At 38.2% G+C, this 72,089-nt stretch overlaps 3 protein-coding genes across 4 annotated transcripts; 2 read left to right on the forward strand and 1 right to left on the reverse strand.

Annotated features, from left to right (window-relative positions):
• The first annotated feature begins 35,046 nt into the window (after positions 1 to 35,046).
• On the forward strand, positions 35,047 to 37,858 carry LOC113345552 (indole-3-acetic acid-amido synthetase GH3.6-like). Of its 2 annotated transcripts, none has more exons than XM_026589312.1 (3): positions 35,047 to 35,554; positions 35,756 to 36,657; positions 36,772 to 37,858. In XM_026589312.1, exons 1-3 carry the CDS (start codon positions 35,190 to 35,192, stop codon positions 37,374 to 37,376), a joined length of 1,872 nt encoding a protein of 623 aa, XP_026445097.1. In that variant the 5' UTR covers positions 35,047 to 35,189; the 3' UTR covers positions 37,377 to 37,858. The 2 variants fall into 2 exon arrangements, with proteins under 2 accessions (XP_026445097.1, XP_026445098.1); XM_026589313.1 differs by having other exon boundaries at positions 35,448 to 35,554; positions 35,761 to 36,657.
• Positions 37,859 to 46,846: 8,988 nt separating this feature from the next.
• Positions 46,847 to 51,672, forward strand: LOC113345466 (sucrose synthase 4-like). The gene is made up of 15 exons (XM_026589243.1): positions 46,847 to 47,145; positions 47,224 to 47,359; positions 47,443 to 47,594; positions 47,717 to 47,909; positions 48,487 to 48,605; positions 48,730 to 48,946; positions 49,034 to 49,129; positions 49,239 to 49,412; positions 49,519 to 49,635; positions 49,718 to 49,884; positions 50,017 to 50,241; positions 50,383 to 50,704; positions 50,811 to 51,055; positions 51,169 to 51,307; positions 51,428 to 51,672. The coding sequence occupies exons 1-15, from the start codon at positions 47,048 to 47,050 to the stop codon at positions 51,473 to 51,475; spliced, it is 2,448 nt and encodes an 815-aa protein (XP_026445028.1). The 5' UTR covers positions 46,847 to 47,047; the 3' UTR covers positions 51,476 to 51,672.
• Positions 51,648 to 53,919, reverse strand: LOC113345467 (pectinesterase-like). Its single transcript, XM_026589244.1, has 2 exons — positions 52,719 to 53,919; positions 51,648 to 52,512 (listed from the first exon to the last, which is right to left on the reverse strand). Exons 1-2 carry the CDS (start codon positions 53,746 to 53,748, stop codon positions 51,818 to 51,820), a joined length of 1,725 nt encoding a protein of 574 aa, XP_026445029.1. The 5' UTR covers positions 53,749 to 53,919; the 3' UTR covers positions 51,648 to 51,817.
• Between the last annotated feature and the right edge of the window lie 18,170 nt (positions 53,920 to 72,089).

Genomic DNA, 72,089 nt, shown 5'->3' on the forward strand with positions numbered 1-72,089 from the left:
AATTTGGCTCGTATGGTATCCATGTCAACCTCCCTTCGCGCCTTGAGAGCTTCAATCTCCGTTTTTACCAACAAAAGCCTTCCGAGTTCCTCCTCCTTGTATCGAAATTCAACCAACAAGGGTATTGGTTCCAATGAAAGAACATAACCGTGAAGAACGTACGCCATTTAGAACAAAATAAAGAAGCTGACAATTTGGAGATTAAAGAAGCCAATATTGCACATTTATAAAGAACCATCAAAGCATGAACGATTACAATGACAACAAGAACCACGTCTAACACGTGGACAGCATTGAAGGCGGCCATATCTCGAGAAACTGCACCTTTGGAAAATCGGATACCTTCACAATCTCAAACTACAAAAATTCTAGGGAAACACTAAAAAAATGGAAGGAGAGAAGCAACGAAGAAAACATATATATATATATATATATAGTAATAATCTAGTCTGCCAATAACTAACGGCAACGATCAATATCCACGTCTAGAGCCTCCACCATCAAGCAACTGTCATTGAATTTTATGTCGGCTAAGCACAAATCTTGATAAGCCTCGTGAACTCGTTTATCAATTGTTTGGATGATGTTATCCTCGACTTGGGAGAGTGAAAGCGTATCCTCATGTTCATCATATTCTCTAAGAGTTTTGTTCCGGTGGAACGAACGAAGAGTCCATAACATTCCCCCTTCCTCCCTTAGAACTACCAGACGAGCTAGTTATTCCTCGATGTAAGGATGAGGTATGATCAAGGAAGTCGTTGTTAAAACCAAAGTGTGACCAACGAGTGGCTGCGTCACTCGGTTGGACATCCAGAGGCGAAAATCTGAAATAGCTTGGTCTATCATAGCCACCATCGCCAGGGAATCTGCATACAACTGATTAGTCGTGCCATGCGAGGTAGCAGCATCATTCAGAGCGTGTTGAGCCTCTGGCGACACACGACCCGATGGTTCTGTTTCTAGCGCGGTTTGATAAGATTCGGACGCCTACCTAAGCTTAGCATTCACGCCATGTCTGTTAATAATTCTCCGTTCCCGTAGCTCTTCGACTTCAGCCTCAGTAGACGCTTCAGTTCGTCATGCTTGAACATTGTAGAGGTTAATGCGGGAATGGGCGCCCAAACTAACACGTACCCGCGAAGAGAGTCATCCATGCGAGTTGGGTAAACCACAAAAGGAAATAAAAGGAGAAGAAAAAAAGTCAACCAAGAGATAAGATGGGAAAATACCAGTTTTACATATATATATATAAGAGACACCATTTACGAGGCAGTAACTGACGATCTTCTCCATGCGCAGGGGAATGCGTATGCTGACTCGATCATATAAGTATGACCATGAGGTTATCTTAAAAATAACATCATAGTCAAGGGACTGATAGACGCATTTATGTGTCTATTTTCATCTCTATTGTGTATATTGTTGGTACCCATTTTTGTACTTATTTTGGTATTTTATCTATTTGTAGGTGTTTTTGGAGAAATAAGCTTTTGCGGCGAAATTGGCTCGAAAAGTTGGTAAAGGCAAGTGGGATGACATTTGCTATTCGGACTCTCTCTTTGGATAAGGGGTAAACCATTTTTAGGCATGTGCTAAAGGGATACCGAGACTGGATAGGGGGAGTTCACCTTCTTCACAATTTAAATTAACAAATTTGGCGGGACAAAGAAGTGTATCACTGGCAGATTGGCATTCGAATTTTTTAAGATTTTCAGGGAGATTCAACTGCGGATTTCTATTGGGTTGAACCTGTTACATCATAACAAGGCTGGTACACGAGAGTGGATCGAATTATTGGGCTGGACCTGTTATATCATAACAAGGCTGGTACACGTGAGTGGATCGAATTATTTGGGCTGGATAATCCGGAAAAAGGAATACAGGGAAGGATGTGATATCGGGTCCTGTTTGAAGTCGAACTTGGAGTCCCAGCGTGACTAAAGTGTAGATATACCTTCATATAGATTCTACTATATCTAACTAAGAGTTTGGGATAAGTTGGGAACTCACAGAAGCCGTGTAAGAAGACTTGGGAAGAAATTATCGTGACATGCAACCGAAGGAAAAAGAAATAAACCAAATCAATTTGTGAAGATTTGGTGGTCTTGTTGTGTATAAAAGAGTTTTCTGCGAATCATAGAAGGGATCAGAAAACCTTAGGAGAAGTTTAGAGCCTTAGAGAATCGAAAACGAGCAAGATACATGAACCAGTTCTGCTTCTGCTACCGCCATTGAAGATTCTGAAGAACACGAAGAACAGACAGCCGAGAACTGTCGTTATTCAACAGTCTTAAAACAACAGCAACAGCGACAACGGAAACTACGTATCGTTGTTTACAGCATCCGAGTTTTATCGTTCTTTTCTGGACGCCTTTTGTGGGTCGCAGATTCACTGATTTTTATTGTTTCACCTCTTGTAAACACTTTTTGAGCTATAAACATATATTTTAAGCAAGTGATTAACATGAGGAGCTAAACCCCATTGCTGAGGTGATAGAGGAAGCTACTTTTCCAATAAAGAGTGGTATTTTCTATTTATCTTATTTATTGCAAATATTTATATGATTATTTTGCCGTGATTGATAATTGTTTGAATGATTTTCGTTAAATGATTGTGATTTCTTTTGATACAGCATGCTTAGCTTAGGTTTTGATGCTTTATGCTCTGGATTTACAGTTGTTATTTTGGAAATCTACTTGTTGCAATAGTTTAGAATCGAATTAAACGGAAAAATTGCATAATATAAGTATTGGATTTAATCACTTTGAATTTGGAAAAATAGTGGAATCTTAAGACTTAGTGTCTTTTATTATTGTTATCATATATCTCTGAGTTTTCAATTTAGTTTTGAACTTAAGTCTAAAAAAAATCCTTCACAAGTTCGAGTTTGAACGATACTCTATTTACCACAATCTACAATCACATCAGGGACTAATGTTGATACATGAAAAATAACACCTTAACCAGGATAGGGTGCCCCAAAGAAGGGAAAGGCCACACATGGAACATGGGGACTAGGGCCCAAGTCCACCAAATAAGTATCCATGAAATGGAAGGGACAATGAAGGAATTAACAAGGAATAAGGAGGTTATATTAGAGAAGATATGGCATTGGCAGTAATTAAGGAGGTTTAGGACACATGATAAGATGTCATAAAAAGAATGGGCTTTTGGAAAGTCTATATAAAGAGGGACAAGGTACAATAGAAAGAAAACTCTCTCTCATACTATTCTAAAAAAAGTAAGGTCATCTTGGTACACTAGGACGGGTAAAACCTAATGAGAATTTTTGTATTAACAAGAAGGAACTTGGGGACTAGGCCTAGACCATTGGAATGGGGAAGTTCTAGTCCATCCAAGACCATGTCAAGTTGGATGAGCTTTAACCCAATAGGAAAGCCTCTTAGGGTTTATTATTAACTTAAGGAAAAGGAAATGGTAGTTTAGTAATATGCTAATCGTATGAGCACTTATTCATAAGATAGTCATTATAAAAGGGAAATATGGTACATTTATTGGGATCATCATTAACCCACTATTACTATCCATAATCTCCTTGGGAGTACTTTCTGTGATTAGGGATAGTTACTCCTTCCCACTTTCTACCCATCAACATTGCGACCACGGTGGGAGGTTCTTAGATTATTTTCCACCATGATACTCCCAGGTGCGAGCCAAGAGATATCAGTGGGCGGAGCACTTCCTAACAAGGACCATGTTTCTGTCGAAGACGTGTAGAGAGAAAGTAATGAAGAGATATGTTTCCAAGAGAGGTATTACTACACCAACTATACAAGGTGCATGAGCGTCTCAAAATAAAGAAAAAATGATTAAAGGAAAAGCAGCGGCTGAGACAAGCGAGCAGGAGATGTCTGAAATACAAGAGGATCTAGACGCATCCATTAAGAAGCAGCAAGAGCTACGCGGACGTCTTAAGCGAGCAAGAGAACAGAACGCGACAACCACTAAAGAAGTCAGTATGAGAGGTACCGTTCCGAGTATGACGGAAGACGCGATTGTAAAATACTTAGAAGCTAACTACCGAGTGACAAGGCACGATTCTTATGACTCGCTAGAACCCCCATATTTGGCAAAAGTTTTCGAATACCTATACCCTGAGGATTATACATCGCCAAAGTTTAAAACATATGGAAGAAAAGGAGATATGCGAGAGCATGTCAGTCGTTTCATATCAACAATGAATGCGACGCTCAGGATGAAATCCTTTGTATGAGAGAATTCCCAAAATCACTTACGAATAACGCTTTTACCTGGTACGATAACTTCAAACCTGGTAGCATTAGTTCGTGGTCCTCTATGGTGTAAAGGAAACGAGCTTACCACGGAAGATAAGATGCACGAGCGATATTTATATTATCACAGGAGAGTTCATCATCTGACTATGGAGTGTTTCTCCTTACGCTACATTGTGCAAAGGAAACGAGCTAGAAGCTAGTTAAAGATAGGAGGGCAAAGCATTAAGAGGGACCCGCTTCCTCAACATCAAGTTATGATGATTTCACACGAGCCTATGAAGGGAGAAGCTTGGAGACCTTTGGAGTAGGTGGAAGAAGAAGAAACATGAGAAGTTTCTGAGATGGCCCTCTTTCAAGATACTAATGGAATTGCTATCAAATTCTCTCAAACTGTTTTGGCTCAATAGTTCTTTGATTCCCTTGGTTTCAGTGAAAACCAGATCCACGAAGTATCCAAGGCTATCACGGCAATCGCCTCCGGAAAAGCGTATAACCCAATCCCATAGAAGAAATAACCTCTACAGATGAAGATATATGCTACCCAGGAGAGCACCTTAGTCCTCTATATTTCACAGCTTTCATTAATAAACAACCTCTCAAGCGAGCTTTCATAGATGGCTGATCCTCCCTCAACTTAATTTCACTACACATATTGGAGTCCTTAGGAGTGTCAAAGATAGAAATTAATACGCGCTCAACGACTGTAAGAGGATTTGGATGGCAGACTCAGACGGCGATTGGGATAGTGCATCTGATGATTAAAATCTGGCCCATGAGAGCACTAACTCCTTTATATGAACTTGAGGACGGCACTACTTTCCATGTGATACTAGGGTGAGGATGGATTTTGAATCACAAGCAAGTAGCATTGATGTATCACCAATGTATCAAAACCAACATCGGAGGAAAGCAATTTCCGATTCCAGCCATAGGCAACCCGTTCAGACCGGATAAAGATTACATGGAAGATGCGGTCTTCTATATATAGCTAGTTACGAGAACATCCGGAGCATCTAACGCCTCTCCCAAAATGAAAAGACTTCCAACCTGGGAAGCAAACAAAAGAGAATTCTAAGTCATTCTTTAGTCCATCGTGAATGGGACCTGTCACAGGAAATAAGAGAGTTGTAGACGAGACAAAGAATATTCAGTTCAAACGTTTCTCAAGGCCAGAGGGCGGACATGTCTATCGCTTAGAGAAATTAGCCGGGGAAGCCTCCAACTGTCAACTTGACTGCGCTATCTCATCAGTGGATGAAGAAATGATGGAGGCGACACTAGTAATTGAGGATTTGCAGGAAAAGGTAGAGCCTCTTGTCTCGGAAAAAATTAATCCAACCCTCGACGGGTTAGAAGAAGTAAACCTCGTCTCAGAAGGAGAACCCTGTTGTGTACGCATCAGTAAACACCTATAAGGGGAAGAGAAGTTCCGGATGATTAAGTTACTCCGTGAATACCGAGATTTTTTGGCATTTACGTATGACGAAATGACAACTCTCGATATCAGTTTGATCGCGCATAACCTCAACGTATCACCCGAGTATAAGCCACTCAAGCAACGAATTCGAAATTTCCCGGAAAAAATAGAATTGGCGATCAAGGAATAGGTGGAGACGTTGCTGAAAACCAAATTCATTAAATCGATCCAACATCCCATGTGGCTGGCTAATATCATACCAGTAGAAAAGAAGAATCGAAAAGTCTGATGCTATGTCGACTACCGAAATCTGAATTGAGCATGCCCTAAAGACGACTTCCCAGTGCCAAACATCGATGTAATGTTGAATAACAAGTACCGATATGGTATGTTTTATTTCATGGATGGGTTCAGCGGATACAATCAAGTCAAAATGTCTGCATAAGATGCGCATAAGACAACCTTCCAAACCCCGTACGGTAATTTCTATTATACTATGATGCCTTTTAGGTTGAAGAACTCGGGTGAAACCTACCAATGGGAAATGGTGGCTATCTTCCACGACGTGATGCATCAAATTATGGAAGTTTACATAGATGATATAGTGGTAAAATCTCGAGCACGAGAAGACCATCTCGACCATATAAGGCGTGTTTTCAATAGATGTAGAAAGTATCACTTAAATATGAATCCTCTCAAATGCTCTTTCAGAGTCACTTCTGGAAAATTCTTTGGGTTCGTTGTTACAGACAAGGGGATACAGATTGATACGGACAAGGTTGAAGCGATAACCACTATGAGGTCACCTGCAAATGTAAAAGAGTTAAAAACTTTTATAGGCAGAGTGTCTTACGTGTGGAGATTTATCCCTGGGTGGTACAACTATTGTCTGCTTTCACACCGCTATTGAAGAAAAATAGGCAATTCGAATGGGGAGATAATCAAGAGTGAGCCTTTCATAAAATCAAAGAACGTCTAATCAGCATGTGGGTCCTACGACCCTGCCAAAGGCGTACCCCTCTACCTATACGCATCATTCACTAATATGGTGATTCGAGCACTGTTGGCTTAAGACCTCGACAACGACCAGCTATGCCCGATTCACTATATCAGCAGAGGGTTTAGAGATGCGGAGTTCAGATATTCTAAAGTAGAGAAAGCATGCTTAGCGCTCATATATGCCACACAAAAATTACGATATTATCTTCTTGCTCATGAACCATACTGGTAGAAACCGCTAATCCGATCGCTTATCAGGCAATAAAACCAATGTTATCCGGAAAGACAGCCCTCTGGCTGCTACAACTATCTGAATTCGAGCTAAAGTTTCAGCGATCTAAAGGAGTACGTGGGCATATATTTGCAGATTTATTGGCCGCATTCCCAGGAATGAATATGACGGAAATAAGCTACGAAATACCTGGAGAAGTTGCTGAGGTCGAGGAGAAAAAACGCTGGACAATGTTCCTTGCTGGTTCATCATACGGCTCTTATGGAGGAGCGGGGATAGTATTTGAGACATCCAAAAAAGAACTTTTATCATTCGATATCAATCTAGACTTTGAATGTAGCAATAACGTGGCAGAGTATGAAGCATTGATTCTCGGATTATGAATTGCTGACGAGCTCAACTTAGGGGAAATCGACATCAAGGGAGACTCGAAGATAGTCACAAACCAAATATCGGGTGACTTCCAGGTAAAAGATGCACACTTGGCACCAGTGGAATCCCAAGAAATGATATCGAGAAGAGGAAGCACGGTTATTGAGCATACTGGAAGATCCACTAACAAACATGAGGACGCGTCCTTAGCAGAAAATCTATAATTGAACGAAGCTGATGAAGGAACCGCAATGGTGAAAAGAAGGGCACCCAGCACGTGTAAAGAATACGCAACGTTCGAATTGAAAGATGATTGGAGAACAGCATATATCGAAGATTTAAATAGAGAAGCGGGTGACCAGTTATTGCCCATTAAAGTGCCAAAACAATTTTTTGTCATCCGAGGAGCATTACACTTTCAAACATCCGGAGGTGCTTTATTGTGGTGTGTAGGAAAGATAGAAACGCAAGATATACTGAATCGCGTTCATGAGAACTCATGCGGACAGACATGAGGAATCCCTTTATACCGCTGATTGCTGATGATGGGCGTATACTGGACGAACATGGCAGTCCAAGCGGAAATAGTCTAGGATAAATGTGAAGATTGCCAGGCTCCCCTACAACAAACATAAGTATGTAGTGTGGAAGTAAAGGACTGGAGAAAAACTTACTTAGATTTCCTCCAGCATGAACGCTTGCCGCTGAACAGACAAGATGTGTTAAAAATTCAAAGGAAATCCGAAAGATTCTTTTTGAATGGGGGCATCCTCTATAGAAAGTGTTTTGGGGACAAGATTCTGCGCTGTTTATCAAAAGAAGAAACGGAGATAGTTAAGGCTATGACTCACGATGTTGAACACCAAGGTATGAGAAATATTTTCCTACAGCTATACGAAGGGGGATTTTACTGTCCTACGATGGAATTTTATATAGCCGAACATGTAAGAAAGTACTAGCAAAGTCAAAGCCACAGATCACTAATCTATGGCCCACATACCCTGCTTCATAGTGTCGCCACCCCTTGGCCTTTCCATAGCTGGGGGCTTGATATTATTGGGCCGACCGACTTCATCCAGACGACATAAGTATATCATTACTACGACTGAATATTCTTCCAAATGGGTTGAAGACATTCCGCTCCGGGATTACTCAGGTGCCACGATCGCTGCATTCATCAAAGAACATATCATATGTCGATTTGGCGCACCTATGATTATCCTCTCGGATAATGCTACCTCCTTTGTTAATAAAACACTGAAATAATAGTTGGACCAATATGGAATCAAGTTTCATACTTCGACTGTCTACTACCCTCAGGGAAATACACAGGCAGAAGCGACTAACAAAACATTGTTAAGGATATTAAAACGCACCGTACATGATCATCATAGGAGTTGGCATGAACATCTACCCCTCTCTCTTTGGGCATATCGCATTTCCAAGAGAAGTTCAATTGGCGCTTCTCCTTACTCCTTGGTGTATGGAGAAGACGAAATATTGCCAGCAAAGATTTCAATTTCTTCCGCACGAGTAGCCATGTCCAGCCTCACTACCCCGGATGAGGTCAGTTGATTTCCCCACCTTGATACCCTAGAAGAACGACGAGCCAAAGCTGAATGTTTTGCGGACAAGTATCGGCAAATGAAGACAATACATTATATATAACCAGAAAGTAAAGGAACGTACTTTCAGCATAAACGATGTAGTTATGAAGATCGCACCACATGCCCAGCAAAATGAAAAGGCAGGAAAATTTGTTGCAAATTGGCAAGGTCCTTACGTGATTAGCAAAGCTGTAGAAAGGGGATATTAATATCTCAAGCGGATGAATGCCTCACGCATCAACACTCATATTGATGGTAAATGGCTTAAAACTTATTACGCTTAAATAACTAAATGTACGCCGGATGGCTGAGGAATAATAAAAAAAACTATCTTATGTTATACTTTGAGTCGTTTTAAAAGATATAAATAAAAATCTAGCAGACGGCCCAATGAAATGCGTCAATAGTCCCAGAAAGGCCTAAGCTCCGTGCGTGGCTTAATGAAGTGCACCAATAGTCCCAGAAAAGACTAGGCTCCGTGCATGGCTTAATGAAGTATACCAATATTCCCAGAAAGGGTGCTCGATTTTGTACACAGTTTTTTGTCTGATATAATCTCAATTACATGTATTTCTAGTGCTCGATTTTGTACTTATTTGATTATTTATGTCTTTGTAGGTATTTTTGGAGAAATAAGCTTTTGCGGGAAAATTGGCTCGAAAAGTGGTTTTTGCGCTCGTGGGAGAAAATTACTATATGGAACCTCAGTTTGGATAAGGGGTAACCTAATTACTAAGGGCACCCTCAAGACACTCCCAAGGAAAATGCTATTCGCACCCATACTCTGGATAGGGGGCGTTCTTTCTTCTTCACAATTGAACCGAGTTTTGGCGAGAAACTATATTATCACCTGCGTAAATTTGGAGCGAGAATTGGACGTGATATAAAGAGATTCAATCGCAGAATTAAGTGTGGATGAACGTGATTTAGATGAACAGGCCTGGTAATGTGTTTAGATTCGGTTAAATTGGGCCTGGTGATCGGGAAATCGATGAAACATGGGTATGATTTTAGGGGTCCCTGTATAATTTATTTTTGGAATTCCAGGGAGACTAAAGGCGAGATATTCTTTCCAAAGATACATATCTATCTAAGGAAGAGTTTGGGAGGAGTTGGGAAGAAATTATTGCCGTGACTTCCACGGAAAGAAAAAAAAGAAATTTAATCGGTATTTTGAGGTTTCTGAATTGTATAAAAGGCGTTGTCGAGTTCCAGGGGAAGTTATTGAAATTTAGAGAAATATAAGGGAAGTTTAGAATACCACAGAGCCGAGAAATCGAAGTTGCAGGAAACAGGGTTCTGTTGCTGTTGCTGAAGAACACGAAGAACATCAGACTCACTAGAACAGTCGTTTATTTTACAACACAAAGCTTGTATCTTTCCTGTAACAGTTCCTATTGCAACAATTCTCTGTAATAGTCAGTTTGTAACACCTATAGAACGTTGTGAACTGTCTGCTTTATTAGTTTTCTCCCTTTTAATCAACTTTTGAGCTATGAACCAATACTTTGAGCAAGTGATTAATATGAGGAGATAAATCACATTGCTGAGGCGACGGAGGAAGCCAATTTTCCATGATTTGTATGGTAATTTCTATTTAATTTATTTTCGCAATCTCTTTTATGATTATTTGCCTTGATTAAGAATTGATTGAATGATTTTTCCTAAGCAATTGTGATTTCTCTTGATGGATTATGCTTAGACCTAGGCTTTTGATATTCTATGCTTTCGAAATAACTTGTTATTCTAAAAATCTACCTTTGCAAAATATTAGAATCACATTAAACATAAAGAGTTGCATGAATTTTAAATAGATAAAATCACATAAACATTTGAGATTTATAGTTTTATAAGATATTGATAACAACTTTGATTGAGTTTTATAGTTTTATTTGAATCTAAAACGAATCTTCACAAGTCTAATAATCGAATCTTTACTACCACTTTCAAAATTACATCACACGGCGAATATGTGTGAATCTTGACACATGAAGAGATGCCTCTATGCCCAAGGCCTGGATTGTACTTTTATGATCCGTATTATAGGAGATGTAATATATCCACGAATCCCAAGCAGGATGAGACTCGGATGATGAGCGGAGATGCACAAGAGGAAAAATATAATCTCCTCTATGAACAGCTAAGCGAGGCATGAAGGGATGAACGGATGAGCCAGCTGTTGGAGGATGCTAGGGGAAGAGTACCAGGATTGAGCATACACGCTACCTAAATACCATCAGCTGGGAATAGAGTGGTATCATCTGATGCATCCGGAGGACGGAGACGATCCTTAAGTTCAGGACTAGCTCTTATTTGCTCGAGTGAGTAAGATCGTGGAGGCGGTTGATGAGCCATGAAGGAAGAAGAGTGAGAAAATTTGACAAACACAGTTGAGAATAAGGATGTGTGCACATATTTCATCATCAAACACGTGTATATAGGAAGACACGTGGAGGGCATGCGGACAAGGTCATCAAAGTATGATGACACGCTCGTAACCAAATAACTCCCAAAGAGTTACTTTATCTCATCCCCCAAAAGAAGCCAAGATCAACGGTGGAGAGAAGAGGCACTGACACGGACGTGACAGAGGCAGAAAACACTTGCCTGACACGAGCAGGCGCTTCAACTACCCGCATTAAACACTCTGAGCAGCATACGTGTCGATCAACCCGTGGAACGAACGAGGATAACTCTGCGTGATAAAGTTACTAACGAAGACCCCTGCGTGATGGACATAAAACACAAGAAGATAAGGTTCCAACGGCCTTCAGAGATGGGTCCCACACTCTAACCCTATAAATACCCCCTCTCCACCAGGAGGAGAGGGGGAGGAGAAAGGGAGGAGGAAAGGAAAGAGAGAAGAACTTTGAGCGTAAGTTAATCCTTGGGAATAGAAAGATATGTAAACAAAAAAATCATTCGACTACTCTTGTAACCGTAAAGTATATAGTGAAACAACCAACCCCGTGGACGTAGGCCTTAGTGCTGAACCACGTAAACCTCGGTCTCGTTTATATTTCAGCACTTTATATTTGCTTACACCCCACGAATCTTTACCTCAATGTTTTGTTTTCTCTGTTTTCACTCGTATCCCGTGCGCAAACGCCATGCGAGGAGTTGTTAGAGGAGGCTGTGATAAACCCGAGGGTTTTGAGCCAAGGAATCAACACTAAAATATCATCATCACCTATCGCACTAGATTATGATGATTGGTTGTGAGCATCCGATGCCTTCGTGATTTGTGAGTTCACAATTTGGCGCTAGAAACAGGGACCTCGTCCCGGTAAAAGATTTATCTTGTCCTGTGATTTCATATTAAATTGGCATATGATCGCTCTACTTGGTTAGCTCTGACAGTATAGATCATTTGTTACCTGTATTATATTCAAAAACGATCCTATTATCTTCGATAGCCTTGACAATACTTTCATTTACTGATTATAAGATTTATTGTTTTGATCCATGGATTTATGTTTTTCTTGAGTATCTCGTACAAACCTGTTTTACAGGCGAGTTTTCGTGAAGTTTTCTTTCTATTTCGCCAACTAACCCAATTCGCACGGAGATTCTCGTTCTCGTTGTTTGAAATTCTCTTGTGCAGAAAGAAAACGGATTGTGAGTGAAGAAGTCAAGCTTCCGCGAGATTTCATTGCCGACAAAAGGACCCGTGATGGAAAGGACGCAGGAAGCAGGAAAATCCAAAGCTGTGTCAAAGGAAACACCCAGGACAACCCCGGTCATCACCCGAAGAAAGCAGAAGGGAGACAAAGCTAAAATGACAAGTCAAAGGCAAGATACTATGGAAATCACTTCACCTATGAACGCTAATTCGGTTGCAGCCGCGGCCCTCAGAGCAGCGGCGAAAAAGTACGGCGCGGCTGCGGTAGTCCCGAAGGCTGCGGAGGCTAGCAGAACGTGTGCTATGAATCAGTTTCATCAACCAAAGGAAAGGGTGGATGAATCCCGAACATACCAACCCGTGCACCTTCCAACTTTCGGAATGCCATCAACAAATGATCAAAATCAAACCATGCCGGCACCGCAGAAGGGCACTCAAACCGATCTGGAAATGCCAATAACCGAAGCTGAACCTCTTCCACCTTTAGTGCAGACCGTAGAGGAAGGCGGCACCATGGTCGTAGTGGCACGAGCTGGGATCCCCAATCAAGGGTCAAACCAATCACACCGACTGATGGCTGATCTTGAAGAATTGAAAAAGAGCCAGCAGGTTTATGCAGATGCTGTAGCTCTGCTGTCCAGAGAAAATCAAGATTTAAAGGATCGAATTTCCCTAAGCACGAAGACCAGCCAACAGCTTGATGAAGCAAATTCAAAGGCACCAGAGCCAAACCGAGACCGAAGAGTCGTCATAGCGGCTAATGGTGACGTAACTAGGGGAAGTAGTGCATCCGACACGGATTATGACGACGGAAAATCAGACTATAACGAGCAGAAGAACGTAGAGCACCACCGCGCGATGGAAGAGCTACGAGAGGAGATGATGGCCGAGATCAGGCAGTTAAAAAATAGGCAAGGCGGGGGGAGGTTGGAAGAGGTCATGAGAGAAGCTAACTCTACGACTTTAACCCATTGCCTGGCCAACACCCTTATTCCGCTGAAATGCCCTGTCCCGACGTTCGAATGCTATGACGGATCTAGCGATCCCGCCGCACATATTCGATATTATGACCGTGTCTTAGCTAGATGGAGTCAGAACGACGCCGTACTCTGTAGATACTTCCCGTCAAGCCTGAAAGGATCGGCATTGTCCTGGTTTGATAATTTTCCCTCAGATTCCATCCACTCGTACGACCAACTCGCAGAAAAATTCTTAAGAACGTACATGTACAACAAGACTGTAAACACCGGAATGGATAAGCTCTTTTCACTAGCAATCGGATACAAGGAAACCACGAGGGAATATACTAACAGATGGCACAAGATCTGCCAAGCCATAGGAAGTGTGGACCCAGTGGTAAGCATCAACTGCTACAAATGGGGATTAGACCGAATGAGTCCACTATTTGTTGAGATTCACGGAAGCGTGCCTAAGACAGAGGGAGATCTTCGGATAATCATTGAAAAGCACGCTCGACTTGAAGAAATTCAACAGGAAAACCCGAGGGCATATCCGCAGAGGTCTCACCGCACCAATTAAGCAGAACAAACCAATGGGGCCAAGAGGAGTTGCTAAGTGGAGAGACCTTACGATGACAGGAAGGAACGAAGGGATGAACGAAGAACAGGTGACCAAAAGTTCGAGGATCAAGTTTACACGAAACTCAACGCTAGTTATGCTCGTATCCTACGAGAAATCAAAGGAAGAGAAAACCTGGAGTGGCCATGGTCTAAGGGAAAGCATCCCCCGAGGTCCGAGAAGTCTAAAGATTACTGTGAATGTCATTGTTTCAATGGACACCAGACCGAAAAATGTAAAAACCTCAAAATAATGATCCAAAAATTAATTGATGCGGGAGAGCTCAAACATTATGTACGAAAGGATGTTACCGAGGACAGATCCAAGCGAACCAAACCAGTCCAACTTCCGGAGGGGAACCGCACAATTAACACCATCTCGTGTTCCGAAGCCGCAGGGCCCTCACTCACAGCACAGATAGGAAAAAGGTTACGGAAGCAATTCGAAGACCGCTGCGAATTATATAAGGTCGATGGGATAGAGGTGGACGAGCACGAGGAGTGGATGGACTCTCCTATTACCTTTGATGCCGAGGACATCGAAGAAGATATGGAAGACCATAAAGATCCATTGGTCCTAACACTACCAGTGGCTGGATGTAACCTCAAAAAGATCCTCATAGATGGGGGAAGCTCAGTAAACGTCATATTCTACGATGCATTCAAACGGATGAAACTCCATGATGAACAGTTAATGACCTCTCATCACACCATCTACGGATTCAATGGAGCACCCACGAAGCCCTTGGGAGACATCGTGTTGCAGGTTAGCGCCGGACCCATGAAATTAGAAACCCGATTCAGTGTGGTGGAAACCCCATCCCCCTATAACTCCATTATTGGACGAAAATGGTTACATAAACTCAAAGGAGTTGCAGCAACGTACTACCAATATCTCATATTCCCAACACCTGAGGGAATGATGGAAATCAAGGGAGATCGGGTCACTACAAGAGAGTGCCAGGCCACTCAGGATCGTATCAACAACGAACAAGAAGCGCGGCGAAAAATTCGAAGAGTTATAAATAAAGAAACCGCAAAAGAGAGGGCCATAGACCTGTTCCGCAAGGAAACTACAGGGAAGAGCTTGACGAAAGAGGATAATGTCCTAAGCAAGGAGACAAGTACTTCAACAACCAGCGAAGGACAGAAACACGCCAAATAGCAATTAAAGAACGTCCCAGTCCTCGGAGATCCTAAGCCTGTATTCACACCAGTTGAGCCGGTAAAAGAAATCAACATAGGGACGGAAGAAATCCCGAAGATGATCAAAATAGGAACCATAATGGACGAGGTAAGAGAAGATTCTTTAACCAAATTACTTAAGGAATACACGGATGTGTTCGCCTGGAAGCTAGGAGATATGCCGGGGATTGACCAGAAAGTAATCCAACACGAGCTACGCATCAAACCGGGCACGCCCCCGTTCAGGCAGAAAATAAGAAAAGTAGCTCCAGAGTATCATGAGGCCGTGGAAACAGAACTTCGGAAACTACTAGACGCAGGATTTATCAAGGAAGTCAAGTACCCTACCTGGATCTCCAACATGGTCATTGTTCCTAAGAAAAATGGAGGGGTTAGAATATGCATCGATTTTACTAATCTCAACAAGGCATGCCCAAAGTACAGCTATCCCCTGCCGAGCATAGATCAGCTGGTAGAAGCAGTAGAAGGATATGAAGAACTGTCATTCATGGATGGATATTCTGGATACAACCAAGTGGCCCTGGCAGAAGAGGATCAGCCACACACAGCGTTCTACACCCCACATGGCCTTTATTGCTACACTAGAATGCCCTTCGGACTTCGAAACGCAGGGGAAACATACCAAAGAATGGTCGATGCTATCTTCAGGCCATGGATTGGAAGTACCTTAGAATTCTACGTTGACGACATGCTCGTCAAAAGTAAGCTGCGCAAAGATCACCACCAGGATCTGAGAAATATCTTCAAAGCAATGAGAAAACATCACATGAAAGTGAATCCTGAGAAATGTACTTTCGGTGTCACCTCGGGGAAATTCCTCGGGTATCTGGTAACAAAAAGGGGCATTGAGGTAGACCCAGCGAAGATTCAGGCCATAGTAGAAATGCCATCCCCGAAGAATTTAAAAGAAGTACAGAAACTCAACGGATCCATAGTAGCTTTGGGAAGATTTATTGCCCGATCCTCGGATAAGTGCAAACATTTCTTCAATATTCTCAAAATAGGGAGCAAGTTCGAATGGACCGATGAATGCGAAGAAGCCTTCCAAAGAATCAAAAAACACCTAGCTTCAATTCCGATTCTGCAGAAACCGGATCCTGATGAGGTTTTGGCATTATACATAGCAGCAACAGACGCAGTCGCAGTGTTGGTCAAAACCAATACAAAGATAGAACAACCTATCTATTACGTCAGCAAGACCCTCAATTCTGCGGAAAGGAACTATACAAGATCGAACAGCTCATCCTCGCATTGGTATGGGCTACTCAAAACTGAGAACCTACTTCCTAACTCACCTCGTCAGGGTCCCATGCAAAGCACCATTGGAAGCAGTCCTCAAAAGCACGGGAAAATGGGCCGAATAGCCAAATGGAACACCCATCTGGACCAATTCAACATCATTCATGAAATTCAACATTCTCGGAAGTCCCAAGTTCTGGCGGATTTCTTAGCAGACCTCCCCCTTGACAACGACGAAGAGATTAAGGGAATACCAGAAGCCGAGGAAGAAAACAAGGATCCAATGGATATCCTCGAACCTGCGAGTCAAAGACAATGGGAAGTCTTCGTCGACGGATCCAAAAATAAGGAAGGAGCAGGAATAGGCATTGTCATCACCCCAACCGGAGAAAGGATTATACAGGCACTTAGGTTAGAATTCAAAGAGCATACCAACAACATCGTTGAATACGAAGCTGTCGTACATGCCCTCCGTATAATAATAGAGATGGGGGTAACCGATGTAAGGCTGACAAGTGATTCGCAGCTTGTCATACGGCAAATAGGGCTCGAGTATAATGTGTACGATGACACCCTCTCAGCTTACATGGCCTTGGTCCAAACATTGGCATCGCAAATCCCGAACATAAGTTCCGGCACTTATGCAGAAGGGACCTCAGGCACGCGGATGCCCTAGCATATATATCATCCATGCTGAGGGATAAAAACGTCGAAGCTATTAAAATAGCAAGGGTATACGAGCCTTCGATTGCATCTCAATTCTCCTTCGCTACCAATCAAGATACAGTGGAAGAAAATATCGAAGACCAGGTAGGAGAAGACATCCATAACGATTTTGACGAAGAAGATATCCTGTAGAGCAAATCAAGACGAAGACTTCAGCAACGAAGATGACTGGAGAGTGATGATCCATGCCTTTCTCGAAAAGGAAGCTTACCTGCGGATCAGAAACAAGCTAGGAAGATACTCTCCAAAGTAGGAAGATATGATCTTCGGGATGGGGTCCTGTACAAGAAATCCTTCCTTGGACCATTACTACGTTGCTTGTCCCGGAAAGAGGGGCATCGAATTCTAAACGATATCCATTATGGTGACGCGGGGAATCATAGCGGCATGAGATCACTAGCTGACAAAGCAAAAACGCAAGGATATTACTGGCCGACAATGATACAGGATGCCGCGAGGATGTCCCGACGATGTGAAGAATGTCAGCGCTTCGCCAAAAAGATCCACGCCGCCGCAACAATGTTAAACTCCGTCGATAGCCCGTGGCCATTTGCAAAATGGGGCGTAGACATCGTCGGGCCTTTCATCGAAGGATCAGGGAAAAGACGATTTTTGATAGTAGCCACGGACTACTTCAGTAAATGGGTGGAGGCTAAGGCCTTGGCCAGGATCAGAGACGTGGATGTGTTTATTTCATATTCCAGAACATCATTTGCAGATTCGGTATACCCGCTGAAATTGTGTGTATGTAAAGCAATTACAGGGGAAAAATATAGACATGCTCTTCGATACTTTCAAAATAAGAAAGAACAAGTCCACCCCCATATACCCTCAAAGCAACGGACAAGCGGAAGCTACCAACAAGACCCTCGCCCTTATACTCAAAAAACAATTAGACGAGCATAAGGGAGATGGTGCGAACAACTGCACAATGTGTTATGGGCATACAGGACAACACGAAGATCCGCCACCGGGGAATCCCCGTTTCTTCTAACTTATGGAGCTGAAGCAGTCATCCCTACGGAAATCCTCATGCCAACCACGAAGACCGAAGCTTGGGAGAAAAACCTCACAACAGATATGATGTTAGAAAGGTTGGACGACTTGGAAGGAAGAAGGGAAGCAGCATTACAAAAGATGGAAAATTATCAACGAAGACTAGCAAGGGAGTACAACAAAAAGGTAAAGCTTCGGAATTTTGTAGAGGGGCAGTATGTGTTGAGAACAATCCCACGGTATCAGCAAGAAAAGAATGGGGAAAATTAGCACCTACGTGGGGAGGACCTTTTATAATACACGACGTTGCGGGTAACGGTTCCTACTACCTTCGTAATCTAAAAGGCGAGGTCCTCCGGCATCCTTGGAATGCTAAGTGGCTCAAACCATACTTCCCATAGGAGCAACGCAGACTTGAATCTGCTTGGAGTGTACCAGAAGAAGAAGGGAGCCTGACCGCTCCACATGTTTCTATCTCTGGAAGAGGAATTGCAGGCCTCAACCTATCAATCAAACAAGCTTTCAAATTATCAAGTCACGGAATCTATCGACAATATTGGGGAAAGTAGTTAATCTACAATCTCTCAGGGCTCCCCCATCAGTGTCCATAAGTGTAAGACCAGGGGGAAGGCACCCAGCAGAAAGAGATACCCAACCAATCTTAAGGCAACGGGTCGACGGAATGGGTGTGTAAATATTTTAACCCCATATCCTAGAACGTTGCCTCGGCCCCCACCGTCTGGGAATCCTCTGGCCCAGGATTCGCCAGCGGGGTGACAGGTCTCAAGACGATCACGAAGGTACCTTCCTTCAGTATCGCACCCAAACACTTAAAAACTTTGTTTTGTTTTTTCACAATGCTTAAAATAAAAACAAAACATTGCAGGTATATCAAGAAAAGGATCCATTTCATAAAGGATGATTACAAAAAGTGAAGGCCAATTCAAGGAAGATACACATCAAAAATATTCCTTTTACATGATATAGCAAAAAATATTCCATGATTACAAAAAGGAAGGATAATGATGCGCGGTCTCTACAAAATGCTGCGGTCTCTACCTATGATGCTGTCGCCCCACCACAGGATTGTTCCGAAGACTTGAAGGGACGCTCCCACCAGAGAGGGTCCCGAGGAGCCAGGCAAGGCAGCAGGAACTGGACGACGCGGATAGTTCTTCACAAGACCATGCTCGTTCTTTAGGCCAAGTTCTATCTTCTCCAGCATCTTGTTCGTCTCCTCAGCCAATTGACACGAGCCTTGTGCTTAATAATGTCGTCCGCTGTTGGGCTTGGGATAATAACGAAGATAGACGATTCACTTCTCTAGAAGCAGCACCAACGGCCTCCTCGCGGGTTGCCGCAAATTCTTGAAATGGTGTTCTTCCTGCTTAAGGAAGATTGAGCCTTTTCAATTTTTCATTGACGCGAAGTGTCCCTCGAGCTCTGAAAAAGACAACACCAGGGAGTTAGCACAGAAAAACACATCACACTCGATGAATAGGGTTATACCTTCGACACAAGCCGAAGCCTCTTCATACTCAAACAACCGCATCTCGCGCTTCATCAAGATGTCATATTCCGCGGATAATTTCTTATAGTCTAGTTGAAGGTTGGTGAGAGTAAATTGACAGGCATCTAATTCTACCTGCTTCATCGAATCCATGTGACGAAGGTGGTCGACTTCTTTATTTATCTCTGATACCCCTTTGCTAAGTCTGTACATACACACTTCAAGATTTCTCTCAGACTCAGCCTGACGAGCTACTTCAGCACGGGGCGGCAAGAGCTTGCTGAGAGCACGGCTTCGGCACGGGCATCATCCTTTCCTGGCAAGACACAACATGCTATCCTTCAACTCCTGAAGAGAGAGGGATCGAACTTCTGTAATTCCTCTTCCAGAAGCTGAATCCTAGACTCCAACAAGGAAGTACGCTCACGGGATTCCCGCAGACTATCACGTGTCCACAGCAGTACCATTAAATAAAGCACGGTCATGGTTATACAGATTTTGCATGTCGACCATCTGAAACATGCCTTGCGCGCCATACCTCAGCCCGAGCATCCCATTTCTTGGCTTCACTCTTAATTTTTTCAACGAGCTCTTTAATACGAGATTTTGCCGTGCCTTTCGTTTCGAAGCCATATCAGCTCGGGGACGCCACCCACTGGAGATAGGGTGGGGAGACTCAGACAGAACAACTAAGAAATAGAGGAATGACACACTGCGAGAAAAAGAGAAAAAGAACCAAACCTGTGAAAGCTGAAACTTGGCCGCGAGTTTGCTCTAACTCAGCGCGAACAACAACAAGCTCTGAACGAAGACCGGCCTCCGCTTCACCCAGCTTTCTTTCTCCTTGAGGCTTTTCTTCAGCTCTTCTATTTCCACCTCAGCCGCAGATAATTCCTTTTCTCTGTGACGAAGCTTAGCCTCGAGCTTCAGAGATTTCGCTTTGAAGAACTGATACAGCACGTGGTTACAATGCTCACTCCTCATCATCTACACATCAAGACGAAACATTATTTCACCGAAGAAATTGGATCACGTAAATATGTACGAAAATTTACCTCCAAGACACGCTGCTGAGGAAAGCCATATTGATACCCGTCGGCTATGGCCATCATATCTGCAACGGAAGTAGGGGCTCCGACAAGGGTAGCTTCGGGAAACACTCAAATTTCTTCCCCAGGCCTCAGACACCCGCGCCTTGGAAGACATTTCCATCATACGACGGGTATACGCATCAGAATCCTTTTCACCAGAACAACGGGGCGGGATGAGGGACAAATAGCAGATCTTTTTCCTTGAGCCAATCCATTATGGCGTCCTCACCCTCAGATGTCGGCGAATGAGGAAGATCCGAGCAGGCGAATCAATCACCGACTTCCCCTTTTTGATAGGCCCCTTAAGCAAAAATGTCGGCACCACATGCGCACCATGTTCTCCGCGCCACACCCTTGAACAGAGCGTCCGTTCACACCCCGAGCACATCCCAATCATCATTGGGGGAAGTAGAGAGAAGTCCTCAGGAAAATCGAGGGCATCATCAAGAAACTCCCTGTGGAATACATGGTAAAAAGAAAACTCTTGAGAAAGGGTGGGGAGAGTATCCGCGGCATCCCCAGCAGGGACAGAAATATCACCAATAACACCGTCTGCTACCACGGCGTTGTTTCTCCCTTCATCACCATCGGACCCACAAACCTCCTTCTTCGACATTGATAGGGGAAGTACAGTACGTTCCTCCCCATCTGTAATCTCCTCATCCTCAGCAAACTCTTCGTTCACCGGACTGTAACTTCTTCATGAGCCTCAGCCTCACCCATCACAATGGTAGAAGACTTTCGGCTTAATCTTTTTCTTCTTCGACACCTGAAAACCAACACCACAAAAAGAATTATTTTTCCCGAACAGTTGAATTTCTAAAGAAGGAGAAGCGCAGCTAGAATCCGCGTACCTGGCAGTCGAGGCACCCTCGGTGGAAGTATAGCACCAGAACCTTCTCCTGTCTCCCTCAACACGTCAAGGGCATAAGGAAAATTCATACCTGCGAAGTTTAAACGCCAGGGACAGAAATCCCCATAACGAGAGAGGAGATTCACGTGGCCTTGCTACTCTCAGTAGGACGCCAACCGTGGACCAGGATCCAACCGTACGCCCAGGACCAACAACTTCGATAACGGTAGCGTGCCACTCGTAGTCATGTCGCGCTTGATCCTCTCGCGTGCCGGAAAAAGTTTCCGCTGACTAGACCCCTCGTGCCGGGAACATACTTCAGCTTGGCATCGCTGACCTCATTTAACAACGAATTTCGCCCCGAGGAGCAGAGAGATTCCGAAGGCTACACTCCACGGCTTACGGTTCCTACTATTGACGTAATAATCACAAGGACATCAAGCACATAAATGGCCTCCTTGGTTTAAGACGAAGAACAGGGGCAATCTAGCATGCAAGCATCAAAAGAAGTTCTTCATCACAAACAAGGGGCAACAGTAGAAGAAACAACAAATCAACAGTAGCAGAAACAACAAATCAACAGTAGCAGAAACAAAAAATCAACAGTAACAGAAAATCACGAATAAAGAGGAAGCAGGTGTGATTAAGGCGTAGAGAATTTAAGGGAATACCTGAAGCCTGACAAAGAATCTAAGAGCTAATGAATGAAGACTGACAGAGAATTCAAGGGCTAAAGAACAAGGAATTGAGACAAAGAGAATGAAATAAATTTGAGAGAATGAAATTAATTTCTCTCTTCCTTAAATATACTCGAAAGAAAAAGGAAGAAGTTAAGAAAGGAATGGGAAACGTGCCCATTAAATGAGCAGTTAATGCACGAATAAGAAACGTGCCCAAGTATCTAGGAAAAGATATTAGGAGAGAGAGAATATGTAGCGACTATTTTCTTCAATTCTCCCGCTAAACACTCAAGCCCGAAGAAAAGGGGCAAATTGTGTGCACATATTTCATCATCAAACACGTGTATATAGGAAGACACGTGGAGGGCATGCGGACAAGGTCATCAAAGTATGATGACACGCTCGTAACCAAATAACTCCCAAAGAGTTACTTTATCTCATCCCCCAAAAGAAGCCAAGATCAACGGTGGAGAGAAGAGGCACTGACACGGACGTGACAGAGGCAGAAAACACTTGCCTGACACGAGCAGGCGCCTCAACTACCCGCATTAAACACTCTGAGAAGCATACGTGTCGATCAACCCGTGGAACGAACAAGGATAACTTTGCGTGATAAAGTTACTAATGAAGACCCCTGCGTGATGGACACAAAACACAAGAAGATAAGGTTCCAACGGCCTTCAGAGATGGGTCCCACACTCTAACCCTATAAATACCCCCTCTCCACCAGGAGGAGAGGAGGAGGAGAAAGGGAGGAGGAAAGGAAAGAGAGAAGAACTTTGAGCGTAAGTAAATCCTTGGGAATAGAAAGATATGTAAACAAAAAAATCATTCGACTACTCTTGTAACCGTAAAGTATATAGTGAAACAACCAACCCCGTGGACGTAGGCCTTAGTGCTGAACCACGTAAACCTCGGTCTCGTTTATATTTCAGCACTTTATATTTGCTTAAACCCCACGAATCTTTACCTCAATGTTTTGTTTTCTCTGTTTTCACTCGTATCCCGTGCGCAAACGCCATGCGAGGAGTTATTAGAGGAGGCTGTGATAAACCCGAGGGTTTTGAGCCAAGGAATCAACACTAAAATATCATCATCACCTATCGCACTAGATTATGATGATTGGTTGTGAGCATCCGATGCCTTCGTGATTTGTGTGTTCACAAAGGAGGCGAGGTATGCTTTATTTATAGTGATGAAAGGAAGGGCAGTTATTGAATCAATCAATAATTATTGTATCTCAAGGGTCGTGGGGATGAAACCGTCCCTATCCACTCACTAAAATTACATAGATCGATCGTGTGACTGTTGACATGGTCTTTGACCAGTCAAACAGTCAGGAGACTGATGTTGATACATGGAAATAATTAATCCTAAAAGAGGTGTCCCCTTAGCTTACTAAGGATTCCTCTTAAGAAGAAGGAACTTGGGAACTAGGCGTAGCCCATTGGAATTGGGCAGTTCTAGTCCATCCAAGACCATGTTAAGTTGGATGGGTTAACCTAAAAAGAAAGCCTCTTAGAGTTTAGTATTAACTTAAGAAAAAAAAAATGGTAGTTTAGTAATATGCTAATCTTATGAACACTTATTTATAAGATAGTCATTATAAAAGGGAAAAAGGGTACATTTATTGGAATCATCATTAACCCAGCATTACCATCCATAAGTTTTTTGGGAGTACTTTCTAAGATTAGGAATAGTTCCTCCTTTTCACTTTCTACCCATTAATAATATGTTATTTTGGATCCATTGGGATGTCCTTGTTGATTAAATCTCTAATCCATTATTTACACTGACCATGATAACCCAATCAAGCAGTTTAGGCATTTCCTGCATTGCAGATGACGGTTTGCACTTCCTTGCTATGAACATCGTGTTAGAAATAGTTGTTAATTCTCGTTCTTGAAATAGTTGTTAATTCTCATTCTTGTTAAATATAGTCGAGTAGCTGCTTTTTATGATGACATCTCATGCCTTTTGAACGGTTGTAAACAGGTGGCGAGAGTATATCGGATTTGTAACTCCTAACAGATGCATGTTTACTTATGTCAAATTAAAAATTAAAAAAAGAAAAGTGATATGGTTTTAACTTTCCATTGTTCCTTTTTTCTTTTTTATAAATTTGATTTTTCACTTGCATAGTTTGGTGATGGAAAATGAATATTTGACTATTGTTTCGGTTGATATATTATTTTTCACCTGTTAGCTTGTGATATTATTTTACAATATATTAATTAATGTGGTAGTATGTTGTTGGAGCTTAGCTTGTTATGATTCCAACTAGTTAATGTAATAATCGTTATCTACTTATCTTCTATATAAAAAACAATTTCTTAATAAAAAATAACTAGATTTTGTGCTCGTGCTACACACCGAACGAACCCAAAAGCCACCCACCATCATTTGATACATGTCTACTGCGCATCGGGAATCTTTTTATTTTAACCATATTTTTGATTTGGTAAAGCTCGGTTCGGATCCTGCTTCGCCTCGTCTCGTCCCCATTTGATTTGGTATATCTCGGCTACGACTCGCCCCTATTTGAGAAGAACAAATGAATATCACTCACAGATTTGTAAGAAATCAGACATTTTTTAGGTTTGGTGTGATGTCCCGATTTGATTTTATTTGGTGTGTCTTAGCTTCGCCTCGCCCCATCCCGATACATTTTTTATTTGCTGTCGCACGGTTTCGTCTCACCCTGCGATGCATTTTTTATTTGGTGTACCCATCGCTTAGGATTTTTGATCCAGTGTGGAATGCAATTTTGATTTGGTGAGGAATGCAACTTTGATCTTCGTCCAACAGTGTGAAAAACACATTGAGAATTTCTTTTTCTTTTTTTCTTTTTCTTTTTTTAGACATATATTGATTGTCTATTTGATTTCTTGAAAGGGTTTATCTTTTCTTGACATAATCATTGAGAATTTGTATTATATGTCAACATCATTATCTGTAAAACCATAATTGACGCTGACGACTCCATAAGGCAAATAAGTTGCAGAAACTTGATGCACCAAATTAAGCACACTAAATTGAATAATAAAGAAATGCAAAGTTCAATAAAAAAAATGGTTTAACTCAAATACTAAATGTTGAATAAGGAAATCTCATATGCTAAATCTTAATTTTAGCACTACAGGTTCTCCACCAAGTAGAATATCTCCGTCTTCATCCTACTTTGTTTTAATTGATGAAATTTGATCATATGTAGAGGAGACTCAATTTCGGTGATGAAATTGGATTAGTTGTAGAGAAGACTCAATTTTTATCTGATTGAGAGATGAATTCATGGTGTAGCGGTGGTATAAATGAAATTGAAGGAACAAAATTAAGTAGTGGAAATTGTTCAGCAATGGTGTCTACAAATCAGCATGGTGTTTGAGAAAATGCGTGAGAGACAAGTTCAACTTGAGAAATTTCATTTCTCATTCAAGCAGTTGCTGCCATATTCCACTCCATAACGGGAGATTTGCAGGTAGTGAGTCATTCTACAACAGGAACATGAAATGAATTTGGGGGTTCTTAAACGGATATATTTTGGGGGTTGCTATATGGAAATATGTATTGTTCTTAGCAGTTTGATTCTCATATTAAGAATCGACAGAAGCAAGGTTCCGGAAGGAGATGAAATTAGTTGAATCGATAGTCTTACACAACAACATCGATGGGTTTCTGGTTTTCGAGAGCAATGAACAACACAAGGAGAAGATGGTATAAACTTGAGATAGTTTGAGTTCGATCTGTGGTGTTTTTGTGGTTTAGGTTCAAGCCAACTATTTCAGTTTCTATTAATAGTACATCAACAGATTTTGGGAGCTCAGTGGTTTGATGTGGTCTGAAATTGTATGGCTCGTTGAAAAATTCTTGAGTTGGAGCAAAGGAACTGAGATATGAAAACATGTGATTAAATAGTTTTCGGTGACGATGGCTTGTTTCTGCAGTTATCAAGAGAAGAACAACGAACCTATATTCTACAGGCGTTGTTCAAATCTGCATTATGGGGTCTTAGCAGTTCGTGATTTCACAACAGCAGCAATGGGTATTTGGGGGTTTAAGTGTGTTGGGCGTATGGGAAATTATCAAAATTTTAATGAAGATTATGACAACAAACAAGTTAGGGTTTATACCAATGAATATTTGAGTTGTATTCAGTCTGAAGTTGATACAAGAAGTGTTGACCGATTGAATTTGCGGTGGTGGTAGTTGGTTGTGCTGGTAAGGAAGGTGTTGTTGCCTTGGTCATGGATGTGAACAGACTGAGCAAAGGCATTGTTTGTTGCCGGATTTGATTGTGTATGTTGTTTGTCGTGAAACTGTTTGAAGTGTTAAATTAGTGGAAGAAGGTGTTGTGGATGGAAGATTTAGAAGTCGCCAGATAATGAAGAGAGGTGTTATTGTTTATCTAGTCAGGAAGTAAACAGGTGGACTGGGTTCAGGCCGATGAGTTGGCAAGGAGAGAAAGTATCAACTAATATTATTGGTGGATATATTTCTTACGCATGTACTCTGTATACGAAATCATAGTCGTTCCCTCTGAAAGGAAATATGTGCAGTTGATGAAGCTTTAAAGGACTAAAACGTCTTTTAAGCTGGAAATTTTTTGACAATTTGCAGATAACTGCAGCTAATTTTCCATCTACTGTTTTTGGTCAAATAAGGCCTAGCATTGTAAGAAATAAAAAACGAGGCTTAGTTTTGTAAACCATAAAAAAAAAACATGCCTAGATTTGTAAAAAGCCCAATATATACAGTTATATGCCTACTCTTGACCCTCATTTTCAAATCTAAGCATCTTTTTTTATTTCTTACAGATCTAAGCCTATTAAAGGAATTCCATCTAAATCTGTTATCTCAGTCCATATCTCGTGTTGACTAGTCAATAACTCGCCAAAATCTCGTTTAGGGAGATCTCGTGAACTTTGCTGAGATTACCAAAATACCCTTTATATACTTGTGTCCACAGCCTTGGTGAATCTTGTCCAGATTAATCTAAGTTCAATTCTCATTTTCTTCAACCTTCTTCTTTCTGATTCTCTCTGGATCTTCTAAATCAGTTTTTTCTTCTGCTAAAATCAAGAAATAACTTAGGGTTTTTTGTCAAATCAAACCTAATTAACATTATTTGTGGATGTTTAGAAGAGATTGTATCATTGGATTGAAGATTTAGTGTTAGTGAAGATGACGAGACGAAAAAGACAGTTTAAAGATAGGTTTGTCACAAACCCACTTCAGTTTTTAGTGATTTTTATCTGATTGTAAGCATGTTATAGTTATTGGGTTTATTTGTATGGGGTTTTCGTTGATGAAATTCGATCAGCTGTAGAGGAGACCCAATTTTGGTGATGAAATTGGATTAACTGTAGAAAAGACTCAATTTTTATCTAATTGAGATATAAATTCATCGTCCAGCGGTGGTACAAATGAAATTGAAGGAAAAAAATTAAGTAGTGGAAATTTTTCAGGAATGGTGTCTACAAATCAGCAAGGTGTTTGAGAAAATGCGTGCGAGACAAGTTCATCCTGAGAAATTTCATTTCTCAGTCAAGCAGTTGCTGCCATATTCCACTCCATAACGGGAGATTCACAGGCAGTGATTGTCATTCTACTACAACAACATCAACTGAATTTGGGGGGTTCTTAAATGGATCTATTTTGGGGGTTGCTAGATTCAAATATGTATTATTCTTGGCAGTTTGATTCTCATATTAGGAATCGACATAATCAAGGTTCTATAAGGAGATGAAATTGGTTGAATCGATGTTGGTTAAACATCAACATTGATGGGTTTCTGGTTTTCGAGAGCAATGAACAACACAAGGAGAAGATGGTACAAACATGAGATAGTTTGAGTTCGATCTGTGGTGTTTTTATGGATGAGGTTCAATCCAGCTATTTCAGTTTCTATCAACAGTACATCAACAGATTTTGGGATCTCAGAGGTTTGATGTGGTTTTAAATTGTATAGCTCGTTGACAAATTCTTGATCTAGAGCAAAGGAACTGAGATATGAAAGCAGGTGATTAAATAGTTATTGGTGATGATGGCTTGTGTCTGCAGTTATCAAGAGAAACACAACGAACCTATATTCTACAGGCGGTGTTCAAGTCTGCATTCTGAGGTCTCAGCAGTTTGTGATTTTACAGCACCAACAATGGGTATTTGGGGGTTTTAGTGTGTTGGTCATATGGGCAGTTATTAAAATTTCAATGAACATTATGACAACAAACAAATTAGGGTTTATATCAATGAAGATTTGATTTATTTTAAGTCTGAAGTTGATACCAGAAGTGTTGACCGATTGAATATGAAGTGGTGGTAGTTGGTTGTGATGGTAAGGAAGGTGTTGATGCCTTGGTCATGGTTGTGAACAGACTGAGCAAAGACATTGTTTGTTGACATAGTTGATTGCATATCTTATTTTTCGTGGAACTGATTGAAGTGTTAAATCAGTGGAAGAAGGTGGTGTGGATGAAGATTTAGAAGTCGTCATAAATTAAGAGATGTGTTATTGTTTATCTGGTCAGGAAGTAGGAAGGTATACTGGGTTCAGGCCGACGAGTTGGCAAAGAGAGAAAGTATCAACTAATATTGTTGGTGGCTATATCTCTTACGCATGTACTTTGTACACGAAATCATAGTCGTTCGCTTTGAAAGGCAATCTGTGTAGTTGATGGTTCTTTGAAGAACTAAAACGTCTTTTAAGATTGAGAAATTTTGACAGCTGGCAGATAACTGTAAGAAATAATTCTTACAGATCCCAGTCAATATCTCGTGCTGACTAGTCAATAATTCGTCAAAATCTCGTTTAGGGAGATCTCATGAACTTGCTTAGATTACCAAAATACCCTTTCTATACTTGTTTCCACTGTCTTGGTGAATCTCTTCCAGCCAAATCTAAGATCAATTGTCATTTTCTTCAACCTTCTGCTTTCTGGTTCTCTCTGGATCTTCTAAATCAGTTTTTTTTATGCTAAAATCAAGAAATAACTTAGGGTTTTTTGTCAAATCAAACCTAATTAACGTTACTTGTGGATGTTTAGAAGAGATTGTATCATTGGATTGAAGATTTAGTGGTGGTGAAGATGACGGGACGAAAAAGATAGTTTAAAATGAGATTTGTCACAAACCCACTTCTGTTTTTAGTGATTTTTATCTGATTGTAAGCATGTTATAGTTATTGGGTTTATTTTTCTGGGTTTTTCGTTGATGAAATTCGATCAGCTATAGAGGAGACTCAATTTAGGTGATGAAATTTGATTAACTGTAGAGAAGACTCAATTTTTATCTAATTAAGAGATGAATTCATCGTCTAGTGGTGGTATAAATGAAATTGAAGGAATGAAATTAAGTAGAGGAAATTGTTCAGCAATGGTTTCTACAAATCATCATGGTGTTTGAGAAAATGCGTGAGAGACAAATTCATCCTGAGAAATCTAATTTCTCATTCAAGCAGTTGCTGCCATATTCCACTCCATAAAGGGAGATTCACAGGCAGTGATAGTCATTCTACAATAACAACATCAACTGAATTTGGGGGTTCTTAAATGGATCTATTTTGGGGGTTGCTAGATGAAAATCTGTATTGTTCTTGGCAGTTTGATCCTCATATTAAGAATCGACAGAAGCAAGGTTCTATAAGGAGATGAAATTGGTTGAATCGATGTTGGTTACACAACAACATCGATGGGTTTCTTGTTTTAGAGATCAATGAACAGCACAAGGAGAAGATGGTATAAACTTGAGATAGTTTGAGTTCGATCTGTGGTGTTTTTGTGGTTGAGGTTCAAGCCAACTATTTCAGTTTATATCAACAGTACATCAACAGATTTTGGGAGCTCAGGGATTTGATGTGGTCTGAAATTGTATGGCTCGTTGACAAACTCTTGAGCTGGAGCAAAGTCACTGAGATATGAAAGCAGGTGATTAAATATTTTCCGGTGATGATGGCTTCTTTCTGAAGTTCTCAAGTGAAGAACAACGAACCTGTATTCTATAGGCGGTGTTCAAATCTACATTAATGAGTCTCAGCAGTTCGTGATTTCACAGCAGCAACAATGGGTATTTGGGGGTTTTAGTGTGTTGGTCTTATGGGAAGTTATCGAAATTTTAATGAAGATTATGACAACAAACAAGTTAGGGGTTATATCAATGAAGATTTGAGTTGTATTCAGTCTGAAGTTGATACAAGAAGTGTTGACCGATTGAATCTGCAGTGGTGGTAGTTGGTTGTGCTGGTAAGGAAGGTGTTGTTGCCTTGGTCATGACTGAGCAAATGTATTGTTTGTTGCCGGAGTTGATTGTGTATGTTGTTTGTCGTGAAAACAGTTTGAAGTGCTAAATTAGTGGAAGAAGGTGTTGTGGATGGAAGATTTGGAAGTCGCCAGATGATGAAGAGAGGTGTTATTGTTTATCTGATCAGGAAGTAGGAAGGTGGACTGGGATCAGGCCGATAAGTTGGCAAGGAGAGAAGGTATCAACTAATATTGTTGGTGGATATATCTCTTACGCATGTATTATGTATACGACACCATGGTCGTTCGCTCTGAAAGGAAATCTGTGCAGTTAATAGAGCTTTGAAGGACTAAAACGTCTTTTAAGCTTGAGAAATTTTGACAGCTGGTACATAACTGCAGTTAACTTTCCATCTACTTTTTTAGTTAAATAAGGCCTAGTTTTGTAACAAACAAAGAAGAGGTTTAGTTTTGTAAACCATTAAAAAAACAGGCATACATTTATAAAAAACCCATTCCTATTGGATTATATACAGTTATAGTCCTCTTCTGGACCCTCATTTTCAAATCTAATCCTCTTTTTGTATTTATTACAGATCTAAGCCTATCGAACGGACTCCATCCAAATCCGTTATCTCAGTCAATATATCTTGCTGACTAGTCAATAACTCGCCAAAATCTCGTTTATGGAGATCTTGTGAACTTGCTGTTATTACCAAAATACCCTTTCTATACTTGTGCCTAATGTCTTGGTGAATCTCGTCCAGCCAAATCTAAGATCAATTGTCATTTTCTTCAACCTTCTGCTTTCTGGTTCTCTCTGGATCTTCTAAATCAGTTTTTTCTTCTGCTAAAATCAAGAAATAACTTAGGGTTTTTTGTCAAATCAAACCTAATTAACGTTACTTGTGGATGTTTAGAAGAGCTTGTATCATTGGATTGAAGATTTTGTGGTGGTGAAGATGACGGGACGAAAAAGATAGTTTAAAATGAGATTTGTCACAAACCCACTTCTGTTTTTTGTGATTTTTATCTGATTGTAAGCATGTTATAGTTATTGGGTTTATTTTTCTGGGTTTTTCGTTGATGAAATTCGATCAGCTGTAGAGGAGACTCAATTTAGGTGATGAAATTTGATTAACTGTAGAGAAGACTCAATTTTTATCTAACTAAGAGATGAATTCATCGTCTAGCGGTGGTATAAATGAAACTGAAAGAATGAAATTAAGTAGAGGAAATTGTTCAGCAATGGTTTCTACAAATCAGCATGGTGTTTGAGAAAATGCGTGAGAGACAAATTCATCCTGAGAAATCTAATTTCTCATTCAAGCAGTTGCTGCCATATTCCACTCCATAAAGGGAGATTCATAGGCAGTGATAGTCATTCTATAATAACAACATCAACTGAATTTGGGGGTTCTTAAATGGATCTATTTTGGGGGTTGCTAGATGAAAATCTGTATTGTTCTTGGCAGTTTGATCCTCATATTATGAATCGACAGAAGCAAGGTTCCATAAGGAGATGAAATTGGTTGAATCGATGTTGGTTACACAACAACATCGATGGGTTTCTTGTTTTCGAGAGCAATGAACAGCACAAGGAGAAGATGGTATAAACTTGAGATAGTTTGAGTTCGATCTGTGGTGTTTTTGTGGTTGAGGTTCAAGCCAACTATTTCGGTTTATATCAACAGTACATCAACAGATTTAGGGAGCTCAGGGATTTGATGTGGTATGAAATTGTATGGATCGTTGAAAAATTCTTGGGTTGGAGCAAAGTCACTGAGATATGAAAGCAGGTGATTAAATAGTTTCCGGTGATGATGGCTTCTTTCTGAAGTTCTCAAGAGAAGAAAAACGAACCTGTATTCTATAGGAGGTGTTCAAATCTACATTAATGGGTCTCAGCAGTTCGTGATTTCACATCAGCCACAATGGGTATTTGGGGGTTTTAGTGTGTTGGTCTTATGGGCAGTTATCGAAATTTTAATGAAGATTATGAAAACAAACAAGTTAGGGGTTATATCAATGAAGATTTGAGTTGTATTCAGTCTGAAGTTGATACAAGAAGTGTTGACCGATTGAATCTGCAGTGGTGGTAGTTGGTTGTGATGGTAAGGAAGGTGTTGTTGCCTTGGTCATGACTGAGCAAAGGCATTGTTTGTTGCCGGAGTTGATTGTGTATGTTGTTTGTCGTGAAAACAGTTTCAAGTCCTAAATCAGTGGAAGAAGGTGTTGTGGATGGAAGATTTGAAAGTCGCCAGATGATGAAAAGAGGTGTTATTGTTTATCTGATCAGGAAGTAGGAAGGTGGACTGGTATCAGGCCGATAAGTTGGCAAGGAGATAAAGTATCAACTAATATTGTTGGTGGATATATCTCTTACGCATGTACTATGTATACGACACCATGGTCGTTCGCTCTGAAAGGAAATCTGTGCAGTTAATGGAGCTTTGAAGGACTAAAACGTCTTTTAAGCTTGAGAAATTTTGACAGCTGGTACCTAACTGCAGTTAACTTTCCATCTAATTTTTTAGTTAAGTAAGGCCTAGTTTTGTAACAAATAAAGAAGAGGCTTAGTTTTGTAAACCATAAAAAAAACAGGCAAGACCATTCCTATTGGATTATATACAGTTATAGGCCTCTTCTGGACCCTCATTTTCAAATCTAATCCTCTTTTTGTATTTATTACAGATCTAAGCCTATCGAACGGATTCCATCCAAATCCGTTATCTCAGTCAATGTCTCTTGCTGACTAGTCAATAACTCGCCAAAATCTCGTTTAAGGAGATCTTGTGAACTTGCTGAGATTACCAAAATACCCTTTCTATACTTGTGTCCACTGTCTTGGTGAATTTCGTCCAGCCAAATCTAAGATCAATTGTCATTTTCTTCAACCTTCTGCTTTCTGGTTCTCTCTGGATCTTCTAAATCAGTTTTTTCTTCTGCTAAAATCAAGAAATAACTTAGGGTTTTTTGTCAAATCAAACCTAATTAACGTTGCTTGTGGATGTTTAGAAGAGCTTGTATCATTGGATTGAAGATTTTGTGGTGGTGAAGATGACGGGACGAAAAAGATAGTTTAAAATGAGATTTGTCACAAACCCACTTCTGTTTTTTGTGATTTTTATCTGATTGTAAGCATGTTATAGTTATTGGGTTTATTTTTCTGGGTTTTTCGTTGATGAAATTCGATCAGCTGTAGAGGAGACTCAATTTAGGTGATGAAATTGGATTAACGGTAGAGAAGACTCAATTTAGGTGGGCAGTTATCGAAATTTTAATGAAGATTATGACAACAAACAAGTTGGGGGTTATATCAATGAAGATTTGATTTGTATTCAGTCTGAAGGTTATACAAGAAGTGTTGGCCGATTGAATCTGCAGTGGTGGTAGTTGGTTGTGCTGGTAAGGAAGGTGTTGTTGCCTTGGTCATGACTGAGCAAAGGCATTGTTTGTTGCCGGAGTTGATTGTGTATGTTGTTTGTCGTGAAAACAGTTTGAAGTGCTAAATCAGTGGAAGAAGGTGTTATGGATGGAAGATTTGGAAGTCGCCAGATGATGAAGAGAGGTGTTATTGTTTATCTGGTCAGAATGTAAAAAGGTGGACTTTGTTCAGGCCGATGAGTTGGCAAGGAGAGCAAGTATCAACTAATATTGTTGGTGGATATATCTCTTACGCATGTAATATGTATATGAAATCATAGTCGTTCGCTCTGAAAGACAATATATGCAGTTGCCGAAGCTTTGAAAGACTAAAACATCTTTTAAGCTGGAAAATTTTTGACAGCTAGCAGATAACTGCAGCTAATTTTCCATCTGCTTTTTTTGTTCAAATAAAACTTAGTTTCTGAAGGAAAAAAAAAGGAAGCTTAGTAAAAACCCGCTTGGATTTGTAAAAACTCATTCCTATTTTTGTCACGCAGTGCACAATTATGGAACAGCACAAACGATTTGTTGAAACTTGAAACCTCAACTGTCCAACTACTTCAAAATCGGAAAACGTGAACCCATCACGTTACAATGACAGTTGACAACGTGACCGAAGGTTCTGATCTCTAGTTTCATTACTTTAAGAAAACATATCGGAAAGCGTGAACTCGTCACGTTAGTCATGACAGATGAGAACGGGAGTGAAAGCTCAGATCTCTAGTTTAATTAATAAAGCGTATCCCATAACTTTTGGGCAAAAAGATCTTACACATGATCTCCACAAAAATCGTAACATATCCTGTCATAAAAGGAGTCTGTAGCTTTGTTATAATAACATTTTCCTATTGTAATTTGTATCACCGTGACACTGCAGCCGGTATCCCAAATTAATAAATTAAAGGCCCTCACAGTCACGGCACATGGCCGAGAAAACAAATTATATTCTGAAACAAATCAATATTCTGTTTCAAGGTAATCCCGTTTCCCAGAAAAAAAATGTGTTAAGACGTGCATTACTACGTACTAATGCAGCGCCAATAACTATAAACTCTTTCTACTTAGCTAAAAAAAGAAACACTTTAAACTCTTTCTCTCAAACACAATAGGATTTCTCTGGCGAGATTATATTCATTACTACCATGTCTTCATCCAAAACTCCGGTAAGCACATCATCTATAGCAGATATTCGTATCAGTACTAGTAATGATGATTATTATGACGACGAGAGGTATGAGAAGGCACTCCAATACATTGAAGAAGTCACAACCCATGCAGATGAGATTCAGAAAAGGGTACTTTCACAAATACTATCCATTAATCAAAATGTTGAGTACTTACAACGACATTGTTTAAGCGGGCATACAGACCTTGAGACGTTCAAGAAGTTGATTCCTGTTATTACTTATGAAGATCTCAAACCTGACATTGATCGTATTCTCGCTAATGGAAATACTGATTCACCACCCATCCTCTGCCAACACCCTATTTCTAAGTTCTTTAGAAGGTCAGTCTCTCACAACTGTCTATCTCAGTTACACGCGTATGAGATTTTCACTTGAGTTCTTAATTAATAATGTGGCAGATTAGAAAACGCCCCCTTATTGGTGCATGTGGAGGTTTTTCAATTTCCCTTATAAAGTAAACATAGTCCTTTCATAATGTTTATGTTAATGCATTGGTTTTTGTATAACTTATTCACATGTAGCTCAGGAACTTCATCCGGAGTGTGGAAAAGCATACCAACAACAGAAGATGATGCCGAGAGGAGATCCTTTTTTAGAAGCCTTATAATGCCAATCATACGCCAAAAGGTTCCTGATTTAGACAAAGGAAAAGTAATGTATCTGATTTTTGTAAATCCACAAGTTAATACACCAGGAGGTATAACACTTAATGCAGCAAGTACAAGTTTCTTCAAAAGTTCATATTTTCTAAAAGAGTTCAATGAGGATCCTTATTATAACTATACTAGCCCTATTGAAACCATGTTTTGCGAAGATTCTTACCAAAGTATGTACTCTCAATTGCTGTGTGGGCTCTATTATAGTAATGAAGTTCTTCGATTAGGTGCACCAAACGGTTCTGGTCTGGTTCAAGCCATCCGGTTCTTGCAAGAAAATTGGACCATTCTATGTAATGACATCCGGACAGGAAGTATTACAAATGTGAAAATTACAGACCCTTCAGTGCTAGAGGCAGTTTTGAAGGTACTTAAACCAAACCCCAAACTTGCAGAATTTATAGAAACTGAGTGCAAGAGAGATGAATCATGGAAAGGGATCATAGCAAGGTTATGGCCTAATGCTAAATACATAAAGACTACTGTAACAGGATCAACCATGTCGCATTTCATCCCAACCATAGATTCTTACAGCAACGGTCTCCCGATTGTTAGTATTCGGTATACGTCTTCCGAGTGTTACTTAGGTCTTAACCTTAATCCTCTGTGTAAACCTAACGAAGTATCCTACACCCTTATACCTACTATGGGATATTTCGAATTCATACCGGTTGATGATCATGAGAAGCAACAACATCCGGAACTAGTTGATTTGGCAAATGTTAAGCTCGGACAGGAATATGAGATTGTTGTCACCACTTATGCTGGTAACTACTACATTTAATTTTTGTTTGCGTTTAATTTTCACAAATTAAATTTTCAATATCCAGCTTAACGAATTGATTTGGTTTTGCATTATGGGTACGTATACATATATGTAGGGCTATACCGATATAGAGTTGGAGATGTGCTAAGAGTTGCAGGGTTCAAAAATAATGCTCCACAGTTTAATTTCATGCGGAGAAAAGATGCACTTTTAAGCATTGAAACTGACAAGACAAATGAAGTCGAGCTCCAAAATGCAGTGCAAAAGGCCGCTAAACATCTCGTTGAGTTCAATCTATCTCTTGTTGATTACACTAGTTATTCTGATAGATCTACTATTCCAGGACATTATGTCCTCTTTTGGGAGCTGCAATGGCCAAACAACAACGATATCGTCAGAGCCACATCATCGGTGTTTGAGCAATGTTGTCTCACAGCAGAAGAATCCCTCGGTACTGAATACCGTCATCTTCGTAATCAAAGTCATAAAAGTTCCATCGGACCTCTTGAGATAAGAATAGTCGAGAAGGGAACTTTTAAGAAGTTGATGGATTATGCGACCACTATAGGAGGTGCAGCAGTTCATCAGTATAAGACACCACGAAGTGTGAAACTTGCTCCCATTCTTGAGCTTCTCAACTCCAGAGTTGTTTCGAACTACATCAGTCCAAAATGCCCGTCTTCAGAGTTGCAGAGAATTAATCAGCATGATCATCCATGATTAAAGGGTGCGGTATGTACCTAGTTTAGTATTTACCATATGCAAGTGCAAGATACTGCAAGCACAGTGAGATGAGACGCTCCAATTGCAAACAAGAGAGCCTATAGTTCTTTTATTATCAAAGCCGCTTGTTTTTATAGATTTCTTTTATTAATGTTGTGTTTACTTTTTACGAGTATGAAATCTGTTCAACTTGATTTCAACTGTTTAGCTAAATAGTTATACTTGGTTTCACTGAGAGTTTATGAGTGTCAAACTTGATTTCAACTATTTAGCTAAATAGTTATACTTGGTTTCACTAAGAAGGCGGACACCCATGCTGCCTCAATCAATGGTTATGAAGATGTGCCAGCCAACAGCGAGGCATCTCTACTAAAAGCCGTCTCAAAGCAACCTGTTTCAGTTGCCATTGATGCCAGTGGCCAGGACTTTCAGTTTTACTCAAGCGGGGTATTCACAGGAACTTGTGGGACCAAATTAGACCATGGTGTTACCGCAGTAGGATACATAAGGATGCAAAGAGATGTTGATGCTAATGAAGGTCTATGTGGTATTGCCATGGAAGCCTCCTACCCAACTGCAGAAATGTAACTGTAGATGAATATTTCCCCTTGATGTATCTATGTTTATCCTTTCCCTATATTAAATATAGGGCTGTCAATGGATGCTAATGTAACGGATATTGGCTCTGTCATTGCCGTTAAAAATTAGCGAATATCCGATATCCGTTAAGTTCCGACGGAAATATGAAATTCAAAAAGGTGACTGTTAAGTTGGACTTACCGGATAACAAATATTTTTTCAATACCATCCGGTATGTCACAGGACATACACAAAACATGTTTAAAACACATAACAAATACACAGAACAACTTCTAAATCCAAGAAAACAAGTCCTAAATCCAGGCCTCACAAAAAAAACATGCAGATGTTCATGCCACACAAGAAACAAGTTCAGAGTCTTCTTCAGATGTTCTAGCAAAAGAAAAACCATGTTTTTTGCAAAAGAAAAGACAAAGGATTAAAGGAACTCCATCAGCCAGCAACTGCAAATGCATTCCTCAATCTCCAAATTCTCCACTGCCAACTGCATCTGCAAATGCATTGCTCCATCTCCAGATTCTCCACTGCTAACTGCATCTGCAAATGCAAATGCATTCCTCCTTACTCATTAGTTCAGAACTTCTGCATTTTGAACTTCTGTAAACTAGTATTCATTACTCGTTCCGATATCGGTATAAAATTAATACTGCAAGTATTCATTGTAGAGTTTCGGTTAACTTATGGCTAGGAAATGATGAATTCCTATCGGTAAACACTCATACGTATAGGAATTCATAATTTCCCAGTCCTGAGTAAAAAAAGTTATTGGTTTCCTATTCGTAAATGAATTACTTACGGTTAGGAAAAGAATAAGAATAATAGATTTAGGTTTGTTTTAATTAGATTAGATTTAATGAAGAAAAGGTAATAAGGTACTAAGTTTAATTTATAGGGGGAAAATTTGAGCTTTTACATCAATGAGGTCCCCCTCTATCAACATTTTGGTCACTATAATCCATTGCAGCCTCAAGACCCCTGTTGGGTGCATCCAATAATAGGATTCTATATTACTACACCCAGAAATTCGATCAAAAAATTTATTAATGAAGATCTATGTGGATAACGAGAAATGTAATTGAAGATGGATATGTCTTCCTGATATATCTATATATATCCTTCTCTTATGTTGACAACATATAGTTGATTATAAATACAAAGATAAAAATGAATTGCCATCCATAATGTTTATCAATCAAATTTAGTAGGAAGTTACCAACCTAAAAACACCACTATATTGGAATCATAATTCGGTAACTTTATATACCTTTCTAGTTTGAAGCTTATAGAGTTTATTTGAGGCATTCCACTTGAAGATAAAAAGCGATATTTTGAAGTAAAATGAAACATCCCTTATCTAACTATTTTAGTTATTGGTTAATTTTCCCTTGATTAATTAGTATTAATTTGATTGATTAACAAATGTTTAGTCTTGTTAACTCATAAATCAACTAATGTTAATGATTACCAAACATGACTTTTTTTTTTTAATATCATCAACCAAGAATCGGTCGATGTTTATTCCCTCTTAGGCCGATTCTGTTTGATGTTCATCATTCATGAAAAAAAACTCTGAATCAGTCGATACTAATTACTACATAGACCGATTGTAGCTTCAAAAACAAACAAAAATTATCCTTTTTATCCAAAGTTGGTCGATATTAACCTTCACATTATAACCGATTATTTGCTGGTATTGAAAAACTAATTATTTGTTGTTGTTGAAAAAGATCAAACATATTCATACTCATTTCAATTAGAATCTAAAATCATACTCTTTTTTAAATTGGGTGTAAAATCATACTCATTTTCAATATGGGTATAAATTTCAAGTAAACATACTTGAACTGAAAACGTGTGTCCGTCACTCGGCTATACAATGAGTATGATTTCATACTCATTCTACTATCGAGTAGTAATTGAAAAAAATTGGTTAACCAACATAATCTGTCTGTCTTTATAGGAAATCAAAGAGTATAAAACCGTTTTACATGAACATTCACATAATCCGAGTCTATAAAAAAACACGCAAAAAATTTGGTATTTCTTCCATACCAGAATCATACGATATGGGCATGAACATCAACCGATTCTGGTTAAATTTTCTTCAACCAGAAAACACATACATAATAATCGGTTGACATTGTCAAGAATATATAGGATTATTATTGGAATCAGTCAAGTATGTACGTCGACCAATTATGGTCAAACAAAGAAACCCAATATTTTTTGTAATTTTTAATTTTGAATGGATAAATCAATCACAAGTATAACGAATAGAAATGGGTTGCAATCGAGGATGTTTAGTTTGATTTTTTTTCAAAAAAAAGAAAAGAAGATGATTAAATTTCATTTAAAGCGATCGATATAGTTAGAATCGATTGATAAAATTAGGTCTTAATTTTAGTTTGTGAAGGAAATGATTTGAGTGAGTTTTAGTTTTGATAAGATTTGAATTGGCTTAAAATATAGATGGATAAGGTTTAGGATTAATTTTTAATAGCGATGAAAACTTAGTACTTTTACCTAGTTTAGATACTCCTTATCTCTTTAGTATAGGTGGGTGAAGAAAATGATAGGCCTGAAATAATTCATATATGCATCAATCCAGGAAGGTTTATATAGGCAAAAGATTTTGATATACTTTAATGGAAATATATACAACAATAATATCAAAATGAGATACGCCCATAAAATATTTCAACATTTATCCTTATTATTTATTGATGGATATTGCAAGTCGTCTCCTAAGATAAGAAATCATAATAAATAGGGTATCAACCATAATTTTAGTAGATAAAAAACCATGATCATGAAAGAAACAATGAATCAAGGTTCATAAGGTGAGTTATTTTTGGAATCTGTTACATCCGGGACAAAAGGAATTGGACAGATATGGGACAGGAAGTGGCAGCCTTTGAGATCGTAGATTAGTAGGGGGTGTTTTTGTGTACAAACGCGTATAGGCGTCACGTCGTTTAACCTCTCCCTTTTTTCCTGTCTCATATCTTGACTATCTTTTTGTATTTGTTTTTGTCCCAAATTTAGCATTTTCCGTTCTTTTTACGGGTCAAAAGATGATTATACTGTCGATATGGTACCGTATAAAATTTATAAATTAATGATGTTGTGACCACCATAGTTTGTTAATTACGTGAGATATTAATTAATAGATAACGCATCTGTCCATAGAATCAAATTGATACAAACACAGACTTATGAGGTCTTAACGTGTTTGCCTGCTCTTATACCAATTGAAAACATGGAGGTATAACAACCACACCTAATATTTCGTTCAGAAATCTGTATGGACTAAATTCCAATATAATTTCAAGAGCACTAACTTAAAATTCTGAATCAATCATAAAGATATCAAAGAGATTTATCTTTTTATCAATTCAATCAGTAAACCAAATAGATAAAAATTCATGAGACTGATTATTATGAGAATAACTCGGATGGTACCAAAGACCAATGATCGAGTGTCAACTAAGTTCTATCCAACAAACGAGGTCGTATTTAGAAACTACGATTGAACTACTCACAACCTGTAATACTTCAATTATATAAACAAACATAATGTGTAATATAAATAACACATACACCAGAAATTTTGTTAACGAGGAAACCGTAAATGCAGAAAAACCGCAGGACCTAGTCTATATTTGAAAACCACACTGTATTAAGCCACTATAGACTAGGCTACTACAAATTAACTTCGGACTGGAATGTAACTGATACCTAACCAAGTCTCACACAGATTAAGGTACAACCGCGTTCCTTACGCCTCTTGAATCCCAGCAGGACTTTGCGCACTTGATTACCTTAGCTTATCTCATCCACAACTAAAAGTTGCTAAGACCCAAATTCGAAGACTTATAAACAGATTATGCGAAACACAACTCCAGACCTCTGGCAGTTAAACCCGTTCGCAAACAAGAGTTCCGACCCGAACCAACATTCACAATTGGCATACTTGGTACCCATACTGTGTTATATCTAGACGTTAGTAATAGTTCTAAAAATCTCATTTAATCATTGAAATATCCTTTGAGACAACAATGGTAATCTTACACATACCACTATCATCAAGTAATTTTCATGTGATTAATCGATCAATATGAAACTTCCCAAGTTAACATCAAATGATTGTCTCACACAAATCATGTAAGATGTTCAAGGTAATTTCCATAAGATCATCTTGACTTAACATTTAGTTTCCAACAAATGAATTGTCGACAATTAAACTCGCCAAGTAGATGATGAAGTTTAGCTAAAGTTAAAAAGCTTCCAACATGTATTTCAAAAAATATATAAATGAGATAAACTCGGCTTGAAATTTCAAGTGTGTATACTATAAAAGTCTATACATCTATACGACTTAGTCTCTTTAGAATATATAATAGAATAAACTTCTGAGTGATAGATAAATTTAGCCTCCACATACCTTTTGTTGATGAAGTTCCTCAAAGCTCTTCAATTCTTTTACAATTGGTGAACGCCGTGAAGTCCAATGTTCAACTACACACTTCTATCCTAATTCGAGACATAATTATTAGTAGACTAGAAATCAAGTATTTTGATCAACTAAACTTGACAAACAAGCTTGAGATAAAAACGCTTGCGAGTTCGAACGAGCAGTGCAATGCCAAAGTATTTAAATAAGCGGACTAAGAGATTTGGCCTAACTAGGATACTTCCCTCTCCAGTATAGTATTACAAGTAATATTAGTATTCGGTTGTTCACAAGACAAATTTGAGTCGAACCATCTTCTTTATTAATCTACTATAAGTCATACGACATAGTCTCAATAGATAAAATGATGGTATAGTTAGTAGAATAGAATGGCTCAGTCTTTACATACTTGATACATAAGTTTTCCAAATGTCTTCGTCGACCTTCAGTCTTCAAGGGTGATCTATGATACTCACTACAGTTTTAAGTTATCTGAATCTTGACTTAATAAACTAGAAATCAAGATACAATTTTTATTACCTAACATTGACAACAAGCTTGATATAACAAAACTTGTAGATTCAACCGAGCAATGCTCTACTTAACTAATATAGCTTTTCCAGATATATTTTTTGATTGCTGGAAAATCAAAAACATATAATTCGAAAATCTTAATTAAAAGATTATACAATATTTCGGATTGAGATCACCTTGAGTATCAAGGAATATATTTCAACAATCAATGATAAGAATCATATACATGTTTAAATTATATCACATCTGGAACTTTCCTATCTAGCAAACCTTAATTCCAAACTCACCCAAAACCGTAAAGCGATATGTGAATGTTGAAATTCGGTTTTGCGATCGGTTCTATCATGACTACCAGTATAGATTAGGATCGGTTCTACCAAGTCTTAAAATGTAGGTAGGGATGGGTTCTACCATGACTCTCCAAAAAAGCTAGGATTGTTTCTATCAAGTCTCCCAATATAGGTAGGGATCGTTTCTACCATGATTCCGAACAATAGCTAGGATCGGTTCTTCCAAGTATCCTAAGATATGTAGGGATCGATACTACCTTGGCTCTCAACATAAGTTAAGATTTGTTTTACCTGAATTCCCATTTTAGGTTTGAATTGGTCATCCAGAAGATCTTCATAGAAAACCGAACCAAAACACCTATTGATTTCGTTTCGACTACGAAACAAGTTCGTGTATGTACTTATGTTAAACCAATGTAATAAAACACGGTTTCATAGGATGAAACCAAGTTCGTGTATCTTCTCTTAGTTTCGAATACGAAACTAAGAGAAGATCATATTAATCGAACACTGTTTGAATGTCCTGATGGTTGGTTAATTTTTAAGACTGCTCATGTTTCTAAAAGCAAGCTTATGATTTTCTCATTGAAATTGCTGAGCCAGCTTGCATGCTTGATTCAAAACACGTATACAAATCAATGCTATGGGAAAGAAAAAAGATGGGTTTATCCAGAATTTGATGTTACTGCAGTGTATGGGATTAAAGATTTATGAAAAGGAATTAAGGGTTTGTGAGAAGATTTCTGAAATTGAGAGAAATTTTTGTTAAATGGAATCGGTACCTGCATCTCTTCTTCATCCGTAGCATGGTTTTTTATCGATGGAGGTGGTGGTGCTTGATTTGAAGATGTTGCAGGTAGATTTTTTGTGTTTGAAGATGTGATGATAGGTTTTGGTTTTTTCAATTTTGGAATTAGGGTTCTTTAAAGAATGAGATTTGAATTGTTGTAGAAATTGAATCTATGGTTGTCCTCGATTTGCATAGATATTGAGCAGTGATTAAAGAAGATGGAGATGTCGTTAATGTAAGAGATGACGAAATGCTGTTGTAAATACAAAGATGTTGGGGTTTGAGATAAATTCGATCTTGGATGCAATTTGATGGAGAAAATGACGAGATTCGGAAGGGGTTGAGGGTTTCTTCTACAGAAATTGGTGGTTGTTGTGTATGGTACTTTTCCTAAATCTATCTCAATCGTATGAATTTTGGGGTTTCTTATTGATATTTTTGTCTCATAGCACCGAGCGTATTAAAGATTTATGATAAAATTGAACCACCATTAATGGTGAAGATAACAATTTGCTAGATTAATTTGTTGGGGTTCTCACTGATGTATTTGCAGAGATGAAATCTAATTCATCTAATATACCAGTTCAGCTGACGGTCAAACATTGAAGATCAGTATTAAATGGAAAACGGTAAAATCACCGAAGAAGACGAGGGTATTTTGGGAAGGTCATGAAACACGTGTATCATTCTGCCACGCGTGCATAAAAACTGACTCAGCTAACTGAGTAATGGACGGAAAAACTAACAAGGGAAGAATTCACTAATTTAAATTTTTTTGGGGAGGAAACACTAATTAGCGATTTTGGGAGAGGAGGAAACACAAAATAGGCCTTGAAAATATAGAAATTCTATCATTTTTGAAAAAGTACAACCTAACCCAATTGATTGCATCAACAATATTACTAAAACTCTGAGAGATTGGAACTTAAATTCCAGTAGAGGGCTCGGAACTTCCAGGACTACAGCTAACATTTGTTTCCCAACCGATCTTTCCCAACATCCGAGGAATGGATTCCAAGTTGATGCCTCTTTTGAGGAATCTGATAATACTTATGGGATAGGTGTAGTTTACTGGTGTGAAGATCAACTAATTGATATTAAATTTGGTGCAGGTATCACGACAAGCGCAGATTGCGCAGAAGCAATCGGCATCAAAAAATCTGTGGAATGGGTTTCAGAACTAGGTCTATCTCATGTACAGATTCGAAGTGATAGCAAAGGATCTTTGTGAACAATAAGCCAAGCACTTGTGATTGGAGAACGAAATCTATACTAGCTGATGTGCACAATCTTTCGGACAAATTTGTGTTTTGGAACATAGATCACGTAAAAAGGCAGTTTAATGGTGAAGCAGGCGCAATAGCGAAATGGTAAAGAAAGAAGGAAGTTTGTGTTTTGGAAAATGACAGAATTTCAGACTGTTTGCTCATTCATTGGTCAAGCACATGCACATCAACTTTTTTGAGACTGTTGCATCACCACGTCAACCAGGGGCGGAACCACGAAATTAAGAGAGGGGTACAAAATTTTTTTTTACGGATAACATAAAATGAGCACAGAAATACATGGTCCGATGACCTAATTTATTAAACTATAATGACCAAAAGCACTAGCAACATACAATCAAACTTCAAATCTGGTGATATAATCGAGAGAAGAACGTAATCACATCATCAGGGACATTTACGTTTGGTTAACAAGTTGTTTTTGGTCTGGACTTTTAGGGGTGCAAACATGGCTTTTTTTTTTTTGGCTTGAAAAAAATGCATCTCGCCGAGATTTTGAAAATTAAGGGGATGCAATTACAACCCCTTGCATAGGACTGCCTACGCCCCTGTCATCAACCACTTGGTCCCCACCAGTGGACACTCAGACATGGTACATAGTATTGGCGGAAACCTGGGTTGCAGGGACGCTCCATTTTTTGAATTGTGTCTGCATCCGACTCACGTCGGATACCTGACGCTATTGGACGCTGGACCCGACGCGTGTCCGATGTATCAGTATGTGCGTTACATGCACGTCTTAGTTGGACGCACTGATAACTCGGGTTTAAAGCTTTTTTTTCCATTTTCATTTAAACTTCTTCCTTAATTTTTACTATTATTAACTAAATAAAGAAAGACAAACATTTAAGTCTTTATCAGTGTTTTCTAATTGGAAGTGACATCCCATATACCCTTGGTTGGGCATGTCTTGTTCATGCATTTTAATTGTGTCATGTATTTAATAGTGATCGGTTGATTGACCTTCGACGTTACAAACAAACGATCTCTCCTTTTTTTTTGAAATTTATACACATAACATTATTTTCAAGTTTTTAGGATCGAAATACTTGACTTTGTTGTATAAATAGATAATTATATATATAAATAAAATATGCATATACGCGTCGGCGTCCTAATTTGTTGAGAATTTTACAGTGTTCACGTCCACATCGTGTTGTGTTCGCATCTACTGGTCCGTGTCTATGCGACCCGGGCAAAAAACTTTATGATCTCGAGAGTCGAAACGATGACACCGCAGAAGAATCAACCAAACAACAAAAAAGCAATCAAACCTTACACGGACTTCATCATTGTCACGAAATACCACGAACAAACGTGGCTTCCATGCATGCAGGATGGCAAATTGCGGGCCCCACTCAAAGTCTCATTTGAGAAACTTTCCGGTTCACCCTTTTACTGCCATTTGTCGTACAAAAGGTCTCTCCATTTATCTAATCACACGTCTTTCTGCCCACGGCTTTTTTACTTATTTTCACCAATCAAAATACAAATTAAATTCCCACTAGCTTTTCCAGAACCCAAAACAATGTTCTGAGATAATCCTGTGTATGATTCTCGGTGGTTTCACTGATCTAGAAGAAAAAGACTCCACTTTTATCATTTCTTACACTTTATTGATCAACTAGCTCACTTTGTGTATATAAATCATCAAATCTCACTTAGTAGTAGAACAGTTGTTCTTGTTCTTGTGGTTTTAGTTAAGAATCATCATCATGTCGAACCCTAAATTTCAAAGAGCACTTAGTATAAGAGAACGAGTTGAAGATACTCTTTTAGCTCATCGGAATGAACTCATTTCTCTGCTCTCCAGGTTCTATGAATTTCCTTTAATTTCCATAAATTTTACTGTCGGAGTTCTACTTATATTTTTTTTGCTTGTTTTATGAAGGTATGTTGAACAAGGGAAAGGGATACTGCAACCCCATACATTAATAGATGAACTAACAAACATATGCAGTGAAACTAATAAATGTGCACCCAATCTACTTGATGGTCCTTTTGGTGAAGTTCTCAAAGCTACTCAGGTACTAAATCATTCTAAAACCTTAGTATTTTGTTTAATCTTGGCTTCTTATTTTTGCTTAATATATGTGTTTTCATCTTCTAGGAAGCAATCATTTTGCCACCATTTGTAGCATTAGCAGTCAGGCCAAGGCCAGGTGTGTGGGATTATGTTAGGGTCAATGTTAATGACTTGACTGTTGAGCAATTGAGTATTTCTGAGTATCTCAAATTTAAAGAAGAACTTGTTGATGGCCAGTAAGTAATTATGCTGTTCAATTCTGGTTTCGGTTACTTTGTTCTACAATTTTGGACATTCTAGAGTGATTGCTTTGGTGAAAAATTGGTTAAAGTGTTTGGTCCTTCCTTGTTTATGTCAGGTTTAGTAGTCAATTTGTACTGGAGTTGGATTTTGAACCATTCAATGCTAACTTTCCGAAGCCAAATCGGTCTTCGTCAATCGGGAATGGAGTTCAGTTTCTGAATAGGCATTTATCGTCAATTATGTTCCGGAATAAAGATTGTTTGGAGCCTTTGCTAAATTTTCTTCGTGCCCATGAGTACAAAGGCCAGGTATGATTCTGATTTTCCTTTTCGTTAGTTCATTTTATTATTTGGGGTTTTGAGAGTTCCAACCATGTGCAGATGCCTCTCTTGTAGAGTGGTAAAGTTGTTGGGCGTTTATATCAATGACTTAAGTAAGAAACCTGTTAACGTCAAAATTCTTACAGACAAAAAAGTAAAATAAATAGTTCTAATCTTATTGTTGATCTAATTACTTCAATCGACCATGATATGGATCTTTTTTCTAGGCACTGGAAAATAGTGTTACAATTCATGACCTGGGAGCATCTCCATGTGGCCTGGCCTCCATCTGAGATGTTGCTCCTCGTACACAATGTGCCTGCCCTCCTTTTTATGTTGTTGGTAAATTAGTGTTTGGACGAGTTAACCTAAGGTCATGGGTATCAACTCCAATGACTTTAATACCCCATTATAGAGGTATCTACACTAGTGACTCTCTTCTAAAACACTTTCCGATATTCGGGCATGAATTTCATACTTTCATAATAGTCTTGTAAGTCACTGTTGTTTCCTCCTGCCTCACAGTAGAAATAAAATAAAGGTCAGTTATTTGATTATGGTCCAGGTTATGATGCTGAATGACCGTATACATAGCTTGTCTAGACTTGAGTCTTCTTTGGCGAAGGCAGAGGAATATCTCTCTAAGATCTCGGCAGATACACCATATTCTGACTTTGAACACAAGTAAGTTGACACGTGCTGATGCATCAAGTCCCTTCTTGTATGCACTTATTATAAGTTATACGTTTCCAAGTTCGGTCTAATAGCACTTACTGCTTATGCATGTTTGCTTCTTCTGTTGGACCAGATTCCAGGAAATGGGTTTTGAAAGAGGTTGGGGTGATAATGCAGGCCGTGTATCAGAGAACGTGCATCTTCTATTGGACATCCTTCAGGCTCCTGATCCGTCCTCCTTAGAAAAATTTCTCGGGAGACTGCCTATGGTGTTTAATGTTGTTATTGTTTCTCCACATGGATACTTTGGCCAAGCAAATGTTTTGGGTTTACCTGACACTGGTGGTCAAGTACTGACAGCTGTACTTCTGTTTGTTTCTTAGAATTCTTTGAGTGTTAGACATTATTGTGGCTGAATCTGTTCAATTGTTCTCCAGATTGTGTATATACTGGATCAAGTCCGTGCACTGGAAAGTGAAATGCTTTTGAGAATAAAAAAGCAGGGTCTTAACGTTACTCCTAGAATCCTTATAGTAAGTGCACTCGGGTATCGTCTGATTCACTAGTAGTTTGGTGAGGGTTTAGTTGTTTCTTTGTTTGATGGTCTCGATTATCTAATACTAAAGTATCCATTGATCAAAGGTTACTCGTTTAATACCTGATGCAAAAGGTACGACTTGCAATCAACGGTTAGAAAGAATAACGGGGACGCAATATACGCACATTTTGCGGGTTCCTTTTAGAACTGAGCATGGAATTCTACGTAAATGGATTTCAAGATTTGATGTCTGGCCTTATCTAGAGACCTTTGCAGAGGTAGGGTCATCTTGTTAATTGTTACTTCTTTTAATCGGTCGGGTTGGTTTGTCATTCCTGTTCTCTAAGTCATCTTCTTTTCCTTCAATTTTATATGCTTTTGTAGGATGCAGCAAGTGAAATTGCTGCGGAGCTGCAGGGAGTTCCAGATTTCATCATTGGAAACTACAGTGATGGAAATCTTGTTGCGTCGTTGTTATCTTATAAATTGGGAATTACACAGGTGCGGCATGAATTTGTAATTCCTTATCTAATCTATCATTTAAGGGAGTCATCATCTAATTTCTTACGTTCTTCTTTTCCAGTGTAACATTGCACACGCCTTGGAGAAAACAAAATACCCTGACTCTGATATATATTGGAGGAAATTCGAGGACAAATACCACTTCTCCTGCCAGTTTACTGCTGATATAATTGCTATGAACAATGCAGATTTCATAATCACCAGTACATATCAAGAGATCGCTGGAAGGTATTCCTTAGAACTCGTTGCCATTTATGTCTCTGTAGTTTTTGGTTGCTTCTGAACTACAAATGTGCATATTATTACGTATCAAAAATTCGGCAGATGCTTATGTAGTGTTTTGTGTGATAACTTCAACAGCAAAAATACTGTCGGGCAGTATGAGAGCCACACAACGTTCACTCTTCCGGGATTATACAGAGTGGTTCATGGGATTGATGTTTTTGACCCCAAGTTTAATATTGTTTCACCCGGGGCTGATATGTCCATATACTTCCCATATTCTGAAAAGGACAAAAGACTTACATCTTTACATGGTTCAATTGAAAAGTTGTTGTATGATCCAGAGCAGAACGACGAACACATGTAAGCTCTCTTTTAACTGCATTTCTAGGTTTTTAATTTTGTATCTTCCATGATGAAATGCGGCATTTTTTGTTCTCGTATGGGGACCGCGTTGATAGTATAGTTCACCTAGTAATTCTATTTTCTTATTTATGTTACCAGTGGTACTTTGAGCGACCGGTCCAAACCCATTATCTTTTCCATGGCGAGGCTTGATCGAGTCAAAAACATAACAGGACTGGTAGAGTGGTACGCTAAGAATACTAGACTCAGGGATTCTGTAAACCTTGTTGTGGTTGCTGGTTACAATGATGTCAAAAAATCCAACGACAGAGAAGAAATTGCCGAGATTGAGAAGATGCATGACCTAATGAAGCAGTACAACTTGAACGGCCAATTTCGATGGATATCAGCGCAGATGAACAGGGCACGTAATGGTGAACTGTACCGATATATTGCTGATACACGGGGTGCATTTGTGCAAGTATGTAGCTCTTTGGCATCCTATGGGTTACTTCTAAACACTTGGTTCTCACTACTCAATCACTTCTGAATTATTCTACTAACCAAACTCTGTTTTATCGATGTAGCCTGCTCTCTATGAAGCATTTGGCCTTACAGTTGTGGAGGCGATGACTTGTGGACTTCCAACATTTGCTACTTGTCATGGAGGTCCTGCTGAGATAATTGAACATGGAAAATCGGGTTTCCACGTTGATCCATATCACCCGAATCAAGCCGGTGAACTCATGGCAGATTTTTTTGAGCGCTGCAAGAAGGAACCTAGCCACTGGGATGAGATCTCCTCTGCGGGGCTTCAGCGGATTTATGACAGGTAACGTCATCCATCCCTGATGGACTTGCTGTAAACTTGTATCTTGGTCAAAAAAAAAGAAGATGTTGTATGATTGGCATCACCTTGATATTTCCTCAAATGTAACTTTGTAGGTATACTTGGAAGATCTATTCAGAAAGACTAATGACACTAGCTGGTGTTTATGGTTTTTGGAAGTATGTCTCAAAACTTGAAAGACGTGAGACCCGGCGATACTTAGAGATGTTTTACATTCTGAAGTTCCGGGAACTTGTGAGTGGTTCTATCATTCATTTTACTAGCCTTAACATTAAGACCGAGCATTCCAATTACTGTAAATTTGGTTGGTATTTGTTGAGTAACGGTTTCACGAATTTCTTGTTTGTTTTTCAGGCAAAATCTGTTCCACTGGTTCCAGAAGCAGTTGGCGATGGTCACTGAAGTATATTTAGAGACGGTCACTGAAGTATATTCATGGTTATCAAGTAATGTTGTTCACGAATTCAATATACCACTCAGGTTAGTGTATAATATCAAATAAGAATTCATGAACGTCGAGATAGATATATAAACGTAGTAATTTGTTTGGGTAAAACAACTGAATGATAAGTGATTGGTAATGAATACAACTTTTATTATAATCTCATGTTTTTTCAATTCTGATGAAAACCGATTACTCAGTTTGATGGTCTTCAAAACCATCTGTCAAGTAACTCAACTAATAAAGCTAGGAACCAAGAGTGTAGCTTCATATCATTATTCATTTAGCTTTGGATGCACAATTTAGTTCAAACCAGAGTAAAATGGGATGTTATCGGAAGGTAGCCAGTCGCTAACCTGGATAAATGATTCTGCTGTGAATTGATTTGCTTCCATAGAACTGTTGATAACCCTGTAACCCGGCCAATTCACCCTACTAATAGTATTGGCTCCGGGTCCTCTGTTCATATATTCTCCATAGTATAATGTACTTAATGCAAAGTCACCATCCCATTCTAACCATCCCCGGGGATCAACAACATCGTCAATTAATGAATTCAAGTAAACGGTTCTTGAATATTGTCTCCAAGGCCTTCCCAAGTACGTCTGAAATTCAGACTTGAATGGTATCAAATCAGCTGCTGCAGTAACTTTGCAATTCAAGATTGAGATCCCAGTATTCTGGTTTGGGTCTTCTCTTCCTTGAGCAGTGAAAATATTCTTCTGATTTGGATTTGGTTTGCGTGCATATAAATTACTGTCTTGAAGCACCACTGCGGCATTGCCAAACACGAAGTCGACTGTGCCGTATACGTCGCACTCTTTGTAGAACTGTCGAAGCGAATGTGCGTAAAGAGTATCTTGGTAACCCACGAAACTGCACCGGTAAAATGCTGACAGGTCCGCTCCGCTTCGCAATGCAACAGCTTGGTGTTTGCTTGGACCAGCTGAGTTCTCAAATGTCATATCTCTTGCAATAAATCCTTTACCCATCACAGCTGTATGAAAAATGCATATATTGAGTTATGATTGCAGAATTTAATCCCTAAAACTGTGATGAAAATGTTGATGGTAGACCAACTAAACAGATGCTGGTATAGAAATCATGGGTGGACCAAATATGGTTCCACCACATTTATGGTCACCTAAGCAGCATTTATGCATGGAATTGACCACATAAGCCGAAGTTTAAAGGAAAGCTTACCGACGGTAGCTGATCGGAAAGTAGTCCAGCCGTCAACAACATTCCGGTGAGCCTTCACAACTGTTTTTCCAATTCCGTCACCAATGAACATGAGCATGGTTTTCTTCTTCACTACTTCTACATTTTCAAAATATCCTCCTTCCTTGATATAAATAACAAATCTCTTGGTTGAGGACTTGGGTGCAGCTTCCACCGCTTCACTTATTGTCGTAAAATTTCCGCTGCCGTCTTTCGCCACCACCAAATCGGCACTCATTGCAGTGGCATTTGTAGAAGCTTGCAACAGTCGTCGGTCTTTTCTAGTTACCCATCTTGGAAACCCATCCACCATTTCACCGTACTCGGGAAACACTTGCTGGTCAGTTTTCTTCTGCTCTTTTGGAATTTTTTCCAACATTACAAGTGAATTAGAAACCAACTGAGAAATTCTATACAATCTTTTCTCAATTTGTTTCCGTATCTTCCCTTTACTATAAAAGAACCCGTCAAGGCACGTAAACTGGTTCGTCATTGAAGCACTAAACAATGTCTGTAAATGATGGTAACGCTTGGCAGATGTATTTCGCGACTGCAAATCGGATAAAGCATCACTAAGATCAAGAATGGTATCTTCGAAAAGCTCAAGACAGTCGTCTAAAGCTCGGTTTTCACGTGTATCGATTTCGCTTCCGAATTTGTTCTTGATTCCAGTACAATTAGAAGCTGAAATCTTCACAATGTCGACGGTATGGTTAATAATTCCAGAGATAAGTTCTGCTATCGACTTTCTTTTCAGGCTGGTGCCAGGGAACAAAGAAGCGAGAGTCGAAATGCAAAGCTCTGGGTATAGAGTCCCTTCACAGTTGGAATGTGCAACTTGGAGATTTTCATCATGGACGTGTAATGGTGATGATTTGGAGACGACATTGTGGATTTTCTTTGTGATGATGGCTTTGTTTGTTGTTGTTGTTGATGAGAGTAGTAGGAGAAGAAGAGATGAGATTGCTAAGATTGATAGGAGAATCCTCATAATGTTGCTGAGGTTATGCATGGTGTCTGTGATTTCTTGCTAGAGGGAAATGAAGTTAGTGGCTAGGAATAGGATGATGTGATTTATAATAGTAGGAATTGGTGTTAAAGTTTTTTTCATGACAAGATTCATAATCAGTGAGGGTCTACCCACCAAGAGAGCAGTGGGCTTCATTTAATCACTGCACACTGCAAAGAAACCTATTTTGAGGCTTGAGGCGGACCGAGTTTTTCTTTTAGGCATATTCAATTTTCAACCGAACCTATGTTTTTGTCTAGGTTCGGCTGATAATTTCAAGGTTCGGCTGATAATATCCAGCCGAAAGTATGCCTTAAAACATATCTGTATGCCTCAAAACAGATTCATTGCAAATCCAAATATGCAGAAAAATGTAAAAAGTAAAAAGTAAAAAAATGGGTGCCTGGATTGCTGGTGAGAAGGTAAAAGGTAAGAAAAAACATGGTGTGACAGTTAATAATGAATAAAATGGTGATTTTGGGAGATTTTTTGAAAATATGTATAACCAGTTTTTGAGTTCCACACTTGTCCATTCATGGCTCTATCATTGACGGTCAAGGCTTGGGCATTTTATACTTCCTTGGCGATAAAGAATCTAAAGCAAAACACAAATTCATGGACTAATAGTGCCGAGGTAAAAGCATGCACGAGGAGGACCAGTGTAAGGTACAAAAGGCAGCATATTGGGAGGTAAAAGCATGCACGAGGAGGACCAGTGTAAGGTAAAAGCATGCACGAGGAGGACCAGCTTGTGACAATCATCAACCCGTAAATTTTCATCCCAAGAAACATGACATGTGGTTGAGCTAAAATCTGAGTGAAGAATTAAATCAGTGATATTTAATAGAACCGAGAGTGGCTAAATATTTCACGTGGATCCAATTGTTGATAATTGTAAATATAGTACAGTATGGCTGGATATGGTTATCTTTGCATTGATAGAAAGTGAATTGATGCACTTATCACGTTCAACCAATATTTATACATGGTATCAAATTAAATTGAATTATCATCAATTTATCACAGAATTGTTTTGCCAAGTTAGGTTCACTTTTCACCAAGTTTTTTTTATTTTCTTTGAAGCAGGAAAACAGGAATGCTTGTACTATTTCCGGGTGGGCCTAATAGTTTCCCACAAGCTACATGATATATAATATATGAAACACGGATACTTCAAATTTGGTGGTGACGTATCCGTATCGGACGTCTTATCAATATCGGATATTTAGGGACGCCTTCAAAATCTGTTCATAATAATCTTCGTCTCCTTTCATGAAAATGTAAAATTATGCGAAAGGAGAAAATAGAATGTGGGATATTAGTGAAGATGCATTTGATCCACTACATGGTGTGGGAGAATTTGAAGTTGCAAATTCTTCACTTGACAAGCCATAACTAGAAGCGGTGCTCTTTGATGAATACAATATCGATGAGTGATGGGTGAACGGGATGTTAGATAGGTTTTATCTATTTTTTAAAATTTTCAGGAAAGTATTTATAATTTTTTTTATATTATGTGATTCTTTTTGGTAAAATAAATAATTATTATATTAAACACTTTTAATAAATAAACGTGTCACTACGTATCCCTAATGGCAACTGCAAGATGAAACTTAGCTTATATAAAGACAACTCTCTTTATTGATGTTTAGAAAATCTCTCAAAACTAAACACAAGCTCTAATCTTGCTCATATGATCAGCCACAACTTTGGTGATCATATATATATAGAACTATGAATTCCTTTTCCTAGTCCTATTACCTTATTACATGTCTTACCTTTTCTTAGAACTAGATGACTTCTAATTCCCTTAGGATTACATCAATTTCCTAATCTTGTCCTAACCAACTTGTTAGTGACTTCTATGTTGAAGTTTAACCAACATTCTCCCCGTTAAGCTTCAACCTTACCCGTGACATATCTTGTACTCCAATCAATTGTCTCATTTCTTCAAACTTGATCAGAGCTAATGCCTTTGTCAATATATCTGCTTTCTGCTCAGTTCCTGGTATGTGTTCAACGTTGATGATCTCCTTCTCGATACATTCTCGTATGAAATGATACCTTTTGTGAATGTGTTTCGTCTTCCCATGAAACACTGGATTTTTAGTGAGTGCAATTGCAGACTTATTATCAATCTTGATGAGAACTTTTTCAGGTTCTCTTCCTTTGATTTCACCCAACAGTTCTTGAAGCCATATTGATTGTTTAACTGCTTCTGTTGCAGCCATAAACTCAGCTTCACAGGATGAGAGGGATACAATGTCTTGCTTCTGTGAACACCATGTAATAGGTGCTTCACCTAGATAAAATATATGACCAGTTGTACCTTTTCCATCATCTTGGTCAATATTATGACTGCTGTCACTATACCCAACAATTCCTTTTGATCCTCCTCGACCATACTTCAATCCACAGCTGATTGTTCCTCTTAGATATCTCAATATTTGCTTTATTACATCACCATGAGACTTGCGTGGACTCTGCATATAACGGCTTGCTACACCCACAGAGAAAGCCAAGTCTGGTCTTGTGTGTAACAAGTATCTAAGGCATCCAACATTTCTTATATAACTCGTTGGATCAATCTCACCTTCTTCTTGTGCCTTTGAAACTTTAAGTCCAAACTCCATTGGTATCTTAGTTGGATTACAAGTTTCAAGTGCTGCTTCTTTCAGAATTCTCCTTGCATAAGCTTCTTGTTTATGCCTAGATAATATGTGAGTTTCCCAAGATCAGACATCTCAAACTTAGATGACATATCTTTCTTGAACTCACAGATCACCTTGAGAGAATTTCCAGTCACAAATAGATCATCTACATAGACTGCAATTTCTAGTAGTGTCCCCTTTTCTTCTTTTTTGTATACTGATATTTCTTTAGAGCACTTAACAAATATGATTTCTCTTAAGATTTGATCTAACTTTGTATTCCAGGCTCGAGGAGCTTGTCTTAGACCATATAGAGCTTTTGATAACTTATAAATCTTATGCTCTTGTCCTTTTACTTCAAAACCTTCTGGTTGTTCAACATACACATCTTCTCGCAATTCACCATGTAAGAATGCTGTCTTAACGTCTAAGTGGTGAATTTCTCATGAGTTTGATGCTGCCTCTGCTATTAAGAGACGAATTGTCTCTAGTCTAGCAACTGGTGCGAAAACTTTATCAAAGTTTATGCCTGATTCTTGAACGTATCCCTTAGCTACAAGTCTTGCCTTATATTTGTTAATAGTTCCATCAACATTTCTTTTAACCTTGAAGATCCACTTGAGGCCAATCACTTTTACCCCACCTGACTTATCAACTAGAAACCAAGTCTTGTTTCTGTTGATTGAAATAATTTCTTCTCTACATGCTTGTGTCCATTTAGTCGAGACCTTTGCTTCCTGAAAATTCCTTGGTTCATCATTAACAGAAAGTAGCATAATCTCACATTCTTCTGCAGCTTGAAGAACATAATCCTCCAGATATTGTGGCTTTTGTATCTGTCTTGTTGATTTTCGCAGTGGAATGGGTTGAGTTATTTCATCGATCTCCTCTTCTTCTTCTTCTTCTTCTTCTACTTCTTCGTTATTCTCAGTGTTTTCATTATTCTCTTATTCTTCTTGATTAACATCATTGTTTCCATTGGTATTGATGATTATGGGTCCTTCGCCTTCATCTATTACTTGACCCAATCTCATGTGAAACATTCCTGGATCCCTACTTGGTCCATCATTAGTTTCTTTCCAGTTACAGTTTACTTTTTCATCGAATACCACATCTCGACTCACTATTACTCTTTTCGTTGTTGGATTGAATAATCTGTAAGCTTTGGATCCAGGCTCAATTCCTAGATTCACAAGAGTCTGAGATCGATCATCCAGTTTCTTAAGAGATGCAGAATCAACTTTTGTGTATGCTTTGCAACCAAACACTCTTAAATGATCTATGTTTGGTTTTCTCTTTCGCAAACTTTCATATGGAGTCATGTCTTTCAGATTTTTCGTAGGTATCCTGTTTATCAGGTATGTGGAGTGTCGTACAGCTTCTCCCCATAGATAATTAGGTACTTGCATAGCCTTTAAAGAACTTCTTCTCATCTCTATTAGAGTCCTGTTTCTCCTCTCCACCACTCCGTTTTGTTTTGGTGTATATGGTGTTGTGAGTTGCCTTTTGATTCCATTTGACTCACAGAACTTGTTGAACTCTAAGGAAGTGAACTCTCCTCCTCTATCAGTTCTAAGCATTTTGACCTCCTCTTTTAACTCTTTTTCTATCAGATTTCTGAAAGCTTTGAATCTGTCAAATGCTTCACTCTTTTCTTTCATAAGAATATACCACATATATCTTGAGAAGTCATCTATAATAACAAATATGTATTTGTTATTTGCAGGGGTTTGTGGTGTAATAGGACCACATAAATCAGCATGAAGAAGCTCTAATGGCTTTGAGGCTCTGAATGTTGTTGCTTTTGGAAAACCTTGACGCGTTTGTTTCCCAACTAAACATGATTCACAGATCCTTGATTCATCGTTTATCTGTGGTAGCCCTCGAACCATCTTGTTCTGAGACATTGCCTTTAAAGTTCTAAAGATTATGTGTCCTAATCTTGCATGCCACTTCCATGTCTGATCTTCCAGTCTCATATTCAGACACAATGGCCTTCCAATCATGAGACTTATCTTATAGAGTCTATTCTGTGAGCGTGAGACTCTAACTAAAAGTCTTCCAATTGGGTCATGAACTGTTAGATAATCTTGTCACATTCTAACATCACATCCAACTTTTGTAGCTTGTCCTAAACTTAGAATGTTGCTTTGTAAGTTTGGGATGAAGTAGATGTTTGTGACAAGCTTATGTTCTCCGGTCTTGCTCTGAAATAGAATTGATCCTTTCCCTTCAATTTCTACAGAAGATCCATCCCCAAACTTCACTTGTCCTTTGATTTTCTCATTGAGTTCAGAAAAGTAGTGTCTCTTACCAGTCATGTGATTGCTGGCTCCATTATCTAAATACCAGATTCCTTCTTCTCTATCCTTTGATTCGTAGTTCTTTGGTATTAGTTTCCCTTCGTTTAAGAATACAACTTCGTGCATGAAAAGAGTTGTATCTGCTTCCCTTGTTTCATTCTTGTTTGCTTCTTCCATCTTTTGTATTCTTTCAGGGCATACAGAGGAGAAGTGTCCTGGTTTATCACATCTGTAACAAATAATGTTTGATCTATCCTTCTTTTATTTCCCTTGGTTTTGATCATTCTGACTTGTTGTTCTATCTTGTGAGTTAAACCTTCCTCCCCTTCCTCGGCCTCTGTTTACTCTACCACCTCTTCCACGACCTCTTCCTCTTGTCGCAGAGTTTTGTTGGTAAGAGTTTGTGTACAAGAGTTTTCCTTGAGTTTCTCCATTGTTTTCTTCATCAAGGATTCTCTCTTCATATGCTTTCAATCTTCCAATTATATCTTCATAGCTAGTCTTCTTTAAATCTAAGACTTGTTCGAGAGAAGCTATGATATGAATATACTTGGATCTTGGTAAACTATTGAGAAACTTCTTTACTAGTTTATCTTCATCAATGGATTGTCCAAGTGACGCAGCTTTTGAGGCTATCTCTGATAGCTTTCCTGCAAAGCTATCAATAGTATCAGTGTCTTTCATCTTCACTCTTTCAAATTCAGACATTAAGGTTTGCAGACGGGCTTCTTTAACTCGATCAGCTCCGAGATTACGTGCATTTAATGCGTCCCAAATTTTCTTTGAAGTTTCCTGTTCACCAACTTGTAGAACAAGACATTCTGGTATTGCTTGAAAGAGTAATCCAATGGAAACATTGTTTTTGTCTGGGTCCAATGTACCAGGATCAATTGTTTCACAAACTTTGTATATTTTCATCAGTACCTTCATTCTCATTGCCCATACTGTGTAGTTTATGGCGTTGAGGATTGGAACTTGTATTGATGGTGGCGTGAACTGTTTTGTACCCACAATGGTGGTTTCGTTTTCCATGGCTCAAAAACAAGCTCTGATACCAATTAATGGCAACTGCAAGATGAAACTTAGCTTATATAAAGACAACTCTCTTTATTGATGTTTAGAAAATCTCTCAAAACTAAACACAAGCTCTAATCTTGCTCATATGATCAACCACAACTTTGGTGATTATATATATATAGAACTATGAATTCCTTTTCCTAGTCCTATTACCTTATTACATGTCTTACCTTTTCTTAGAACTAGATGACTCCTAATTCCCTTAGGATTACATCAATTTCCTAATCTTGTCCTAACCAACTTGTTAGTGACTTCTATGTTGAAGTTTAACCAACAATCCCCTATTCTTATTTTTTGAAAATAGACGAATCCATATATCAGTATCCCCATATTCGTATCGTCGTATTAGTATCTGTGCTTCATAATATATAATGTAATTGCAACCCCAGGAAGTCTCCAATATAGAACTGGGAAAAATGGGGTGCTCATTTGAGGAGCGACAGAAAATATCGAGACGAAGGCCGTGTTTGGTTTGAGTTTTGAAACCAGTTTTCTGTGTTTTTTTTTAAAAAAAAAAAACAGGAAAAAACGCGTTTGGTAGAGGTATTTTCAGATTTTCATTCGCTTTTTGTTTTTGAAAACAGAAAAATGAAACAACAAATAATTGTTTTATGTATTTTCTCTTTTTTCTTTCTTTTTCCTTCTTCTTCTTTTCAGAACAAAATAAGAGCTTGCGAAAAGAATTCCATGTGAAAAAATTGTTTTTATCATTATCTCGACGAGTCTTTACATTTGATTTAGTTTAATTGATTTTTCTTGATATTCAAAATAGTTTTTAGATTTCCTACTAAATAGCTTTTAGAAGGAAAACAAGGAAAAAAAAGATATGTTTTTAAAACAGTAGAAAACTGTTTTTATAAATCGCACCAAACAGGCACTAAATTTTTTAATCTATTAAAGCAAGTCCAATGGGACTATGCAAATAAGGTTGTTTGTAGTGCCAAGTGGATGGGAAAACTGAGTTTTGTGTAGTGGGAAGATTATTTATCGAGTCAGAATAAGCCGAGCGTATTATATTAGACCGATCGATTCAACCTGGTCCGAGGCGCGTCTCAAGTGGAGACGACACTCGTCCCAGTAAAAGACGACCGGCTTGTATGGCTCGACAACGGCTATTATTCCACTCGCCCCAACGGCTATGTTTAGTTCTACACTTATATAAACATACTCAATCCACCAATGATAAACACACTCGAATACATTTCATTCCCTATTGTACAAAAAAAATCTTTCAATTTTTAAATGTCTCTCTTGTTTTCATTAGTTTCATTCATTATAAATACTGAAATGGAGAATGACAAAATTTCAATTATTAGCGGAAACATTTTTCCATAAACAAGAAGCGTTTATGCAGCAGCTGGATCAAATAGATGAAGATTCAGACGATGAGAAATCCAGAACTAACGCAATGCTACAATTATACACCAGCCAAGTTCCACGAGATCCGGAACCAGGAGCTGTATCGAGAAGAAGATATACGTGGAGATTCTGAGAGGAAGGTCACCAACAAACTATACGTGATTATTTTCTTAATAGAAGTGTCTACTCTGATGAGGATTTTCAACGTCGCTACCGAATACCACATCACTTGGTCAGGCGAGTTATTGGAGAGCTTTGTTGGGTAAACCCTAAATTTAACTATCAATTTGATGCACGAAATATACGACGACATGGGATACAGACGGAACTAGGTGAACTATAGGTTTAGTTGTTTGGTCTCAACTATACGAAGTTGGTTTAGATTTTGTATAACGGCTTAATCCTGAGAGTATTCCATTCTCGACAAGGTCCCGGGGTTTTTCTGCATTTGCTGTTTCCTCGTTAACAAAATTTTGTTGTGTCATTTACTTTTATTTTCCGCATTTATAATTATAATTATTATTATTATAACTTAAAGTAAAGTACACAAATGTTAATTCCTATTTACTGGATAGCAATCCTATTGTGTTTGGTTAAGTCCGAACCTTTTATCAAGTAAACATACTTCGTTGTTGTATTGTCTCGATCTTCTATCCATAGTCAATCACACAAGTTTTCTTGTTGTCGTATTGTCTCGATCTCGTATCCATAGACGATCACACGAAGTGTGGACCGATTAGTTGCATTTTCTCGACTCAGCCCATAGACAATCACTTTCGGAGAATGGATTTATAGGTGGAAAAGTTTTAGATTGAGGTATATTTTGGTACCCTCGTCTTTTCAAGAATGATATTCACCCCCAAACCTAGAGTTGTCAATATCCTCGGATAAACTAATCACAATTTTCTTAATTTCTAAAAGTTTTCCCTATTTCCTATCCCCATTTTTTCTAATTCCCATCCCAAGCACAAGAACTAGATTTTGTATAACCCTTTTTACATTAGGTACACAACACTCACTCTCTTATTTTTAATAATTAACGATCAGGTTCAAATCACCATATTCATCATGTTTGAAGATTGAATTGCTAGAGTTACTTTTGAATATTAAATTATTAGAATTACTTTTTTGTTGGTTGCAACACTTTTATCTTTGGATAAAATATGAGAGTGTGTGAACAAAATTAATTCATCAAAAAATTATTAAATTTAGGGATAATTAATTTAGTGGAGACCTAATTGAATATAATGAAAACTCTAACTATATGTTCCTTGGCATCTAAATCTTAATTCATATTAACAGTTTGTATTGGTTGCAAAACCATGAATTCCATAAAAGAAAGATGTTCCCTTAGTAAAGTCCAGTGAAGAAAGATGAAGTTAATTACGGATTCTAGTATTCTGCTGTTGATATATGGTTTTCGTTCTTTTCAATTTTGATATAAAACTATTTTTAGAGCATTAGAACATAGGAATGTGCTAGTAGTACTGATGGGGATATAGATATCGGGGAGTTGCTGGCATAAATTCAGAGTAGTAGATTTAAGATTAGATTCGAGAGAGGGGGAAGAACGATGGTGGATGAAGATAGATAAAAGTCACAAATAACATATAATATGGTGAGTTTTGTTTACCCAATTTAAAAAATGTTAAACAAAATTTGGTTTGTGAAGTTGGGATAGGATTTAGGGAAAGTAGGGATAGGAAATAGGTGAAACCTTTCTAAATTATCAGATTTAGGGAAATGGTCTTTTATTTCTTCTAGGTTGTAATCAGGTGGTTCTATATTTCTATAATCCTCAGCAGAGACTATTGTTTCCGAATCGCTGGACCCTAAAACACTAGTTTCAGAATAAACTCTTTCCTTTAAACCATCATCAGCTTCATAACAACAAGAATATAGTACACCATCTAAAATTGTGGTATCTCTAGTCAAATCCACGTCCTCCAGAATAGGTGAATAATCGTAAACATTATTAATATTTAAACGGGAAACAACATTATTCGCAGGTAGATCAGCTAGAGTAACAATTCCCTCGTCATTATGACTATATACTTCAAATTTTGATCGACACTATCCTCCTCATCATAATAATACGAAGATCGTTGAACCTTATCTAAACAAGCAATGTTGTCATATCTAACCCCATCCTCTAAATTAGGTAAATTATATGCATTATCAAGGGTAAGATTGGAAACGCTATTTTCCAATTCAAGATTATTATGAGCAATAGTCTTAGGTGCATTTTGGTCCTCGTACTTACTAAGAGTCCCACACATTTTATCCATGATTATTTGAGATTCACATACAGTTTTATTGAACTTCTTAAGTGATTCCTTTAAATAAAGACATGTCAATTGAAAATGTTTGAGTGCATCTTCTAAGGAATGAGTTTTATATTCATCAGGAATTGGTTGCAACTGTTTGACTAAATCCTTTAAAGATGGAAAACTCTCATTTTTTTTTCATTACAATATTGCTCATTCACCCGTTTGTATGACTGGTGGACGTGCGAATAATAATTGGGGTCATAATGGTATGAACCATAACCTTCAGAAGGTCGGTACTGGTCCCAAGTACTATCCAAACACTGTCATAGTACAAATATTTTTCATTTAGATACTCAATCTGATAATCATTACATTGGTCTTTATAATACCAACTCGACATTTTATGTGCACATGCAAATGCAGGGAAAACTAAAATTGGTAGGCTCAGATTACCAATCAAAGACTGGTCAATGGTATAAGGCTAAGGCTTGTGGTGTTTTGGATGATAACGCTCAAAGGGTTCACCATGCTAACCACGAGTTTTCCTTAGAATCGGTACCAGATGATGCAATTGTTGTGTGCACGTGTTTTTTTAAAAAGAAATAAAGAAATAAAGAAACTAAAATAAAATAAAATAAAATTTTAATTAAATATAAAAGAAAATATAATCTAATTATATACAAATAAAATAAAATCTAGAGAAGACACTAAAATCTAAGATCTACTTATCTTTATTAACAAAATTTCACTTTCCACTTTTAACTTCCAATAAAATCCAATAATAAATAAGAAAAATACCCAGAATAAAACATAGTAAATAAAATAAAATAAAATAAAAACTAGCCTAATATATAAAAAAATTAAAGAAAATAAAAAATAACAATTATTCTAGTCCCCGGCAGCAGCGTCAAAAACTTGATGGTACCGCAAGTGCCCGACTATCGATGAGATAGTATCCAGAATACGGGATCGTTCCACAGGGACTAAAGTATTGGTATCCTCAATTCCTAATTAAATTACAAAAAGAGTTGGATTTATAAAATACTAAATTAATAAAATAAATAAACTATCAAACCAAAGAGAAACAGGGTTTTTGGATTCGACCAATTGAATTATGCAGACTACCCAATTAGTCTCTAATTAATATTCGTTTTATAACTCAAGACAATTTTGAACCCAATATCATGTCTCGGAAAATATTTCAAGTAAAATAAACAACAACTTTTTTTGTACCAAAATGATATAATCTCCTTCGCTTATAAAATATCAATAGTCGAAGATTATCCAATATGATTTAAAGAGCAAAGATAATATGAAAAGGAATTATTAAACAATTAAGCTGAAAAAAATATTAATTAAAGACTACAAAAATTTCTTACACGATTTATTGGCTTCATCCTTATCCCTAATAGAGAGAGCTAGCTTTCCATTACAGAAGAATTAAAAAGAGGAAAAGAAAATAAATCCTAAAAATTATTTTTGGCTCTTGGCTCTTGGCGGTCTCCCCTTCCAAATGCTTCCACCACTATTTATGTAGATAAGTCTTCCAATATTTCCAAAATATTCTCAATTAATTAGTGTAATAAAATTCATGTGATAAACAGAATATATGTGAGTTCCCAATAAATGTCTTTATTCTCTTCCTTTATTTATGAGATTGTCTCTTCTTGCTTTTTATAAGTAGAAGATATCATAATAATCCTCCAAATTTTGTACACAAGGCAAATTAAATTCCAATAGGTGGACATTATTCTCATTATATGATGTCGACACCTGTGGACCCCAAAAGATATCTTGACATTAATTCCAATTCCAACTGCACACCCCAGGCATCTGACTTTCCATCCATTTTACAAGAAAAACACCGTATTTTTGTCCAATCGAGCTTTATTTACTAAATTCTGTAAAAATAAATAAAATCATCAAATATATACAAAATAAAGATCTAAATAAATGTAAATTTGAGTAGTAAATATGTAACAATTAAGCACTAATCATCAATTATAAAGGTAACCAATATAATGCGGAAAAGAAATAACACAAACACCAGAAATTTTGTTAAAGAGGAAACCGCAAATGCAGAAAAACCCAGGGACCTAGTCCAGACTTGAACACTAGCATAGTATCAGAACTTCGGACTGGAATGTAGTTGAGACCGAATTAAATCGTCGCAACAATTCAGTTACAGTCGCGCTTCTTACGCCTCTTGAATCCCAGCAGGGATCCGCGCAATTAATTCTCTTTGTTGACGTCCTTTATAACCTAAGAGTTGCTTCAACTTAGTTGAAGACTTTAAACCAATTTGCCTCTCACTGATAAGCCTATATGTGATTTCCGTTATGATCAAAGATCAAGGTGGGGTAGGAAATCGGCAGCAATAAACAAAGTCTAGCTAATATCAAAATCCGGGCTTATGACTCCCGAATAGAAACTTAGATTATTATTCACCTCAAAAGTATAAACTTGTGGAATCACAAAGTTCGAGAAGATGAAACTTTGTGATTTCTATTTATCTTGTTTGTTGAAGCAAGGCTCGACAATCAAAACAAGATCAGGATACACGAACTATCAAGATAACGATGGGTGAATTCTTTTTAGTCGTTAAACCCTAAAAGGGTTTTAAGGAGAGGACGACCCTAGTTTACAACTAGGACACACAAGAATAGTGTCATGGATTCAAAAATCTCAGTTGTTTGAGGTTCTCCTTTTATAGACTTTCAAGACCAAGGTTGCTTTAGGTTTAAGCTAAAATAGATTTGGAACCAAGCAATCAATAATCACCGTTAGATGAAAAACTTGACTTGAGATTAACATAGCAGAATATACACTCTGGTCAGGATGAACCATAACCGAACCGTGTATAAAGACTTGCTCATGTACTGTTAGCCAATACTAGCCACTTGAACAATAAGCTTAACCATTTTCATATAACACTTAAGACTTTAGATTTGAGTCACAAATGTGATCAATAATGTCTAGATAGTGTTTTTGTAGAGTTATTCAGATGCCAATTATCTCATAGAAATAATTCTGATGCATCTGAAAATATTCAATAGTGTAAGTACGTGTACCAGGTATGTGTACTATACATGTTCGTGAATAATCTTGTCATTGTATATACACCGGGTATGTGTACCCTTAAGAAACAAACGAGTTCAGGAACTCACAAATATTTTATGGTATACGTACCTTATTTGGTTTTGAAACCAACATATCTTTTTCGGTTTGCGTACAAGGTATGCGTACCTTTCCTGGTTCACGAGTTCACAGACTTTTTATAGTACGGATATCGGGTATGCATAGCAAAAGGTCGTTGCCGAACTATAGCTACGCCGGTACGTGTATTGGGTACATGTACTTCGGCTCCGGACCTATAACAGTTCTCCCAGTATGTGAACTGGTATGCATATTGTCTTGTATCCAGATTTACAGTAGTTCTATATTTCTCTAATAATCGATTCGAAACATTTCCGAATAACATCAATGACAAATATCACTATTCCAGGCTATTTTCAAATGATTAAATCTTGAATCATAATTAGGTCTTAAGCATTAAATTGATTTTTACCAAATTCATCAAGTATGAACAAATGTTCTTAAGCTTAGCATATTTCAAGAACGATATTTAAGATAAAATTGACTCGAAATTTTTGTTATCCATATATTGTCTAATTTAGTCATGCGACAATGTCTCATAGGTAGAAAGATGAAGAATTGATAAATAGGTGCTTCAGTCTTCACTTACCTTTTGTTGAAGAAGTTTTCCGGAGCTCATGTTGATCTTCGCCTTCAAACGGTAGAACGCAGTGATATCCGATTCTCAACTACACACTTCTATCCTAATCGGAGACTAACTGAATGTATACTAAAAATCAAGATATAGACTTGGCAACTAAATTTGATAACAATCTTGTGAGTTCGACCGAGCAATGCTTTAAAAATTTAGTTTAAAATCAAAATCTTTACAAGTCTAGGAATCAAACACTTTCTTATCACTACTGCAACCACATCAATGTCCCGCTAAAACAGTTTTAAACACATGGATTTCCAAATTCGACTCACCAAGTGTTCCACACACTCATTTTGGATGGCTATCACATGAGATTTGCACGGTAAATCACATTTTCACAAAGTTTGGCTCACCATATCTGACTTCCCATGCATGAAACTCACAGGTGACTAACATGGATGTCTTGACATAGTGATTGGCTAATAAATATCTTATTTTCATGGGGCTTCACACATATATCCTGCTACATATGCTTGAATACTTCGATAATCATGTATCACATTCTTTACCCTTTTATAATAATACATCACCGCTCGTTGATATTATGAAAGACAGTGCCTCACATACTCAATACTCGTGTTTGACATCACATGTTCACCTATGCATGTCAATGCTGATTGGCACTTGTGAACTCTCATATCCTATTAGAGAGTCTCAGATTTTTTATTAGAGGCTTAAATACATACATATTTATTTTTAATCTTCCTTCTCTATACGAGCCTCGCAAATCTTTATCAGATTCATCGAGACTTATAATTCATGTCTAGTCAGGCATGATAAGTCACAAGTCAACTTGACTAGGAAAGTCAACTTGACTAGGCAAGTCACAATTGACTTCACATTAAATTAGTATTTTCAACTAAAATCACACAATATATCAAAAATGTCACAAATGTGGGGATATTCACTAGGGTATTGGTATGGCGGTCTACCTTGTGCGATGTAGTAATACACCAATTTCGATAAAGTCTCGGGACATGTGAGTAGATTACAAAGTATAGGAGAGGTGGATGTGTGTAACCGTAAAATACTCTCCCGCAAACAATAGGAACACGGTTTTCGTCACATCCCTACGACCTCCACCCTTATCACTACTTCACAACTTCCACTTCCTATGAGGTCAGGGTGTGCATTTATGAATCTATAAAAATAGATTCTTCAATCTATTCAAATTAAAATAAGTAGAATAGACAGAACACACAACTTACGAGCAAGTTTTGCAATCTGATCATACATAAGCTTTGAAAAGACGAGGGTACCCAAATATACCTCAATCTAAAACTTTTCCACCTATAAGTGCTTTCTCCGAAAGTGATTGTCTACGGACTGAGTCAAGACAATACAACTAATCGGTTCACACTTCGTGTGATCGTCTATGGATACGAGATCGAGACAATATGACAACAAGATAACTTGTGTGATTGACTATGGATACAAGATCGAGACAATACAACAACGAAGTATGATTACTTGATAATATGTTCGGACTTAACCGAACACAATAGGATTGCTATCAAGTAAACATAAATTAACGTTTGTGTATTTTACTTTTAATTATAATAAAACAATTATAATTTCTGAAATAGAAAAGTAAAGGACACAACAAGATTTTGTTAACAAGGAAACCGCAAATGTAGAAAAACCATGGGACCTTGTCAAGAATTGAATACTCTCATAATTAAGCCGCTATACAAAATCTGAACCAACTTCGTATTTGAGACCAAGCAACTAAACCTATAGTTCACCTAGTTTCCTCAGTATCCCTGCGCCTCCAACTTGTAATAAGTCAAGCACTTGGAACAATTCCTTTGGTTCGTATTCCAAACAGTAAGGAACAACAAATTTGTTCGGTAACAACTCTTTTCAAACAAGTGATATGAGTTTGACAAAAGGCTCTTCCGTTTGTCTCAATAAACGCCTTTGTCAGGTTCTTAGATCTATCTCTTAACAACTACCAAAGTAATTTTCTAGACTATGCAATCAACACTCTTAATCACAAAGAATTGTATTGATGACGATCTACTCAACTAATCAATAAAGGTTATCACAAAGATAAACCGATTATAGTTGGATCCCCAGCCGATCAAGTTTTGTGCACACCAAAGATATTAACTCAAATTAGAAATCTTCTTTGTCTCCAAATCTTCTTAGATCTTCAATAAATAGCTGCACACAAACAACTTAAATCTCCTATGATCAATCACACACAGAACGGAGTCTATCAACAATGGATTATCACAAGACGTCTTTAGATCTACAAACAGTTATAAAGATCCCCGTCAGTGAAGGAGCCAGAGCTTTTATGCCATGAGGTCAAATATTTTTTCCCATATTCACCATTTTCCTAGCCATATTTAAAATGAGTATTTTTAAGCATTCACAATTATCATTTTAAGGATCTCTAGCAAAATAAAATAAACCTGTAACTAACCACCAAAACATGTATTCAAAGATGGAACATATCAGGCAAATGTTAGAATGCTATTGATAAAGCAGAATTTTTTTTAAAACAGGTATATATAACAAGAGTAGTCGAAAAATAAACAAAAAAAATAGTGAACAAAAAAAAGTTACAAAAATAAATAAATTATAGTATGGGAAAGAAAAGTAACGTGATAACGAGTCAAATGTCTTCTGGTACTTGGTATTTTGCGTTTTAGTTTTCTAATGATTTGTGTTAATTATTACATATAGGGTAAAATCTAGTACATTGCTAGCAAGTTTAGGTATGGACTCAGGATTCCATGCACCATCTGTGTTGATTTTTCCCGACAGTTGGGGGGATCGGTATAATAATAAGAGACTCGGAACATTCCTTCATCTTAGCTGAATCAACTAATTTAGTTTGTTTCTCTGCAGAAGAAGCGGAAATATTTGCAATCAGTGATGCTTTAAAGATAGCGCTGAAAAGAAAAGAAGAAAAGATTGTGATCGAGAGTGATGCTGTTGTAAACATTGGGAAGATCAACGGGAAGAACTTTATTGGAGATCAAAGAACTCATCACCTCTTTCACGATATTAAAGCCCTAATTCCAAATTTAAATATCTATCTTTTGTTTATGTTAAACGTATGGATAATAACGTAACCCACGAACTTGCCCAATGGGCCAAGTCAAACGGTTGTTATATGGTGTGGTCTATTCCACCAGTTTGGTTATTGCCTTGCCTATTGCTGATCATAGGGAGTAGTGTTTTATTTTATTTTTTTATTTTATTTTGCTTAAAAAAAAGTGTGGACCAGTAGTGAACAAAATTTTGCCAAATTTTCCAGAACGATGTTCACAGAATTTTCCAATACTATGACGTTGTTAACCATGTTTTCCCCCACAATTGACATAAATATCAAAATAACCATGTTCATTCTAACTAATTTACAAAATCTAGTGGGCTCTACTGACCCCATTTTTCTCTTAACAGCTCCGTCACTGATCCCCGTCGATACTTTGATCTAGTTTGAGTGAATCTTATATCACAAGAGAAGATTCTCAAGCATAAACAAACTAGGTTCAATCAAAGTTCAACAACCGTTAGTCAATCAAATCAATCGGAAACTAATAATAAACTACAATTATCTAGTTTCCCACCAACGGTACTCGTAGAGCTTCCCAAACCCAAAGAAGTCTTTAAAACGAGCGGTCGTAAGAGATTTCGCCTAATTAGGGTACTTTGCTCTCCGATAGACGACTCCACCAGTAACAACACAACTAGGTAGTTTTGCTGGCTCTGAGGATTAGTTTGCTTGAAATGCAGACTTCAATATTTATACACCAAGGAAGTTTGGACACCAAGGAATTTCCAAAACCGAACATTCTCAAAGATATGCAATAAGTGCAAATACGATTTTATAATTACTGGAAATGCTTTGTCCAAATATTGCCCGAAATCTCAGTAAAAAATCTCCAATTAGTAAATGTACATTACCAATTTTTATTTTCTAAACATATGCATTTAATTGCTGGAAATTAAAAGCATATATAAACTAAAAACCTTAATTAAAAGATTCTCAATTTATTTTGATCCGACATTCTTCTTTAGTTATTAAGGAATATATTTAAATAATAAAAGATAAGAGTTACTGCACATGTTCAAAGTATGTCGACATCTTTACTTTGTAAATCCTTTTTCATATTTACAGTCTTGGAACCGATTTGCCACACTTCCAAACACAAGTTTAGAATTGGTTCATCTGACTTCCAAGAACTACGTGATTAATTAACCTATCAAATCACCATTAATGGGTTTCACGGTTCTACCAAAACAAAAAGCTTCGGTTCTACCTCCATGTGGGTATTAGGATCGGTCACACTAGCTTTCCAAAAAATGGTTGACTATGTACTAAGATCGGTTACCACATATTTATGGTATTTTACTTGTGATCAGTTGCACAAGTCATAGGATCGGTTACCAATTACTAAGACTTGTTGCACCTCTTACTAGTATCCATTCCATATACTTGTGATCGGTTGCACCTCTTACTAGGATCTGTTCCCTAATGTCTAGAGTTGTTCATACCAATTACATCATATTGATCAGTAAAGATTATGACCTTATAACCTAAGAGATAGGGACTAAACTTGTCTAAGGCAAACACAATGGCCAACAGTTCCTTCTTTGTAGTGGTATAGTTTAATTGGGCATCATTCAGAGTTTTGCTAGCATAGTAAATCACATGATGTAATTTGTTTTCTCGCTGACCTAGCACAACACCAATAACATAATTTGAAGCATCACACATGATCTCAAAGGTTAGGTTCCATTTGGATGCCTGAAATATGGGGGCAGTAGTGAGTAAAGTCTTAAGCTTCTCAAAATCCTCTGAACAAGCATCATCAAAGACAAACTTAACATCTTTGAAAGCAAATTACGAAGAGGTCTGGGAATTAAGCTAAAATCC

Source organism: Papaver somniferum, unplaced genomic scaffold, assembly GCF_003573695.1.
Source record: "Papaver somniferum cultivar HN1 unplaced genomic scaffold, ASM357369v1 unplaced-scaffold_81, whole genome shotgun sequence".
In the NCBI taxonomy this organism is placed as follows: domain Eukaryota; kingdom Viridiplantae; phylum Streptophyta; class Magnoliopsida; order Ranunculales; family Papaveraceae; genus Papaver; species Papaver somniferum.

Bases quoted from the DNA above. Each gene is read 5' to 3' on its own strand.
- LOC113345552 (XM_026589312.1), top strand. From the start codon at position 35,190: ATGTCTTCATCCAAAACTCCGGTAAGCACATCATCTATAGCAGATATT. The intron at 35,555-35,755 runs GTCAGTCTCTCA...ATTCACATGTAG, and splicing joins ATTTCTAAGTTCTTTAGAAG to CTCAGGAACTTCATCCGGAG. The intron at 36,658-36,771 runs GTAACTACTACA...ACATATATGTAG, and splicing joins TGTTGTCACCACTTATGCTG to GGCTATACCGATATAGAGTT.
- LOC113345467 (XM_026589244.1), bottom strand. From the start codon at position 53,748: ATGCATAACCTCAGCAACATTATGAGGATTCTCCTATCAATCTTAGCA. The intron at 52,513-52,718 runs GTAAGCTTTCCT...TTTTTCATACAG, and splicing joins TTTCCGATCAGCTACCGTCG to CTGTGATGGGTAAAGGATTT.
- LOC113345466 (XM_026589243.1), top strand. From the start codon at position 47,048: ATGTCGAACCCTAAATTTCAAAGAGCACTTAGTATAAGAGAACGAGTT. The intron at 48,947-49,033 runs GTACTGACAGCT...ATTGTTCTCCAG, and splicing joins TACCTGACACTGGTGGTCAA to ATTGTGTATATACTGGATCA. The intron at 50,705-50,810 runs GTATGTAGCTCT...TTATCGATGTAG, and splicing joins CACGGGGTGCATTTGTGCAA to CCTGCTCTCTATGAAGCATT.